Source organism: Pavona decussata, unplaced genomic scaffold, assembly GCF_977016875.1.
Source record: "Pavona decussata unplaced genomic scaffold, jaPavDecu1.1 SCAFFOLD_19, whole genome shotgun sequence".
Taxonomy (NCBI): domain Eukaryota; kingdom Metazoa; phylum Cnidaria; class Anthozoa; order Scleractinia; family Agariciidae; genus Pavona; species Pavona decussata.
The window spans coordinates 1,240,163-1,301,110 of record NW_028145442.1 but is presented as its reverse complement, the minus strand read 5'-3'; the positions used below and the strand labels follow the sequence as shown (position 1 = coordinate 1,301,110).

At 38.3% G+C, this 60,948-nt stretch overlaps 4 protein-coding genes across 7 annotated transcripts; 2 read left to right on the top strand and 2 right to left on the bottom strand.

Annotated features, from left to right (window-relative positions):
* Positions 1-656: 656 nt before the first annotated feature.
* Positions 657-9,180, bottom strand: LOC146486951 (outer dynein arm-docking complex subunit 3-like). Its single transcript, XM_085090854.1, has 13 exons — positions 8,991-9,180; positions 8,619-8,740; positions 8,444-8,524; positions 8,028-8,207; positions 7,006-7,356; positions 6,401-6,437; positions 5,530-5,738; positions 4,861-4,919; positions 3,378-3,431; positions 3,068-3,170; positions 2,205-2,360; positions 1,605-1,692; positions 657-926 (listed from the first exon to the last, which is right to left on the bottom strand). The coding sequence occupies exons 1-13, from the start codon at positions 9,055-9,057 to the stop codon at positions 796-798; spliced, it is 1,638 nt and encodes a 545-aa protein (XP_084946980.1). The 5' UTR covers positions 9,058-9,180; the 3' UTR covers positions 657-795.
* Positions 9,181-9,205: 25 nt separating this feature from the next.
* On the top strand, positions 9,206-14,233 carry LOC146486950 (DNA repair protein SWI5 homolog). 2 transcript variants are annotated; one of them, XM_085090955.1, is made up of 7 exons: positions 9,206-9,470; positions 9,573-9,728; positions 9,903-9,939; positions 10,797-10,915; positions 11,341-11,432; positions 12,419-12,504; positions 14,099-14,233. In XM_085090955.1, the coding sequence occupies exons 1-6, from the start codon at positions 9,298-9,300 to the stop codon at positions 12,481-12,483; spliced, it is 642 nt and encodes a 213-aa protein (XP_084947081.1). In that variant the 5' UTR covers positions 9,206-9,297; the 3' UTR covers positions 12,484-12,504; positions 14,099-14,233. The 2 variants fall into 2 exon arrangements, with proteins under 2 accessions (XP_084947081.1, XP_084947089.1); XM_085090963.1 differs by lacking the exon at positions 9,573-9,728.
* Positions 12,555-21,535, bottom strand: LOC146486949 (uncharacterized). The gene is made up of 9 exons (XM_085090946.1): positions 21,254-21,535; positions 20,376-20,442; positions 17,612-17,722; positions 17,006-17,076; positions 16,606-16,639; positions 15,844-15,908; positions 15,137-15,209; positions 14,851-15,007; positions 12,555-14,363 (listed from the first exon to the last, which is right to left on the bottom strand). Exons 1-9 carry the CDS (start codon positions 21,461-21,463, stop codon positions 14,093-14,095), a joined length of 1,059 nt encoding a protein of 352 aa, XP_084947072.1. The 5' UTR covers positions 21,464-21,535; the 3' UTR covers positions 12,555-14,092.
* An 18,438-nt stretch (positions 21,536-39,973) lies between these two features.
* LOC146486948 (uncharacterized) lies at positions 39,974-50,548 on the top strand. 3 transcript variants are annotated; one of them, XM_085090798.1, is made up of 3 exons: positions 39,974-40,942; positions 47,865-48,077; positions 49,495-50,548. In XM_085090798.1, the coding sequence occupies exons 2-3, from the start codon at positions 47,885-47,887 to the stop codon at positions 50,283-50,285; spliced, it is 984 nt and encodes a 327-aa protein (XP_084946924.1). In that variant the 5' UTR covers positions 39,974-40,942; positions 47,865-47,884; the 3' UTR covers positions 50,286-50,548. The 3 variants fall into 3 exon arrangements, with proteins under 3 accessions (XP_084946924.1, XP_084946917.1, XP_084946911.1); XM_085090791.1 differs by lacking the exon at positions 39,974-40,942 and adding an exon at positions 41,291-42,275; XM_085090785.1 differs by lacking the exon at positions 39,974-40,942 and adding an exon at positions 42,933-47,415.
* The last annotated feature ends 10,400 nt before the right edge of the window (positions 50,549-60,948 follow it).

The window sequence follows — 60,948 nt, the reverse complement described above, 5'->3', positions numbered from 1 at the left end:
AGAATCAAAGCTGGGTCACACTAGTTTAGAGCTAACTGTACCAAAGGCAGTGATGGCAAAGAGTATACTTGCGTAATAAAGATTGTAACACTGGGCAGCGTAGTTAATAAATGTGAATTTAAAATGTTATAAAATTTACGTTGTTAAGAGAGTTTAATCAGGCCTTAAGTTTTGCGTGAATTGCTCCTTTTTCACTTGCTCGCGCGCTGGTATGTGCTGCCACGTGTGTTGCGCGCACGCGCGCTAGTTTGAATTCGTGCATGTGAGCAAATTTAACGAACTTTTTAACGGTAAAGTTTTGTACCCTGGAAAAAGTATGTATCCTGACTTTACGATGCTTATCTCGATGACCCTCACATACCGACGCTATTTTGGTAGTAATCTTTCTCAAGAGGGAAGGATTCGTATGCTTTGCTGTAGTTATGCTTGTGCGCTTTGCTAAATTCAAATGTACCCATTAATAAAGGAATATTATATTTAGCAAAATAAAGTTTATTTAGTGGGCTATTTTGTATCGGATACAACCTAGTTCCCAGAGCTTTGCCTTGTAAAATGGAAAAGCCGTAGGAACGAGGCTGTACCGGATACTTACATGCTGGCTAATCATAAACTAACTGTTGCGAGGGAATCAGTTGAATGAATAAACAAAGGACAAATACTTAAAATTTGACTTTATTTTTGGTAGCATGCGGTCAATAGTATACATTTGATGAAAGTCACCAACGTTAACATAACTCAGTAAAACGGTGACAACGAAAGCAAGTTTATTTCTATGTACAAATTTGTCGTGAATGTCTATTGTTTAGTCTTCCTCTTTCCCTTGCGAGTTTTGTGCTTTTTCGTCTTGGAATCCACGATTTGTTGAGAATAGCGTTTAATGGCATTCCTGGAGAGCACATCTTCATCTTCGCCACTCTCTTCATCATCTGAAAACAGAATTATGATCATGAATAACACTTCGGATCCAGACTTTCCCAATGTCTGTTAACAACTGTTCCACGACACAGACCTTTAGAAATTGTAGTACGAGTAAAACTGCGAATGCAAGGTTTGTCTTCAAGATTTAAGCGAAGTACTAAGAAGAGCTACATCCCAAAAAGTTTCATTTTACTCTTTGTGAGCGAAGAACTTGACGCAGTTGTTTTGGATGATAATAGCTACGTCCTTTTGCGATTCCACAAAGACGAGATCACCTTCGTATTGAGGACTTGTTTTCGCCACTAGACTAGCGCTCCCACAGCCCCATCCCCGTTCGAACAAAAACTCGTGGTAAAATGACGTCGGCTATCTCGTTTTCCCGCCAAAAAGACACTGGTTCACGTGCGCAGAATCTTTGTCTATTGGAAAAGCTCGTAGTCGTATTTATCGTGCTAGAATCTTAAGGTCTCATGTGTACCACCCGAAGGTACATTTCTTTAAAGAAATGTCATGCTTTAGTTGGGGGAGGGATCTCTTAGGAGACAAACTGAACAAGAAAGACGTCCTACACAGGGTACAAAACCTTCCCCTTTACTTTAAAAATTCTAAGGGATTTTACAATCCTCTTGTGCCACAAAAGAAACGCTTTATTTCCTTTTTTTTAAATCAGTATAGAAGTCACTTACCGTCATATACAGCCAGCCGGTCGGAGGTCATGGGTAGCTTCACTCGAGTGTTATACTGTGGCAGTTTGCCTTCCATTGTTGCACGGAACTAAAAGATAATGAAAGAGAGTACATTAAACTTTTATTGTCGAAAGAAACGCCATGACTAGAAGAAAACTTGCAATCAACTCGAAGCGAGGAAGAAGCTTGTGCTAAGGCATCATAGCAATTGTTATTTCGACTAGCCGAGAGGACATCATGATTTGCTCTGATTAAGGCAAGTGCAGGCGTTTGTCAAGTCAATCAAAACATAAAGCTTACGGTGTGATCTATAAAGTTGTCTATGAAACCACGACCTCTGTTGTAGATAGGCCGTAACATTCTCTCGGCTTTCTTTGCCAAACGGAATTCAAATAGGACGTAGACGCTTTCTGTTCACATAATCGGATAAAAGCGCTCCCGTGTGGAGTTCATTTCAGAAATCCTTGTCCTTCGATCCTCGCTGTAATTCTAACAGCCCCTCGTGTTTGCATCAGGTTATGTGAGCACACGAGGCGTTTTCCACTTCTAAAATAGAACAGGTGTTCAAAGCAGTCTTGGTACCCAGTCTTCTAGCCATACCTCAGCATCCTCCATCTCCTTCATGACGTCATTAATATCCTTTCCTCCCAGATCATCCATGAGTTTGAGTAGCTTCTGTTCACACGTGCCCAGTAAGTCCAGGATATATTCATCTGAGGTTGGCGACAGCTGCGCTTGCGGTACATGGCCTTTCGGCTATAAAGGAAACAAAGAAGGATTTTGAATGGCTTGTATGAGCTGAGGCTGTAAAGTATGGCCGAGGTTTTCAGTTGAGTGGCATAAAATCAAAACTGAGGTAATCACTTTAAACATTATCACAACCAACATAAACAACACAACAGTCAGAACTCGAAGAACGTAGCAAGCATTTTTGTGGGATTTTCGGCGATTTTCGGGTTGTTTTTGTTGTTGTTTTTTGTTTTGACCGCGCGAATGTTGGGACGAAGGAAAGTGAAAAATGCTCTCCTCCCAACCTTCGTGCTGTCAAAAAGCGAAAAAACGCAGAATACCCACGGGAACGCTAACTAAGTTGGATAAACTCGAAGAGAATACTACAGGAAACTGCGAGCGAATAGTCACAATTGGTTTTCATTGAGAAAGTAGGAGTTAGAAAAAAAAAGCCCCAATGATGTACCTCACCACAATAAATTACGAAATACGATTATTGAGTGTGGCCTTAAAGACCTTCACAGGTAACAAGGCGTTTGGGTTGTACACTGCTTCTTACAGGAAAAACTGACTTAATTATGCATTACACGAGTTATTCTAATTTGAACACAACAGAACGAAAGGAACCTAACTGGAATACCATAACTTTGACATTCATTTTTTCATATCGCTCTTTTAATTTGGCCCTGGTTTGGGGAATTGCTATCAATTCATGGTTGGTGACGAATTCTTACCGCCTTGAGGTGTTGCAGTTTGTCAGCCAGATGCTCAATCCCAGCTTTAACGTTGAGCAGAGTTTTATTAGCTCTGTCTTGACGATCCTGTGCATCGGCGCAGCTAAAACAACAAACAAAAATTACCAAAAATTGTACCAACAAAGTGATAAATGTACAACAATGTTATGACAAGCTTGTAAGGGCACCTTTGACAGCTGGTCGCTAACAGCCCATATATTATGCATATCTCAAGGACATGAATGAATGAATAGCAAAGGAAAGCTGGCGTTCGCTTCCTCAAGTTACATAGTTGGTTCTTGCTCCTTACCGTTTCTCCTCTTCAGCCAGGCGCTGCTGAAATTCCTCCAACATTCTTTGTCCACTATGAGAAAGAAACACAATTTGAGGTCATCTTGCAAGTTGCAAAACCATTTGTAACTGCTATTAGACTATCATATCACTTCTCCTGGTTTTGCCGCCATGTACGAGTTATAAGAAACTCTTGGGAAAACAACTGGAAGAAGTGAATATCCTAGCTGTTCTCGAGTACAAAATGCAACCTGTCCCTTATTGGGACATATTCAATTGTGTGATTTAACACAATAGAAAGGGTAACAGACAGTACCCCTTGATAACTGGGCATTACCTACAGCTTTTTATTCTGGAGATATCAAGGGCAAGAGCGAACGTTTTCTGTTAACATCTGGATAGGGAAGCATAGGTTGGCTAGAAATTTCGATAACGCGAGAACGGCAGAAAGTTTAAAGATAGTTGTTCCACTCATCCAATAGTTCATCTCCATGAATTCCGCGACACATCCATTCCAGGACTTTCAGCATGGCTAGCGCGCCAAAATTCAAATTCAGTCAGGATACAAGACGGCCAGATAAAAGAGAAAGATGGGAGATTTAAAATGGCGTTTACGGTAAAGGCAAACGTGAGATTCTCGTTTATGTTTGTTTGAAAAAAAAAAGTCAAACATGAAAATACATGTAGCGCAAAATAGTTCTGACCTTTGATGCTGATGCAAAACTACACAATTTTAATGAGAAAGTGAAAACAGCGAGCGGCAAATGTAGGACAAACATAGTCACGTGGTCATTTTCTGTCGTTTGCCGTAAACGTGATTCTAAATTTCTACAATGACCTAAAAACGGCCGACAGCGCGTACGTTTTGAGAATTGATGAGATACCCACTTCGGTTTCACATTAGTTAAGCGTATGGCTTTTGTAGTTGAGATTTCACTGAAAATAATGAGACATATTGTTTCAGATTTTTAGCGATAGTAGAACCACTCTAAAATTTTTGTTGAAGTTAGCCTTTATTTCAGAGGGTTTTTGTATGGGAAAATATAACAAGGCTGAATTTTTCATTGAAAAATCGCTCGACTTATGAGTTCTGCGTTTGTTGTTGTTGTTGTTGTTTTACTTATTTCTTCTATGATTTTCGGAAATCACATTTTAGGAATTTTCCCGAGATCTTTTGGGAAAATGACCTTGGCATTTTCTACAACTCCGAAAAAGATATTGGATTCTGTACCATTTTCCTATTTCCAGAGAAATGCAATGTTCACGTGTCACATATGTCGATATTTCTTCTTTCTAAACCAGTACAATATACACCTGGCCCAGTTGTTCAAAGAGCGGATAAATTGCTATCCAGCAGATAAAATGACTACTTCAACTGACACATTTTATCCGAAGGATAGCGACTTACCCACTGGAAAAAGTTATCCACTCTTAAAACAACATACTGGGGTCTGTATTATGAAACTTGCGTTGAACACACCAGGAAGCAGTTATTAACGTACCTTGACAGTTTGGCTTCACCAGAGTACTTCATCTCCTCATATTCCATCCTTAACTTCTCCTGAAAAATGTAATCGAACAACAAATGTTATTTATCTGCTAAATAAGGAGGCTGCATTAAGTTCCAAATTATTTTTTGGAATAACTGAAAACTGATTAGTATGCATTCAACTTACCTGTGTTGTATTGACTTTTTGGCCAAAAATGCAAGGGGGGGGGGGAGGGGGGGTTTCAGGGCATTGCCAATTGCTTTGTTGTTCCCTCCCACCTAACTATTTAGTAAGTATATTTTTCCCACACACTGATTTCTCATTGATGTGTTGACAGTTGCCTGGGGGTGGGCTGTGGCTGGGTTGCCATGGAGACCTCCTTGATGCCAAGGAAATCTTGCTACCTTTATGGCACCTACCCTCCAATACATCAAAAATTTGTCAAAGAGTTTAATAATTAAAGGGAAACTTGTTCCATACTGTTATTACCCTTCTGCAAACCACTTTTGTGACGTAGGCATCCTCATTAAAGATGACCCTCGAAATTCTACATCTCAGACCTGAACAGATCTGCTTCGATGCTGGAAAGTTCTAAAACAATTCTATGCAAATGGAAAGCACCCTGTTTTAATTTGGCTCAATAAAAATTGGCAAATAAAATCAAAGACAAACTTTCTGTACCTTTTCTTCTTTAAGCCTGACAAGCATCTTTTCATTGTTTGTCTTGAGTTGCTCCAAGTGCTTCTGTGTCTCTCCTTGTGAAAGAAAGCGCTGTACTACCTCCTTTATGTCAGACACCCCTGTAGTGTCCTTGATCTTGTTCATGGCCTCCTCGTAAGTTGTTATCTTGCGTTCTTGTTCTTCCCCAGAAAGTACTGCTTTTTGTTCCACTGAAACACAATGGAAAGCTTTGTTTGTGGTTATTTGTTTAACAGTACTATAACAGTACTGTATGTCTCACCAGGGCAATGAGAATGAGTGAGTGAGTTAACTACATGGGGGAGGGGGAGGGGAGGGGGAGGGGAGGGGGAGAAGAGACTCCCATATATAAGCTATATCAGGGTTTGTGCCACTATGAAGGGTATGGTTTTCAAGCAGTTTAGTCTGGATAGGGTATAGAAATCAGAGAATTTTGATCGAGAATGGGGTATCATTTTTCAGGAAACTGATCATCTGTTTGAAGAATTTAGTCTAAACTAGGGAAACCTAGAAAAGATTTTATTTTGGCTAGACTGGGATAGTGACCAAGTTTCTGAAAAATAGCGAGCCTGCGATATGGTAGTGATTTTTGGTCTTTAGTCTAGTATAGGGTTGCAAAATGTAGCTGAGTCCCAGCAGCACAACCCCATCCAAAAATGTTTAGACTACCCGCCCCCCAGGGTTAACTACATGTATATAACTAGGCTGCAAAGATTAAAAGAGGACTAACTTGATAACAGCCAATGAACAAGGTTCCTGATGGAAATTGACATGTACAACCTGTACTGTACAATCCTATTACAAGTATATTAAGCACTTCGTGGACGCCAGCAAACATGATAATTAATCTTACCAGAGAGTTCTTCTTGCTGAAGAGAGCTTCTCTGCAACTGAGAATGAATGAAACAAGAACAGACGTCAAACTTCTCATGAACACCAAGAAAAGCACCTGCCCACAGCAAAGGTTAAAAAGTAACAGACTGCAAAGTACTTGAACCTTGACTGGCCAGTGAAAGTACATAAATGATTAGTGTAAAATTCCTTGTGAAGAACGGTTTTCAAAGAGTGCTCAACTTTACAGGTCTGGAGCAGAGAATATCATCACAGAAAATGCTTCAGGCTTCAGGATTGGTAAACTAAGAAACACTCCTGAAGAATGGCGCATTTTATCAAATGATAAACATAGAACGATATTTATGAAATTACATGTAGATACATGTGAACTAATTTCATAGTGGTTAGAGCATGCAACTTATTAAAGTAGTTGAGAAGGAAACAAGCCTCAGGGCATGAAAACATTCAGGCCAAACCCAGATGTGAAGCCAATTTTGCCCCAGGCATGACCAGTGTTAACAATTATGCAATCTGCTTCCTACAGTATAAAGTAATTATAATATTAATGTAATCATCCTCCAGAGTACTATACCATTGTCATATGTAATAATGTATTATTCTTACCCTTTTCTCAACTTTTTCAGCATGATCTTTCTTCTCCTCTGCCTGTTTCTTGTACTGAGCCAACTCCCTTTCTCTCTCCTTCTTCCTCTCATACACTGACTGTTCCAGCTTGGTTAGCTCTGCTTTGGCGGCTTCCCTAGCAATCTGAGCATCATGATTCATAGCATTTAGTTCTCCAAGTTCTTCTCTCTGGGTCTGAATGGCTCTCTCCAGATTATTCAGTTGATTGGGCCATGTGCGTCGTTCTTCCTTCAGCTGCTCCAACAAACCCTCGTAAATCGTCTTGATTTTCTTAGCCTCATTACACTTCAGCTGCATTTTGTCCAAGCTGTTTTCCAAAGCTCGCAGTTTCTGTCAGTAATAAATAAGAAAGGCGCTTTGATGGATAATGATACTCCAATTGTATGAAGTTCAGACAGCAAAACTTTAACAAATTCAATGGTCATTGTATTATCAACAACAAAAAAAACAATGTTATGTCAATCAGCAGGGATTGGTGCAGAAGTGAGGTGCTAAAACGCCCTCCTACAAGTGGGAGTGAGGTTCAAATTACAGATAACAAATTATACATGGATTTATTTTGTTGTTTATTCAAACTTGTCCTTGTTTCGAGGGTTGTTCTCTCTTGGTCCTCTATTTCTTCACTGCGTCCATAAAACAAATGCTAATTCAAAACTACCAATTTAACCTAGAATCCAGGAGTGACAGTTGCATGTGCCATTTTAAAAAAGTAATCTGGTGTGCTTACCATTTACGCAAACCACCCGGATGGAAATTTTCGGCATAAATACGAAACGATTTAGCTTGTCTTAACAGAAGATGGATAACATGCAAAATGTATGAACATCAGCTGTAAATCCCAGAAGGAGTAATAAAAATGTATCACTTTGACCAGAAGCCCATAATTTCAGAAGTACTCCAAATGGAATGATGTGTACCATTTGATTTTCCAACTGGAATTTCCGGGTTTTCCATGTAAATGGTAAGCACCCCTGGTTTCATTTTCTCCTGTTTCACTTTACCTGTGCCTCGGCCGATTCACCAGCATCGGTATTCGATACCTCCTCAGCATCTGTGACCAGCTGATTGTACTCAGTCTGCAAAAGTTCCAGCTTCTTCTGACGAGTGTTTTTCTGGTGTTTTAGAGCATTCAGCTTCTTTACTGCTTCACAGACTTGCTGGTCTAGTTTGGTGATAGCAGCCTGCAATAAGTCAGGGCAGAAAATCATTTAAGATAAAGAAAGATCACTAAGTTAACCTCCTATTCCCTGGTAATATTGTTTGATGTAACACCAAATTCTCTGAATTAACTTTAAAAAGAAATGTATGGCTGTCAGTCAGGAGAATTAACATTCAGATCATGGGAGTGAAAGGGTTGAATATAATAGTCCTGCACTGGACATAGAGAAGAAGCTCATTTTCAATAAATTATTTTTACCTTTCCAGACATGCCCCTCATTGCACAGTGTCTTTGAGGATCCCTTTCTTTAAACGCATCATCAATAACCTGCTCATCTCCCTAAAAGAATATTTAACACAACACTGGTCAGTACCAAATATGTGTAGCAATTAAATAACAGTAATTTTTTTTACTCTTTTTTCAAAAAACTCACCGCTTTCTTTTTTGCTAATTCGGCCCTTAGTCGCTTGTTTTTCTCCCTTAACTTGGCAATTGTATCTTTGTTCTTTTTCATGGTCCATTGTGAGCTCTCATAGTAGGCCTTCCTGTCTCCATCTGAAGAAAGAAAAAAACAATATTTAAAGTTATTTTGCTTTAATGCCGTTTAATGATGTACTCCAGTAGCTCCTAAAACAGTTATATTTTAAATGTCAGCGCAAGTTAATGTTTCTTTGAGTCACTAAAAGCAAAAACACTGCAAGATCTGCGAAGGATAAAATGAACAACGTGAGGATAGTACAGAGCACAAGAATGATTCTACAATTTCTCCTCTTTCTCCGCGAAAATGCCGTCAAATCAAGCTTACCTAACAGGGCAAGTTTCTTTTTAAGCTCTTCAGTCTCTTCTGTAATTGTAAGTGCTCCGTCCGACATATTTTATTGCTGTCTGGGATACACAACAAATCGATCAAATGTTCTTTCAACAAAATCAACCTGAAAACCACAGCAGTTTGTTTCTCCACTACAATCGTCTTGCACTTGTTGTCAAGACGACCAAGCAAAACCGCATTTACGCCTGTGCCAACGCGAGCAATAACTGACCGTTAAACGCAGCCGCACAATTTCATTGAGCCAATGGGAAAGTAGCGCCATTCTCTCCGCGCCATTTGTAAAATGGCGGCAAAGACGTCGGCAAATACGGAAAATTCTGATCATGAAGATCGTGTTTTACGTTGTCTGAAATCGAGAAATGACCCCCTTTCTCTTGCTGAGATAGTGAAGATTTCATTCCTTTCATCCCCAGAAACCGAGAGAGCAGTGCAGCGTTTGAGGGACCAACAAAAGATGTGAGCTTTTCTGTTCTTACGCCATAATCTAAGCTGTCCGGCCCGTCGCGTTTACAATGTTTTGAGCATTTTAATTTTAATTGAATCCTTAATTTCCGACAGATGCAGCTCTGTGAAAAGAGAATCGAAAACCTCAGTGTATACGCTAAATGTCCAAGATAGTGATACGAAACGTACAAAACTTGCAACACAAATTACCCTGCCAAAAGAGCAAGAAACACCAGGGACCTACGGGAAGCGACCAGCTTTGGGCTCGAGGTAAATATAATGTTTCACATATCACTGTAATTACTTTGGTTTGTTTTAAACAGCACAATTTTGTACAATGAAACATTCTCTTAATAATTTTTTTACCAAGTCTGCGTTCAGTGTTCAGCATTGATTTTACCCGGACTAATCATTCGGCTTTGTTTCTCTGTCAACGTTTTGCAGGAGCAGTTCCAAATTAAGACAACCTTTCAAGTCTCCTGTAAGTTGTGAACTTCTCACATTTTATAAATATCACTAGCACATCCAGCGGCTCTTGCTTCAGAAAAGTGGATTTGGGAGAGCATTACCCAGATTACTGTAATGCGCAGTTGAATATTCTTTATAGAAACTGCGCGGTGTAAATGATCTGAAATGATTAAATGTAATTAGGCTTAAAATGATTCAGAATTAAAAAGTCATGGCCCTTCAGTCTTTCTAATCATCTCTGACCTTACTACACCCTGGGGCCCTTTCCTATCGAATATAATCATTTCATAAAAAGTGTCAGAAAAAATTTTGTATAGTTCAATTCTAGAAACTATCTTCCTTTCTTTTTGCAAAAGGAATCGAAAATAGCGGCTTTTTGCCCACATAGCTTCAAGAGAATTTAGAGGAATTCATTGTGTTATTGAGATGAAATCTCCTAGGGGGTGGATACTCAGTGGATTTTTGGGTGGGGTGTGCCACTGTACTGGTACACTGTACTCTGAAGCTTTTCCCCTTGACCAGACCATGTTCAGCTTCATTTTTCCACCCTATTGTAGACTAGACACCAAAAAACCTACCCAATCCTACACACTTTCTATTTTCCAGAGACTGTAAGGACCTTCGGACTACTTTTTCTCAAGACAACCCTATTCTAGACCAAAACTCTCTGATTTTCATACCCTATTCCAGACTAAACTGCTTGAAAAACAATCATACCCTTCACAGCAGCACAACTATCCATAAAGCATATGCAGTTTATATTGCGGGTTACCCCCAGGTGAAATCTCAGCCGCCGCCCTCTCCTCCCATTTAGGATGGAATTTGGTATGTTATTGGGCACTTAGTTATTTATTATATTGAATGTTTCAGCTTCAGTCAAGACAACAGCATGCTCCCATTGAAGAGAAAACATCATTGTTAGGAGAGATTCAGGGTTTAGAGGCAAAGATGGAAGTCCTGAACCAGGAAATCAAAGAACTCAGTGAAGAGTGCGTAGATAAGAAAGAAAAAATTAACACTGCATATTAAACTGCTTTCCTTGTTTTATACATCAAACGCTCATTCATTTGGAGTTTGGCAAAGAATTAAATATTTCCGGGGCAAAGTCAGCCTCCATCCATTAACTTATTTGATCATCTTGTCATGGAATTATACGCTATACTAATTTAATTTAAATTCATTAAAGTTACAAATTAAATTTCTGCAAGGCAGCTATCAATCAGCTGATAGTCCATTGATGGAAACGCTCTGTTGTTTATAAAATAAATCTTTTAAGTGTTTTGTGTATAGTGAGGTTTTACAACATATTAGATGGTTACTATTCAAATGAACTCTTTTGAGCAGCACTTTTCATGGCATTTGCCATGAACCTGAAAAACATGGTCGACAATAGTTTTTGTTCGGTCATTATCAGATACAGTGAAGAGGAGCTTCAGGCTCACATAGACAAGCTTCATGAATACAATGAAATCAAGGATGTTGGACAGCTCCTCATTGGTAAATTAGGTATGTATATAACTTATATATTATTACATTATGAGCCCAATGTTAATAAGGGTAAAACCCAAATCCAATACAGGGTTCATATGGGTCATGAAAAACCTGGAAAATCTTGTCATAGAAAACTTTAAAAGGTCTTGTAATCGGAAAGTCATGGATTTTTAAAAAGTCCAAAAGAGTATGAACCTGCGATATCACACATGGAAATTGGGAGCAGGTAATTGTTTTAGTGTTAACCTTGATTCATACCTGGTCGTTGTACCTTTTTGGGGGGGAAATTTGTGGATGGTACTGCTTAGGATGTAAAAAGACTACCGGTAGAGTTACAAATGTATGGCAGTATCTTCAGGGTAATGAGCTCTAAAATATGACAGGAATTATTTGTCAGTCGACTGATTTGGTACTCAGCTCTCTGTTACCTCTGGATGTGGCATTTAATGTACACTTCAAGCCTGAATTTTTTTCATGCTTTCTTTTCGCAACTGCTTAAGTTGCATACTAACTGCAGAGGATCTTTCTTCTACACTTCATTTATGAAAGAGCCCTGTTGCCTGGTGGGTTTATTGGTCTACAAATCAATTCCCTTCCACAACAAAACAGCTAGGGATCCACATTGATTTTTACAATAACTGTCCAAATTCTCGCACGCTGATTGGCTCGTAGCTATTGTCTATAAGAGTACAGACAATAAAAATGACGTCAGATGTAACGCGCACGCTTTCTCAACGAATAAAATAGTCAATTCCGCTCGTACTTTTTCCATGTTGTTGTAAAAAACAAATCGACGGCAGTTTTCTATGGTCTATACTCTTATAGACAATAAATTGACGCCATAAAATGTCCAAAACTTGGCAGTGAAACCACTCGCCTGCGGCTCGTGGTTCCACTTGAGTTTTGAACATTTTTTGACGTCATTTTATGGTCTATAAGAGTATAGACCATAGAAAACTGCCGTCGATTTGTTAATTCTCATTTGTTTTCGTTGTTAACAGCTGAGATGGATGGCACAACCACAAGAGCTATGTATCAAGAATTTGGACTGGACCTAGAAGACTAGATTCCAGTTTCATACAATCAGGTAGGAAAGGGGTGGAGGAGGGCGAGGAAAAAAAGTGTCAGAAAAACAGATTAAAAGGAAACTACTTTTAATGTATAACCAAACATTACAAACACAAACATTACATCATTCTCTGAATTTCAATCTGGATGTGAGACAAACGATTTTAAAATTTTTTTAAGTCAACTCAACAGAGTTAAAACTCCAAGCATAATAAGAATGTGATAACGTCAAAAATGATTAAAATGGACACATGTTGTGTCCTCCTGGAACAAACTACTTCAACCAGACCAGTCTGAGCTGATTTTACTAAAGTGTTCACCATACATTACATGAAACTACCCAAGTATTAACCCACAAGTATTCAGTATTTAGTTTGTTTATGGTGCCAGTAACAGTTTGAGTATTGGTGTTTGAACAACCTGAGTAGAAGTCATTCTCAGAGTGCAAACACTTAGCTCTCAATATGATGACCATTCAGGTTATTAAATTAATAATTTAATATATGAAGCGGAGAGAGTGTTTGATCAGCAAATGCAACTTTGACAGAGTTAAGACAATGGGAAAACAGTGTCAAAGTTTACAGGAAGTAATTTGAGCAGATTAAAGTTCTGATGAACCACTCTCATCGGTCAAGTGTTTAGGTTTACACACATTTTCTCCAACAAGCCATTTAATTACAAAAACTAACTAAACTATTAAAAAGTAGAATCAGCAAAAGTGGTATCAAAACCTCCACGAAGTCTGGAGTTGTGGTCACATTTGATTAATAAATTATCAATGAGTTTGAGAAATACAAACAAGATTCATAATTATTGTTCTCATAACAATTACATGATCAATCACACTAAACAGATTACTCTCTCAACCAAGTGCTTTCATAATTATATTGTTAGTAGAAAAGCCGAAGCTAATGTATATCTTAACCAAGCCAAAACACAGAACAAAATTCAAAAGAAAACCAGCCAAACATAAACTGGAAACCAAGTAATTTTTGTATTTAATTGGAACTTCCACTCTTGAAAGAAATCCACATTATTTTTAAATAATTTTTCTGAAAGTACTTTCTTTTCCAGATTCTTTGGAAAACATGAAAATCACATTTCACTCTCACTTCAGGCTGTGATGAAACAATAAAATTTTTCACTTGTCTGTGATGAAACAATAAAATAATATTAGTTTCCTGTGCTACTGTTTTGGATTCTAATGATGTCGTTTGGTTGTCAAATTTACATGTAAATGCATCCGAAAGAATAACAGTGGAGGCTCTGTTAATGTTGAGAACTGATGCTTGACAGGACTACATGAAATTGTGGGACATTCAGAAAAAGAGGGTGTTGATTGTTAAATTTTACAAGAAAAACCAGTTTCAAAAACTGTTTACACAAAAAATAAACAAACAGCAAAATACATGAAAAAAAGGTGAATCTTCTTTCATCATTTTGGAGGAAGAAAATGTGCCACAGTTAGGTGTTCTGATTTCAAAATATCCAGAATGTGTTTCAATATTATTATAAAAATGCACCCTTTACTTAAAAAAAGAGATTTTTGAGGCTTTTAGCCATTTTTCACTCTACACACTCTAAAGTGACTTCCTTGAACTTTTCCTTCACAGGACAACGGGCTTGTGCAGTCCCCATTCTGGATGGATGGTAAAATGCCGTCCAAAGGCCCGGTGAGGCTGGGTAAACATTGCACTCTTGTTAATGGCAGCATCGCTGGGAACCTGATAAACAGGGAGGTGGTGCCAAGTCTGGAACTGTTGTCGTACATGTCCTGGCAAGCGCTGCCTGGCTCTCTGGTAGTAGGAATGTTTGGTGATGTCCGGTGTCCTCTTGGGATTGTAGAGAAGTCTGCCACGAGAGACAACGGCATCATCCCTGGGCAATGCCAACAACAGACATAAATTGTGGCAGACAAAAAGGTTGATCACTAACAATATTATTGAGTCATTATTTTGGATTTGTCAGTCAGTTTGTGGCTAAAAAAAGTTGTATGCTCACAACAAAACTGCCAACCACAATAACAAAGGAAAATTAAGCAAAGGACTTCAGCATAACTTTCTTATGTGTATACTTGGTGTTATCAACTGAATTGGTATTATTGGCCTCCATAAAGAGATTAACAAGCTGACGTTTTGAGTGCTATAACCCTTCATCATTCACTCTGACAAAGGGTAGCTCTGAATAGGTCATCTTGTTAATGATAGACAATGTGATGCAGTCATACTGCGAAAAAGAAAGTTTAATGACCCGAGGATGCCTTCATCACTGGCTGAAAAAATTCATCTGAAAGTATCAAGTAATGATATAATTTGCAGAAGTCAATGTTCTACTAATGCCCTGTAGTTTCTTTACTTTGACATACCTAGCCAATGCTTCCAGAGTGTCTTCAATTCTTCCACTGTCACAGACTTCACAGTTCCCCTCTGTGTGGTCATTGTTAAATTTCTGGCCAACCAAGTCCAGCTTGTCTGTCTTTACTCCAGACAGGGTACTGAAGAACTTCAGTGCTAGCTCACGCTCTTTAAACACAAACAAAAAGTAAAATTAAACGTTTCTTCAGCTATTTATATCACTGATACTGAATTTCTAAATACATGTAATGTGCTGTTGGAAGAAGAGTATATTAAGAGAATTCAATTCAAATGAACCTTTGTCTGTAGCTGTTTTTAACCATGTGCCCACTACTTCCAGTGAGTGAGGATGGACTGTTTTCTTGATGGACTGAAATAACAAGTTAGAGAGAAAGGAAGTTGAGCCATTTTTACTCAGATTTTTGACTGTTTGGTTTAATTTTCATTCACTTTTTAGCTTCTTTTTCCCTGTTAATTTATCATTACTTGCATAGATATAAGTAAAGGTTTAGATACAAACAACGTTTTGGTGTCGTCATGACGACTCCATTATTTCTGACATTGACTTTATTTCAATATTATTACTCCAAACTTGATAATGGCATCATGATGACACCGAAATGTTCTTCGTATTTATCATTTATTTTCACTTGCGCATGCATAGTTATGGTGTCTAAAAATGGTTAATAACCTGTAAAACATATAGACCCTATGAAAAAATGGCTGACATTTTGATATTCTTCTGTTTGCTTCAAATTAGCCCTACTAACCTTGTTCTTGAGTTCAAAAATCAAAATAATATTTTACCCTGAATGAGGTTAGTTAACAGCTAATTTGAATGCAGACAAAAGAATATAAAAATGCTAGCCTTTAATTTTCTGTATAAGGTCTACAATTAATCATTTCTTTGCAACTTTTCCCCCTGATTGCAAGTGACATGATATACTTTACTAATAAAGATTGCTATGGGATTTGACTTTAGGATTTCTAATGATAAGCCTTACCTTTTCCACAGCGAGTTTCTTTGCCTCTTCCAGCTCTTCCAAAATGCTCTTATCCTTACTCTTATCTAAATTATTTAAATCAAGAAAAATAAACAGGATTAAAGTTATATTATGGTACTATTAAACAACAGTTGTATGGTGATTTCTGAATGTTAATTGAACACAGGGGTAAATTATTTTTTAATACTTTTTAACAGTATGTTGTACAAGGTTTGTAGGGATAATGGAAATTCAAAATCTTGACAGGCCAGCACATCATTTTGGAAATTACTAAAAAAAATTCCAGGCTCAAAAGAACATGGATAACATGAAAAGTCATGGAGAAAAACATTCTTGGACAAATAAAATGACAATTTGGTTTTGGTACATAAAAGAGAATAAGAGAAAATTAACTACTAAGTACTCCAATGAAAAAACAATGAAACTGTCTCATAAAAACCAAAGATCACTTCCAGTCCAGGAAACTTTGAAAGGTCATAGCAGAGATCATGAAAACTCCTGGGGTTTCAAAATAAAAAAATATATATATATGTATATCATTGAACGTGTTCAGAACTAAATAAATTAAGATTATACACGCATGCTGATTTCAGTAGCCATCACTAAGATGTGCTTTCCCTGCATAGTCATGAAATACGCAAAAAGACCGTCCTTAATAGTCATTCCTAGTATATTGAATTTGCCAGCTGCAAGTATCAAAAACATCAACAACAACAAAGCCAGTTTTCAGGAATTACACAATAGATGATTTTAGCCCCTTACCTTGGCTTAGTTTCCTCATTGCCGGCAGTGGTGTCTGGATGTGCATCACATGAAAATGAATGCCACATGTATTTTATGATAATTTTGATTAGCTATTAGGAGTATAAATCAATATCAAAATTTATTTCCTGGAAATGGTAATAGCTGAAGTGGTAACGTAACAGTCCAGCTAATTTTGTTACCTAGACTGGAGGAAAAGTGAAAATTAAGTGCTAATTTTAATGTCCCTTTGAAAGATCTTCTAGGATCCTTGAATATCTGCATAAGGATCTTTGAGGATATTGAAAGGGATTCTTAAGGATCTTCACCTGTAATCCTCAAAGATCATCATCTTTATTCCCAACTGAAATTTCAATACTTTCAAAAGTGGTGAACAGTAAGTAAGAAACATGTAACTCACTTGCACTAGTGGTGTTGCCGGCTTCTGAAAGGGACTTTTCCTCACTGAGTTAGCTGACTCAAGCCTTGGTACTGTGTAAATAATATTGTACAAAATCATGGAATTTAGATTAAAAATAGTATAATTTTTCAAAGTTTATACATCAGATGATTATTTTGTACCCAAAATTTCTCAATGTATTTCTGGTAAATAATATAACTAAACACATTTTAAATATATGGTAAAAACCAGTGGGCATTTTCATCAAGACTATAAGCTCAGTAATGTACAGTTCCAGAAAAAAATCCATACCCACCCCAGGGAAGGTCACTGGGAATTCCTAGGGGGAGGAGGGGTCTTAAAAGCCAAAATTTTAGAAGGAAAGTATGAACTCAAGCTAAACTGGAATTTACTGCGGGGAGGGTGCATTAAACAAAAAACCTTCCATGGGGGGAGTATGGATATTTTCTGGAACTGCACAATTAATTTAAAACTGTTTTCTCCTAAAACAAGCAGTGACCTGTTTTGCAATAGTTTGGCCTGCCAGTCACCCTCTGTTTTTCTTTGTCCCCTCAATACATGCATAAAACACATTGTACTTGATTGTATAAATGTTTGATGACCTACATTCATCCTTTAATCCCCTGCCAACTGGATGCATCTGTGCACTGGTAATTGATCTTTTGCTCTGTACAGACATTCTGGACCCTAGCTTGTCTCTCCCAGCATTGTATCCACCTTATGCATGGAAGAGGAAACAAAGTTAAGGATTTCAGCTGTGAACAAGGGTACAGTGTAAACATGAATAAACACAATACCGTAAACTGCCGTTTATATACCCCCCCCCCCCCCACTTATAAGCCCCCTCCCCCGGTTATAGGCCCATCTACCTGTAAACCAAAAAAATAAATCCTATTATGAGGCCCCTTCTAGTTTTGTTTGTGTTGTTAGTTTTAATTTGGTTCCAAATATTGACGTTTTAAAGCTTAATAAATTTATTGAAAACCAGAAAATGAAAATTGTATTTCAATCAACACTGGTACGTACAGCTTGTTTTGAAACATTATTTTTATTCCAGTTACGAGCCCCCTTGGAAATGGGCAATTCCAAAAAATATCCATACCCAACAACGGACGGCTTCCATGTTTTAACCCCCCCTTGCCTTCGGAAATTCCAAAATGCATTACCCCTCCATGCCCTCAGAATTCCATAATCGTGAACCCCCCCTCCCATTCAGAATTTCCGGTTTTTCTGGGAAGTACATTTTCGACTTAGCAATGCCTATATGAACAAACGAACATCAATTTATGCCTCCTCAGGGCTGTGATCTAGCGGCGCTAGGTGACAAGCTTTACTCTTCAGCGACAAGAAAAACCTACCGCTAGTGGCCAGGCTGTGAAAACTTCTTTTTAAGTCCGAATTTGGCTATAATAATAAACACCATTTACGGCAGTTTTACTCCTCTTTGTTTTCTTGTGCTGTTTTGACGTTTACAAAGCAGAATACCTCAAATTCAGACAGTTAAAATCTTTCAGCAGTCAAATATACCCACAGGGGGCCCACACAAACTATGTGACCGTTTGTATTTTGAATTTATAGAGGCAATGTATGGGAATATCGAAAATCCTCGTATTATCGTACTAGATTGCGATAGATATTCTCATTTAACATCAAAATAAACGTAGTGTTGTGTGTTGTCATTCCTGAGGTTGAAGACGGCGATTTTAGCCATTCCGAAGGGTTCGGTGTTGAACGTTCACTCGAGCGTAATAGAAGAGCGAGAAGGGAGGAAAACTTGTTTTGAAAGGGTTCCAGCGCCGGAGCGATTTTTCCCCCAAAAAACGCATCGCTCCGATTTCAAACTTCACAGCATAAAGGTCAAAATATTTTCAATTCTTCTCGTACCTTCCAATCGAAAATCCATCCAAACAGCCCGCCGAGCTAGTCCTCGAAGAAAATCAAAATCCCACAGTATTCGAGCGAGTGGAATGCGTAGCAAAATTCTTACGTGCCAGCCACAAACCATCCCGCTGATTGCCCCTTTCTGATTGGACGATGTTAGACAATGGCATGTATGAATTTTGCTACGCATTCCACTCGCTCGAATACTGTGGGATTTTGATTTCCTTCGAGGACTAGCTCCGGGCCGTTTGGATGGATTTTCGATTGGAAGGTACGAGAAGAATCGAAAATATTTTGACCTTTATGCTGTGAAGTTTGAAATCAGAGCGATGCGTTTTTTGGGGGAAAAATCGCTCCGGCGCTGGAACCCTTTCAAAACAAGTTTTCCTCCCTTGTCACTCTTCTATTATGCTCGAGTGAACGTTCAACGCCGAACCCTTCGAAATGGCTAAAATCGCCGTCTTCAACCTCAGGAATGACAACACACAACATTTAAGGTAAAACTACGTTTATTTTGATGTTAAATGAGAATATCTATCGCAATCTAGTACGATAATATGAGGATTTTCGATATTCCCATACATTGCCTCTATAAATTCAAAATACAAACGGTCACATAGTTTGTGTGGGCGCCCTGTGATATACCGTCGAGTCGTTTTGGTTCCTTTTATACGTCATGTAGTGTGCACGAAAAGTGTTCTCAACCCATATGCTTCATGTAGTGTACATGAAATGTATCATGATCTATCGGACGATCTATCGATGCTTGTCTTCTGCTTCCGCGGTCATACGCTCGTGGATAATTTTATTTACGAACTACAAAAGTCCACTACAACAGCGCGTTTTCAAGGAACTTACTCTACACTTTCTACCCCAGAAATCCCACCTGTGGAATTCACCAGTGCCTTCCGATATCCAATCGTAAATACCCCCCATGCCCTCAGAATTCCATAATCGTGAACCCCCCCTCCCCTTCGGAAATCCTAAAAGCCGTCCGTGGTATGGTATGGATATTTTCTGGAATCGCCCAATAAGCCCATCCATTTATAATAATAATATTAAGCCCATCCAAAACCCCTTACAATTTAGTTTTATAAGCTCAGGGCTTAGAAGCGGCAGTTTACAGCTCGTATACAGATCCATGCAGTCACACGCTAATGGAGATATTAACTGAAGTTACATGTATAATTTATATCTTTATTAAAAATATCACTATTATTTTGTTCTTTTGAACTCCCGTAGCCATTTTTTACTCCATAAATTTCAGTGTGAAGGCATACAGTACTTTAAGTCCATGGTACTCACAAAATGTACAGCTTTTATGTTTACATTAAATGAAATATTTTAAAATTACAGATACTGCATGTAAATAGAGCCAATTTCTGACTATAAAGAGGAGTTTAAACTGCATCTACAGTACATGCAACACCACTCTGTACATACAAAGCTTAAAATGCAACAGACCATCTAGTGCAATGTTCAGTGTTACCTGCCAACTGCAGCTGAGTTCTGTTCTGCTGAATCAGTCTCGGTGGAACACGCCATCCCATGAAACTCTAAAAACACAATTATTAATATATACTGTTTTTATGAAAATTAATAACAATTTACTGCAGCCTATAGTAATTAGGGATTATGCATAAAAAAGATGCAGATCAGTCTGCATTGTGATGGGATTAGAGTAGAAAAATATATAAACAAATAATAAACTAGGAATGGCATGATATATGGGCTACTGCTACCCTACCCTACTTAACCCATTTATCAGTCATTCGGCATAACTTGGCCACCACCACAGACAGCACATGACGAGAAAACTTAATTCTCATTTCAACTGAGGTGGAGTTTTACTAAGGGAAAAAAGTTTTAATGCAGAGCTGTTTATCGAAATATATCGAGAGCTTGTTGATTCTTCTTGTTCCTGTAGTAAATGTGTAAATCGCACTGGGTTTAAGTCTTGAGGTTCTCAGTCTTCTTGAAGAGTTCATCTACATGTAAATTTAAAATTCATACCCCATAGAATCTTCATGCTAATTACAATTAATTGGTGTTTATTAATTATTTGTAAGTAGCGTCTATCACGAAAGGCATAATGTGCTCAGAACTCAACTCGTAACGACACAAATTAAATCTTACTACCGTACTTTCCTGTAATTAGCCTTCTCTCCTTCTAACAAACCCCCCATTGCAAGAATATAAAAAAATTCAGTAACCTGCCTTGACCTCCATAAGCCCTGACCCATGAATTTTAGTTGTAAACAAATCAGAAGAAAAGCCAACGTTGAGGCCACAGACAATTTGCGATAACCGGGAAAGAAGCATGAAGACTTAAGTAAAGATACTCTTTAGCAGTGCTGGGTACCTTACCGGCACAGAAGCCCCGCTAGCTGCCGACATGGTTCTCTGAAATTCTCCTTCCTTCGAATTGGCCTTACCGCCGGTGATATCAGCGTTGTACGGCGTTCCTGGCGGGAAAACTCGGGATGATTCTTGCTTGTACTTGATTTTTATCGAGCGTAGAAACCCAGCTGGTAGGCTATCCGTTCGCGAGTCTCCAATTAAATCTATGAGATCCATATAGTCAAAGATTCTCTAGTTTCTTTTCGAATTCTTCGTTCACTCACACTCCATTTTGTCGCGTTCGAAGAGCCCTTGACAACGAGCCTCGTTTTCGCTTTTGGACCGAAATATGGACCGGACTTCTGAACAAGTGGAACAGCGAACTGTTTCTTTCTTTCTTTCTTTTCTTTTTTTCCAGAAAAAAAATATGGCTCTTATTGTTGTCATTTTTTTTCCTGTTCACATCGCCAAAGAAGGAAGACAATACTAGTGAACAATAAATTTGTCTGTGAGCAATCTTTCTCTAAACAATCATGCGGTCTATGGTTTTTGAGTCGTTCAGCGGGAAATGGGTGTAGATTTTTGGTTTGAAAGACCAGCAGGGATTTGAAAACGGTTAGTGGAAATTACATGTTTTGATCTGAAACAAATAAGACTTGGAAAACCGGATGGTACACCCAATTCCTAGGAGTACTCTCCGGGACCACAAAATCGCCCAGTCTACCGCAGAGTATGACATGTGCACGTACGAGTATCGTCCTTGCGCGTTTTGTGCGCACGCCAAAATTCGGGCCACGATGCACACCAAATTTAGTCAACTGAATTAACTGGCTGAAAAAGGCCTTAAATAATATCAAATAATAATGTCCTTAAACAATATTTTTTGTTTTGCCCTCAGAGCAAGGACGAGAACCAACAACAAACTCAATCCACATATGACGTCGAGTCCGGGAATCGAACACGGGCCACATTGGTGGGAGGCAAGTGCTCTCACCACTGTGTCATCCTTGCTCCCCAGATGCGTACTCTAGCTTCTTGAGTGCTCTCTAAACTTCCTGCGTGCTTCATATCTCGATGAACGTACAGTTGACACATGAACCAATTGTTTTATAACATTTTCAACGCATTAGTTTCTCGCGGAGAAAATTTTTTTCTCGAGGGATTTGTTTGCTTACGTCATCAGTGTGCACAATCGGTCTGATGTGAAGCACGCACGCGCAATTGAATTTGATTACACGAATTTACTAGCTATGCTATGACATTTCTTTAGGATTGCGAACTAGGTATTGCGAACATGCAAATTGGAGATAAAGATCCTGTCTGCCTAAGATCCTGTTTGACTAAGAATTTCCAGGTAAGGTTTTACATGACTGAAGAGTAACAACCTGGCCCCAGTTGTTCAAAGGCCGGATAACTTTATCCTGTGGATAAGTCACTATCCGACAGTTTCAATCTGGGAAAAGATTTCAGTATTTCCTCTTGTACAAGCGAATATGCACACTCTAACCACAGTTAAGTTCAGGAGTGTACGAAAACCTTGGACAACGTTGAACGTGAAGTATATTTTACACCCTGAATAGTGCCTTATCCAGCGGATAAAGTTATCCGGCCTTTGAACAACTGGGGCCTGCACGTCAACTCGGTGCGCGACTCCAGGGCCCGGTTGTTTGAAAGCCGATTAACGTTAATCCCCAATTAAAAATTAACCAAAGTTTTCATCTCGCCTATTTTAAATGTTTTCAAGAGCTAATTTTCAGCTAACAGTGAAGAAAAGTCAAAACTACAGGATAAAAATCTTTTGGAAGAATCTTTGTTGATTAGTCATTAAACGTGAATCAAAGTTTATGTTAACCCAGGATTAGCTTGACCGGGCTTTGAGGAACTGGGCCCAGGGTATTATATTTCCAAGATTATACTGCACGCGATGCACGCAAGTAAAAGTTGTTAGCACGCCCGATATCTCGTCGAGTTCTACAAACTTTGCAGGCTGGAAAATCGCTCAAAACTTTAAGTTTCACAGGGAAGGACGTCTCGACGACTGAAACTGAAGTAATTCCAGCCAGTTTGTTGGAATCCAGGTTAGAACAATTTTAGTCCTCTGTGCTTTCTCCAGTATCCGGATACGAATGATAATTAATGACTCGCAACACCAAAAACCGTTTGGCTCAACCGAAGGCCGTCGCAAACAAAAGAGCACATACCTTTTCCTACTGTAAGGGAGTACTCCACCGGGTTCAGCCGAGTTAGGCATAAATTGAGGTGTTGCGTTTTCGGGTCATTTCGTACGGTTTTTGGATAGTTTCGACGTTTATGCTGTCATTGGTATTAACCATGCATTTTTAACTATACTTTTGGTGATTCTTGGAATCTCCAGCAAGTTATTGCGTTTCAGTTTGTCACTTTTTTCCGAGGTGTTGCTGTTTCAGGCACCCCTTTCCTCGTGTTACCCCTCTACACTCTTTTTTTTATATCAAAATATATTTTTGTTTCTATTCTTGTGAATATTCTTAGATTATAGCGTATGTCATTTCCGTTTTAGAATGTATTGGGATATCCAAGTGTTTGGTGTCCAGATCTGCATCGAACTGTCATTATCATCGAACATTTGGCAAGTGCAGGTTTTTATCATTTTATTGGCTATATTCTGATTCATTATTAAACTCTATCTCTGTAGTTTAACATTAGTCAACTGTTTGTATTAATTTTTGTTCCTGTAAAGCGCATTTGATCATCAAAATCTCAGCCTCGGGTTTATTCTTAAAATATTCTTAAAATTTTGCAAATTTCAGCCTCGATATTCTTATAAAATAAATCCTTATATATAAAAAAAGAGTGCATCCGTGCTGGGCCCGGGGGGGGGGGGGGGGGAGGGACTCCCTTATGCAGTGACCTTAACGGGAACATGCGGCTCGATAGGGTATGGTTTTCAGGGTGTTTTGTCTTGAACGGGGTATCTATTTCATCACTTTCTGTCTTAAACAGGGTATCGCCACATGACCTGATGGCTTAAACTGTTTATTGGTCTTTTAAAGAACGAAGGATATTTCAATGACTTCAAGTAGATTGTGATTGCCAATGCATTAAAATACAGTAAGAAACTAGTGTATTCTTATTTCATTCTAGTCTTAAACAGGGTATGATTTTGGGTTAAATGTCTTAGATAGGGTCTGAAAATTTTGAATTCTGTCTTTAACGGGATAGGGAAATCAGAGAATTGTGTCTATAACAGGGTCAGGGTTTGAAAGCCCGGGCCGCACCTCCCTACCCAAACATCTGTTAAGTACCCCCCCCGGGAGTGCTGAGATACAACAACAACAACAACAACAACAGTTTATTCAGTATTTCCATATGTATACATGGCATTACCGACTTAATAGAGCTATATAATATAAAATTATAGTTTGTATTTGAATAATTAAATTAACATTGATTGTCGTATTAGCATTGAGTCATAAATATAAGCAGCGATTGTCCTACAGACAAAAAGATCAACATTGTTAAAAAGAAACAAAATTTTTTAAGTATTGTCTAGATCATTAAAATTTTGATATCTAACATTTATCCCATTGAAAAATTTTTTGCGTATGTCATTATAATGATGACAAGAAAATAACAAATGTAGCTCGTCTTCAATCTCATTTAAATGGCAAAGAACCATAAACTTGATTTATTGAAATTAAATAAAAAACTGAAATTCTACTCTACCTTCAAAAAAGATTGTCACAAAACTGACTTTTTAGATCCAATAAAAAATACACTCCACAAGAGACAAGTCAATAAATTTCGCCTTGGAAATCACAATTTACGAATAGAAGCTGGAAGGCACAACAAGACACCTGAAAATCTAAGAATCTGCTGATTGAGGTTTTTGTAACAGTTAATCGAATATGTGTTTTAATGTTATCGAAATCGCTAACCTTTAAATTTGAAATGTTTAAATTTGAAGACTTACATAATGAATTAACTCTGATTGGTCTGATACTGATTGGTCTTGCAAACTCAAACCACAGATACTTTCGTCCAATGAACATTTTTTGTAAGTTAAGCCTTGTCGTTATGATTCTGTTGTTAAGCCGATGTGGTAATTACAGCTGACATTACTATAGCTATAGTTTGCGAAACGAAGATTTTTTCGTTCCATTTCGTTTCAGCACAAAGTGGCATACAATCAAAGGGTCTCTTCTCTTAGCTATTAGGGCCTCTTCATATGAGCCCGGTCGACCGGGCTGGCTCGCTCGGTTTCCGAGATCTCGTCTCGCCACTCTTTTCGTTACAAAAACTTCGATGTGTTCATATGACTTATGAGATCGCGAGATCTCGATTTTTGCGACCAAGGTCTCGGTAATCGAGCTGGAAATTTTTCCCATATGAACATCCCGGCGGATACCGGGACTGTCCATGTACGTCCGTGACGAAACATTTCAACTGCGCATGGCTTGTAAGGTCGCTGACGAGTCGGAAGTGGTTCCACGGGTATTTTGGGGGCCTTTTGGACATTCAGTTTCATCTCCGTAACCGGGATTAAATTTCCCATATGAACAGAAGACAAAATTCACCCCGCCTACCGGGCCCATATGAAAAGGCCCTTAGTCGATCTTTTCTCCGTGTTGAGTGAGCGACCCCGTGATAGATGTAACAAGAATAAGCTGTACTATTTTGTTCGCTGTCACTGTAGGTTCGCCTGTAGTGTGGTGGCCTCACGTCTGCCTTGAACACAGGAGACCGTACCAGGGTTCGAATCCTCGCCGGTGGACCATATTTTCACATAGTACATTATATCTTGCTTTTACGCGTTAACTTACTCTCTCCTTGTCACGTCCAAGATCCTGGCAACGTGGTTATTGCGAAATGTAAAAATACATGGATAATCCGCTCAGCTTTAGTGCCAGATAGGCCAAAATAGCCCTTTAATAGAAGTAAATTATTCTATACCCTTAACAACAGTTGAAGGTTCTCTGATCCCAGAGGATTCGTTTTCTTCGATAAAAAGTTGAATTTCTCTCAGATTTCCCGCTATTATTTTGAATTTATAGTCCTGAACGCCATTCACCAAGCGAAATTGAACCAACCCCGGGGAACCAACAGGCTCTGCGGGACTGATTCTATTCTATTTTAAGATCTGAGTCCTAATGAATCGAGGTTGGTTTAGAAATCTTGCAAGTTTGTTTAGAGATGTAATTGAATTCGTGGCTTGAGTCTTAAAGCGCCTTCTTTTAAGAAAGGGAAAACACAGACACCACGACAGACAGAAAACATATTTTAAACCCATATGGTTGAAATCCTTATCATTCTTTAAAAGTCCAAGAGAATTCTGCACCCCCTCCCCCCCTCCCCTGAATGCTCTTATCACGTATCACATCAGTGTACTCCAGTGTTGGCCAATCACCGCTACCCACTCGAAAGACATTTTTAGAACCTGTTACGACACCCATTTATCACCTGATCATAGAAAACTCACCAGCTGCCAATTTAAGGTTACCCAAGGTCTCTGCGGTGCATAAAAATATTCCTTTTGTTTCCTTGCTACTCTTCCGTCGAGATACCATTGAGTAGCTGCACACTCGCGCGCTCACTAAACAACATTCAGCAACCGAATCGCACAGGATCCGCCCTTCATTGCACACGTAAGTTTTTTTGGCAAGATTTCAGCTTTTTATTGCACCCGTTGTCACACACCTATTGCATTTTGCCAGTTGCAGAGCGAGACGATTAATGCCTGTAATTCCTGGAATATTTCCGAGTGACCTAGTGTGTTCCCGGGTGTGTTTCAAACTAGACTAAACTTTGAACCGAGACTTCAAATCATAAATACTAACAAAAGTAAAAGTTAGGTTTTACTTTGGGTGCTAAGGTGGCCCACACAGCTAGAGACAGTGTTGAGTAAAGCCAAATAATAAAAATACAACACAACAAAGTAGAGATCAACGATCAGCCTTGGACTGACACCGTAGTCCGGAAGCTTTCGAGGGAAATGAAAGCCTCCCAATTTATCTGTTGCTCTTCCTTTCCTTGGCATTATTTTACCGCTCGCTAATGTTTTCACAAGGGGTTCGAGGGGGTGTAACTTTCAACCTCCAACTCACAAGTGGCGAGGTTTTACTTTCGTGCCCGGGAGGGGAGTACTCCAAGCTATATAGTTTTGTGCGACCCCAAAGGGTAGGGTTTTGATCGAGCCATTGTGGGCTGAAATAGGGTATGGATTTTGACCATTTTGATCTGAAAGTCGGAAACGGGTACGGGTATGGATTCTAGAAACCAGGTGTAAAAATAGTATAAATTTTGGAGGCCAGTTCTGTAAAACGGTACCGGAAAATTACATATCAGTGGTCTGAAATAGGATCAGGGTTTGAACACACCTGCACCAAAAATTTCGGTGGGGGGGGGGGGGGGGGAGCGTCGTCAAGCCGTAAAGAGAAATTCAGCCCCCTTACCAAGTATTGGACTGTGCTTTGACAGTGTCGACTAAAAAAGCTATACTCTACTTATGTTTCCTACTTGATATTGTTCAAACAACAACTCCTTTATTTTGCGTGCGCGACTGGTGTTTCCGCCAGACTCTGTCTGCGTTGTGTAACTGGAAAACTGACACAAAACGAGAGACGTCTCATGAAGGGCACGTGTATTTTTCTCGACTCGTATGTACAATTGTTAGACTTGAATGCTAGTTCTTTAACTTCCGCAGTAGAAGCGGGAGTATCTAGGGATAATATTGATATTCGGTTCTACTACCAGGCGTCTCTTTGCACGAAATGAAAATTTCACGCTGTCATCCATCAGTTTTTCCCGCCAAGTTGCTATCCCCTGGGAATTGATGGAGTATTTTTCCACATTGTATGTCTCGGCGGCGGTTGAATTTTAAAATAGACCTTATTGAATCAGCTGAATTGTGGCTTTTTTAAGAATAGCTGGTTGTTGATCCAGACAATAGACAATAAGTTGGTCGCCATCCTAGAGGTGGGCAGAAATGAGATGGCAGATCCACATACACTCCTTTTTCTTTTTGTTCTTTTTTTTTATAACAACCTTTTTTATAAGAGCATTAAGGTTGAGATTAACTAAAATTTAAGAACTGATATACTAAGAACATTACCCAAGATGAGAGTCAATAGACCCATTCGGCTAACGCAATGTTGTACCCAATTCAAATCCTTTGGGCATAAAATGTTTTGTTCTAAGTATTTCTATTTCATTTAAATGTGAATGCTACATTATAATGCAAATGCACTGATAAACAAAGAATCTTAACCCCGGGGGATCTGAATTGGGTACAACATTGCGTTAGCCGAATGGGTTTATTAAGAACATTTTTATTACACTCGCTTCACATGGTGTTTTGCATTTTCGCCGCAAAATCTTGACAGGTAACTTTGATGACACGTTGCGAACCAGACCTCTGTGGTCGATACTGTTCGTAAAGCCAAATTTGTCGAGAGTTGGTTGCTGCAACATCTTGTACCCAGCACTAGAGTACATTTAAGCCTTGCAACAGAGCATGTCACTAGCAACTTGGCACCACATTACGAAGAGAGCTTGCAAAAAAAGAGCTTGCTTGCAGGCTACACATTACGGCGCATATTGCTCTTTGATAGGTGTCTTGGTCACGTCCGCATAGATTTATTGAAATATTTGACAGAACATCTTCAGAACGTTTCAGCTTTAAATTCTTAATTGCCAATAAATAAATAAATAAATAAATAAATAAATAAATAAATAAATAAATAAATAAATAAATAAATGAGAGCGTTCAGCCTCAGCCCCCAAATTAGACGTTCTTATATAATGATAATAAAAAGAGTGTAACAGATGTCACTGGAATGACACTGAGAAATAAACAAAACTTGACTGAACTTTCGGTTACGACACAGAATTTTAATTAGCTGGGTGATGGCCCGGGGAGTTGGGAAGGGTACAATTCCATAATGTTAAACCGCTGGCGGGTAGGGTAGTCCTTTTATTATCGAGTCCCTCGCATTTGGAATGATTTGCCAGAGGATCTAAAGGACCGCACTTTAATTATAATTATCAGTTATTATTATAAAGGCAGTGTAAACATCTGGGTGCCCAAAACCTACTTATTATTATTATTATTATTATTATTATTATTATTATTATTATTATTAATGTACCATCCAGAACTCAAAATTTGGAATGATACCTCGTCCACGCCTATAAATTTACCAAATGTCAAAACCCCGTTTTAGAAAATTAAATTAATTATTTCTTTGTTTTTTCGACTGATCCGAAATACTAATAAGTTAATTGTCCTTCTCGATGATTTTTTTGACTAAGTTAAAATCGCAGGACAAGACACAGCTCTGTGAGACACGGTTATCAATTATACATATGCTGAGTTTCCTTTAGGTCCCCCCTCCACTGATAACATGTTTTTAGTTTTATTTATTTACCATATTTATTATTCCAATAGTAGACGCCTCTTAAATAATATTATCAGTAGCTGTTTTTCACAAATGTTTTGTCTGCTTTTCGCTTCCATTGAAAGTGGCCCAAATATGCAACGATGACTCAGTTGAATTCAATGAACGTTGTTGATGGAAATATTACTTTTTGTTTCATCAAGCTGATAATTGTCAAACATAGAAACATGGACGCTCAGACTGTGATCATATCATTGGCATTAATGAACCTGTTCCTTCTTCCACAGTAACCTACCGAGCACAAGAATGAAGATGACAGCCACAATAACTCAGTACACGAAGCATATTCTAAACACCACCAAAAAGTTGTCTGAAATTTCTTATCAAGGACTACAGCTCAGCAAACAAAGGCCGTTCGTAGCGCTCTTTCTGGGTGCATTTCTCGTCACCGGCTTTTTGCCCTTGTTGACGTATCTCCTTTTCACGTGCGCGGTAGCGTGGCTAGGCTTGATCCTATTGGTTGTCATCGCGGGTGGGATCATCTCCGTGGCAACCGTTACTTTACTAGTGTTTCTTATCATCCCGGCGTGCATCGCAAGCGGATTTTCTGTTTTCGCCTATGTAATATACACCGCCCTATTACAGATGAAAATCTTTGTTATTTCTTTACTTAATGGTTCACGAAAAAACCTCAGTGGGGAAAGGTCAAGAAAGAACAGTGACGAGAACCTGGGCCTTGAGAAGATGATTCGTTCCAGACGTGCAGAGATAATTTTTGATGTATCTGGACATGAATCTGACAGAGAGTACTGTGATTTTGAAGGAAAGAAAGCTGATTTGTTATCTCGGAGTCAACATAAAAACGGTTAAGTCTCATTACAAACGCACTGCTTAGAGGAAAGCGACACCGGACCAAAGACCTCTGCTGAACATATAGTTACCTTTTATGTAACTTATTTCATAGTTCACGTATGCTCTTATCTTCTTGGGAACAGGACAGACAACCTATGAGCACATTTCAAATAAAGAATTGCTTTCATGGTAATATAAGCAATCGTTTTATTTAAGTAATAAAGGAAAGTCCCTATTCCCTCCCCTCCCCGCTTACCTGCCTCACCATATGCCAAGAAGAATAATTATAGGTCCTTTCTGTGAACCTTATTCTCCGAAAAGTTCATTTTTTTTAGCCACAGGCCTTTGTTGAAATAAAGTTGAATTCAAATTCGGCGCCATTTTTGCCGCGGACAAGCTATGTCACTGCGCATGTCGCTAGAATGTTGTAACAAACTCACGGTTAAACCTGGACACGAGTGAGACCTTTGGAACAAACCACCCTAGCTCCCTCCTGGGTAAGTGCAGTGTTATACCAGCCATCCGTGCGTGACCACAAAAAAACTTACTAGAGAATATGAATTGAATTTAATTGCACTAACTCGCGATTTTCCAACTTGCTTTGATCCACCATGTGACCAAACCAGTAGATAGTGTTTTTGCGCACTATGATTTGTCAGTTAACCTCCGGATAGTCTGCACACAGTTTACATGTTGTAAAGTTCTCGGACAGACAGACAGACAGACGTTGCTACTCCAAAGGTGGGTAGGACTTACGGGATTTCTGAAAGGAGAAAATTACTGAGCCTCGGTTTGGCCGGCGTCACAAAGTGAGGTTGCACTGTATTTCGAAAAAAAATTCATTTTTGTCAATATTATGGTACCGCCGCGCATACCACAAAGTATCATGGCGGTTTACAATTCTTCCGTGGGGTGCCGGTGAGATCGGACGAAAGCATGTCAAGGCGCCACTGACAGCCGTTATCAGGTCCATATTTTGATCACCACCAACACACGCATGACTGTGGGAAAGAGAGATGGAATCAGAGATAGAGATAGACAACCACAACGGGAACTGCGTCCCCTACTCTTTTCCAATCTTTTCGAAAAGGGTGTGGGACTGAATGACCACGTGACCATGTTTATCCTACATTAGCCGCTAGCTGTTTTCGGTTTCTCGGCAAAATTGAGTAGTTTGGTCTTAGCATGAAAGGCACAATTTTTTTACACTATTTATCCATGTACTTATAATTATTTTTTGAAGAAACGCGAATCTCACGTTTGCCGTTTGCCTTAAAAAGCGATTCTAATTGTCGGATCAACAGGTTAGAACTAAATTTAGGAGGAAGATGACACGTTAGGGATTCCAAACGGAGGTAAAATTTACGGGAGTTTTGAAAGGACAAAAATTACTCAACTTTTCTTTAGCCAGCAGGCGTTGTCGCAAAGCGAGGTTGTACACTGTATTACAAAAGCAAATTCTACATTTTGTCAGTATTATACTGAAATAATTTAAAACTATAGCGTCTCGAGTTTTAGGACGGTGCCTACTTTTGTTACTGCGCATACGTTCTGCGCATCTCGAGATAATCGGTTTTCCTATGGGTGGCGCCTACTAATACAGGGATATTTTTGCGCGGTTTAAAACTATTCATAGAAAGCAGAACTTAGCAAGTGCTTTCGTTATCCAAAAAGGAAATAGGGGGTAACCATGCGTTTTTCAGAAATAATAAAGCTTCAATTTTGAAAAAAACGCCACACATTCTTTTGTATTTTACTGCTTTTTAGAATAATTGTTGCTTATTTATCTCTAAAAAGTGCGAGGTTACCCCCAATTTTCTTTTTGGATTTCCATAGCCCTTGATAAGATCTGCTTTTCCCACATAATAATAAACCGCGCAAAAATACTTCAGTATTAGTAGGCACCGTCCTTAAAATCTTTTTGCTCATGACATTATGATTAATTTCTGCGCGCGTGCATTTATCCGTTTATGACGTCTCTTCAGCCTTGTACGATTGTATCCTACTGGTGCGTGATGTTTTTTCATGGGACGTGGTCGATTTCCTTGAGAAACTGAGGCATTGTCGCCTAAATCATACATTAGCAAGTAAGTAAATCTATTTTGCTACCAACTCCAATATATGCAAACGTGATTTCCTTTATTAAGCAATAGCCAGTCTAGAAGATTTAACAATCTGTAACACCTTACGTATTGGTTGCCGAGAAAGTGCAGCTAATTTTAAACTGAAAATGCTTCACCAATTTTTCACGTATACTTGTTCATTTTCGTACTTTAATAATATTGATTTCTAAATTAAAGTCAAGGTTACAAGGGATGAAAATGAGTGTTTTCTTGCTTTCATTAACGTACATCAGGCTACGAAGAAGGTTTAGGGAACACTTTTTACTTTGTTGACCCAAATAGAATCTCTTTAATTTGCCCTCGAGAAATCTCAAAAGTGAAAACCGGACACTTGTGTCTTTTGATGTAGCATACATGATTTTACTAAGAGGCAATATAATTTACTATAAAAGTTTCATTCTTATATTAAGCAATAGATAGAAAACAGATATCAACGTGAAGCGAACGTGATTTCTTTATTAAGAACTAGATTTAATAGTCTGTGATACCGTATTGGAGTGCAGCTAATTTTAAACTGAAAATGCTCACGCATCACGATTGCGTATATTAAACGCGCACTTGTTCGTTTTTGTAGTAATATTCATTGTGTGGCGGTCAAGGCTAGAGATTCAGTTTTTTCTTGCTTTCGTTAGCTACGTCAGTTCACGAAGAACGTTTAGGAAACATTTTTTTTTTACTTTATTGACCCCCGGCAAATACGATCTCTTTAATTTGCCCTCGAGTGTGGCACACGTGATTTTACTAACAGGCAATTTACTATATTAGTTTCATTCTTATATTAAGCAATAGATATAGAAAACAGATAACTAATTAAAGAAGTCCGATAAAATTTGTTTTATCTTTTCGCTGCCCATGTAAATTGGTAGTTCGTTCGATAGTGGCTCCCGCCTGTTCAAATTTTGTCACGCGAAGCTGCGTCGAGGGCCGAGTGAGCTGAACTTGTACCAACTTCAGGAGAAGAGTAAGCCCAGCCACAAGAACGCTTTTTACTCCTTCTTTCAAACTTTGCGGAAACCTTGTATCTGAACATGCTGATAACTGATAATTCCATAACAAAAATGTGAAGCGGATGTCACCAAGCTCGTTTTTGAGTTATAACCACTTTAATCTAAAATTAGGGAAGCTTTTAACAGGTTATACTGTTGCTATGGTAACCTATCATGTCGAGAAAACAATCACAACTGGTCCCCAATGATTAGGCATTTGTTTAATACTGTTAGTGTTGTATCAACTGATAAAGAGGAGTAGTATTGATCCGTTAAAGTATAAGTGCTGGAAAGTGGTGAAAACCGGTGCCAGTCATCTTACTGAGTCGAGTCCAAACAGATGTGCATTACAATCTCGGTTGCGAGCAGCGGTTCTCCAGCGCATGCTACCGCGCTAAGTAGCCATGGAAGCGTTGCGTCCGGTGGAGAAACCACTGCTTGCAGGGTACATATTCCCCCCTGCTAGATCGGAACGAACGTGGAAAACGAATTATTATGAAAGATATAAAGTTAGACTGTAAGCATGCAGGTGTCTATTAAACAATTAGATTACGAGCTCGCAAGATTTCTATCACGTGATAGCTGATGAGGGCGCAGCCCGAATAAGCTATCACGCGATAGAAATCGAGAGTGAATAATCTAATTGTTTTAGTATAAATCCACTAGTCGTTCAAAACTTAACAAGCAAATTATCCAAAATCCTCCTCACAGAGACTTCGAAAACGCAAAGAAGCGGGCTGAATTTTGTTGATAACCGCTACTCACTATCTATCACAGAATAAATAGCGGGTAGCGTAGCCAATCAGAGAACGGCATTCGTAATAGAGCGCTAGTAGATTTATACTTAGAATGAATGGAAACTTTAGGTTTCTTTCCAGTTTGTGATGTTAGTTTAATCGAGGAATTGCGTCGGGAATGATGCAGTAGAAATAAGGTCGCTAAGCGACATCGAAGTAAATCTTTTAGAAGTAGACATACATACATAGACTTTATTTGATCTGGAATTTCAACCATAGCGTGTTAGCTAATATCTTGGAAATGACAAAATTACACTAAAATTACATTAAAATTCCCATAAATTACAGATGTATTTTATTATTATCCTGGAAAATGTTTACTGAAGAGAAGAAAAAAATGGATTGACCAGAGTAATTATCACAAATCGACGGCCGGTCACATGTTAAAGCTCAGTTACCGTAGTCGCGACTTAAAGTCGGAGAGAGTAGTGTAATGTTTAGTAGTCTTTACCATGCTCCCACTAATAGCGCAGCTCCACTGCTCACTACATAAACACATACAACCCATAATTCCTTGATTTGCTCTGACGAATGGCTAACGCTCGAAACAACAGCACTCAAATCTCTTTACTGTGGCCAATTTACCTTTAGTTATCAACTCTGCTGATAAACCAAACATTCGTTTCTACTCCCCATCGACGCAGCACCGCAGTTTATTTAGAAACTAACCACCTATATATTCTAGTGTTCTAATGCTGTCTGGGTGGGAGTTCCATAACTTAGCAGTATAGTATTTAAAGGAGTGTGTCTACGCAACTGCGTTGTGCAGTTTTATTCATCATGGTCGTTCAGTGCTAATTGCAACTAACAGTGCAAGAATGAAAATTTAAAAAATTAAACAACTTTAAAGGGGAAGTATCATGGGGTTTTTGGTATCTTTTGTTAAAATGATGAAATAAGACCTTCAATCACCTGCCAAATAATTCTAGAATGACGAGAGAAAAGAAATCAACTCAATTCTTGAAAGGAACAACTCGTGATCTGTTCTAGCGCATTTTGGAAACAAAAATGCGAAAACTAGAAAAAACATTAGTCTAATATTTTTCAAGTTTCAATCCATACCAGCCTACTCTGTCTATGAATAGAGGCACTAATTGACAGTTTTATTGCACTGGGGTGATAACTTATAACAAACTTGACAATCATTTCTTTGTTTCTGCTGACAGACAAACATTTTTGGGTTTTGAAATTACAGCAAATTTGCGTGATACTTCCCCTTTAATACCTGACGTTTACATAAGTGTATGAACAGACATTTTCATTGGATACCTTCTTCTATTTACTGTTTCTATAGTTATACCTACCCTGAACGTGAAAAAGAAGCCAATGGCCTCGATCATGGCGAAGACCAGAGAGTTTTTAAACAACAGGATGAAATTGTCAGGGATTGTTCACCTGGGACCAGAGTTCATCAAACAAAGGCCCTTCGTGGCTCTTTTTCTGGGCGTATTTCTCGTCACCGGCTTTTTGCCCCTGCTGACGTATCTGCTTTTCACAAGCGCGGTTGTTTCTCTAGGCGTCTTCCTATTGGTTGTCATTTGGAGTGTGATCATCACCATGGCAACCATTACTTTACTGGTGTTTCTGATCATCCCAGTATGCATCGCAAGCGGACTGTCTCTTTTCGCCTACTCATTGTACGCCGCTCTGTCGCAGATGAAAATCCTTGTAGAAACTGCAGTAAATAGCCCACAGAAACATTTCGGCGGAGAAGGTTTGAAACAGAAACGAGACGAGAAGCCAAGTTTTGAGGGGAACATTCGCTATAGGAGTGCACCTACGAGCTCTGATGTTTCTGGAACTGATTCTGATAGCGAAGACATAACTGCCAACGGTAAAAATGTGCTCACCTTATCTCAAAAACAACATTAAAATGTTCCTGTATTAATTCACCAACGGTGTAAGAAAAACACTTCACTTAGTAATATGAAACTTTTCTGCGAGAATTTTGTATTTTAGGCGTGCTGTCGCGTTCTTTTTCCCAATTTACCTGTGATATTTCAAATAAACTCAGGCATTATTACTGGCTGGACGTGTGTTTGTTTCGGTACAATGCACCTCCCTCCCCTTCCACGAAAACCGAAATCTTCCCACCTGGGCCCCTCAGGATAACAGCCCCGCAGCTGATTGGGCCACCCTGTCTTAAATAAAGTTCACTTACTTACACTCCACTGACTACCAGAGACTTTTTTGTTCGGCGCGTACCTTCGTTGAGGGATTTCTTTTTCACAATGTGAAGTGAAGGCCGCCAGCACCCTGTTACGCGCGAATATTTGTGTGCCACGACGATTTTCAGTCAAAGCAAAGATATTGTACGAATGGTTGAAGTCATGTACCGTGCATGGGCGCGCGAAAACCTCCGACCTAAAAAATTATTGAGTTTACAGCACGTGGTGAGTTTTTGAACTTTTAAAAACTTGAAAGGTTCTCGCGGTGTAAAAAGTTATGCTGAAATTGTCCGCGCGCCAATGTTAGGCCGGAATCAACCTTTCGCCCAACATTTTACGCGTAGGTTGACGCGTGTAGTTTCTGGGTGCGGAAAAGTACTCTCAGGTGGTATTTCATTGGTGCCCTTGAACTCAAAATCAAGAATAACAGGATTTAATATCCTGTTGAGTTGTTTCAATGTTGAGAATCGCTATATGACCCGATGCTATTCTAGGTTGGATGAACAGACTTGGGGGAGCAGGGTGAGAGCACTTGCCTCCCACCAGTGTGGCCCGGGTTCGATTCCCGGACTCGGCGTCATATGTGGGTTACAATTGGGTTTGTCGTTGGTTCTCGTCCTTGCTTCGAGAGGTTTTTCTCCGGGTACTCCGGTTTTTCCCCTCCTCAAAAATCAACATTTCCAAATTCCAATTCGATCCGGAGAGTGTCCCAATGCTGTAAAGCGCATTTGATCATCGTGTCATGAAATTATGCGCTAAACTATATTATAAATTTAATTTTAATTTGGATACCAGGTCACCCCTCCTTCGGCCACTTTGTTGATTCCCGAACGGAACTAAATTCTGGTTAAGAAAATAGCCCAGCTTCCAAAAGCCTAGAGGACCACAACCACCCGAGATTAATTTGGTTTTCCGTATCAAGCGTATTGCTACCCTCCCTGCATAGAATGTTATTCCATCGCGCAGGTTTATTTTCCCTTCCTTAGTGGTTTGCTGGTACGGTAACTATTTATACTCACAGTTAGAGAGAGCTTACGTTTAGTGAAGCCAAGATTTTCAAGTGCGGGAAGTTGTTATTGATTGTAGAGACCACACTCGAAAAAAAGCCGGACAGCACTACATTAAAAGTGTAACTGCTGACTGCTATACTTGAATAACTCGGGCGTGCCAGGAATTGATCTTATTGGCATGAAGTTTCTCTCCAAACCAAGTTGACAAACCGGACCAAATGCAATCCTTAAACTGGAAACGACATTATTCGACCAATTTTTTCAACAAACGCACACACGTACTGTGACTGAAATGGAAAAATAGATTTTTTTGTTTACAATTTCGGATTCACGTAAATTAGTGAGATGAAACAATAATGGTTATGAGGTTTCGACTCAGCGTTCTTAAAGGCTTTATTCACTTCGGACAGAAAAAAATGAAGGAAATTCATTTAAAGGTGTTGGAAAGAGTTGTTATTAGGCACAACACCAGGAGTTCCCCAAACTTAAAACACAAAATCGATTGTCAATAATTGAATGTAGTGACAAGCAGTTGAATAAGAAAATGTAAACAAGGGAAGTATCACGAAACATAAATTAGAATCACTTCACCTTGACTTGTCGAGTTGCTTGGCTCAATTTATTGGTCACATTCAACACACGGTCGCAATTTTATGTGACCTCAACCCGTTGCTTAACAGTAAGCTTTTATTTTCTTCTTCGAAATCCAAGATCTAAATTGTAACTAATCTAAAGCATCTTTGTCAAACAATGTTTAAAAAATCTGGCTTCCCCATTCTGCCTTAATTACACTGTATCAGACTATAGTAGGTTGAGGAAATTAGTCTGGTATAACGGTCTTTGAGCAAGCAATTCATAACCATACATTGTGCTGTTTCCGAATTTGCTTAGCAAGCTTAATTGAAAAGTTTCAAACTCTGTTTGCTTTTTTCAACGCAGCAAACATTTTTAGCTCGTGTTTCCCGCGGAGTTTGTGTAAATTGTAACTGCCTTAAAACAAATCTTAGGCAACCACCGAGATTTTGCCTACAAGTTCTATTGTGTTATTTGTAACCATTGTTGTTTCAAACGAATATGAATGAACAAACATACAAAAAGTTGCGATAATTGTGCCCACTCAAGTTTAATAACACGTTGAAAAAACGCCGAAATTAATTCTTTTTCTTAGTCTATCGTACAATAATGGAAAACCTCGAGAATTTATCTTTGTGATTCAATTTATCTGTTAACGCTTTTTCTGAAACAAATTGGTTTGAATGTAGAAACACTAGGCGCTAAATCAAAGATCAGATTTGTGCTGTTTCATTGTTTGAAGACTCAACATCTGCTCAACCTGTAGTTTTCAAAATATACTTTTGAGTTCGCGTTTTAGAATTCAATTAAAACTGTTCAAATTAAAACAACTTTTCGTTCGTTGATCACTGTCTGAGAGGCCCTGAACACGCTCTTTCCGAAGCCAAGCTGGTGAGTGGGTTTGCTCTTTTAAGCTTATTGTTCAGCTCTTGCTTTCATCTGTTGATGGTCTGTGAAAAGGAGTAGCTTAATGAGCCGAACGGAAACCAAACAACATTAGCTTGAGTGCAAAAGGCCCGAGGTTTTAAACTCAAAGCGAAAGCTATTGAAAAACAGAATTTAGCATTAAGCATCATCTTAAATTAGGAGTTTTTTTTAGTTAAATGGTTTTTCCATTTAAATGGCTTTGGTTTTTAAAAGGCTTTATTTTCAAACTGCTGATCTGCATTTAAAGTGGTCGTCAGAAAAAAAAAAAGAAAGAAAGTTATGAAATATTTTTTTCTATTATTATTTCTTATCGAAATAACCACAGCATCTGCTATGAAAATGACAAAATTAAAATCAATGAAAGAAAGAGATTGAAAAATGTGTTAACCACCACTAATTAATTGTAGCCCACAATTGAAATTTCGGCCGGGGCTTCCGTGTATTTCAGGGCCAATAATGTATCACTCCTTCTATTCACTTTGTCGTTTTCCCTTCCTCCTCGATATCCGCCCTGCAACGATGATTAAGAAGAGCATTTCAAATGTCCTTGTGCATTCAAAACAATAATACTGTATACCGTTCTTTTCAAGCGCTTTGTAGTAGGTAAAAGAAAACTGAGGATTAAACGATATGCTCTCTTGCGCTCACTAATTTATTTATGGAAATGTGAAACTCTTGAGGCACACACGCAAATCAAAATACTGTTCTACTTAACGCGACGCAAAGTGGACGATATCCTCTTCATTTGACAGGTGGATGCCATAAATCATAAAGTGGACTGGATCACTTGAGTTAATAAACTAGTGGCATTAAATGCATCAAGCGCTTACGGCACGCACGTCATTCTTTATCTCTCTCTCGGATCAGATAAGTTGAGTTTTTCTGGCGATTCTGCAAAAGATATGTGTACATTTGAATTGGCTGATATGCGCTTTTCTTTTCTATTTGCAATAAAGCTTTGATTCGTTGCGGTTTTCGACGGAAATTTGTGATTTCAAATCTTCAATCCCATTTCCGCGTGCGGGCCCTTCACTCCCCAGATATCAATTACCGGATTCAGTTCGTTTCATAAAAGCAAAATCCATTATTTTTTCGTAGCTAATGCATTGTCATATAAAACGGGAACACGCATTAATCCGCTGGAGAGCCAAATCCTTATTTTACGTACTTATTATCTGTGCACACAGGCACACACACGAATGAATATTTTTGTCGCAAAAGTGTTATTCATCGCAACGTTACGTACAAACTAGGCTGAATGCTGCAGAGTTCACCGCGCTTATCGGCTCAATATACATCAAAGCTGTAGCATAAATCACGTTTTATGAAAAAAGAATTATTCTTATACGTGTTCCACTGAGGGAAATCAGCAAATCTGTGAGTTGTTTAATATCACTTTCAGCACCTGTTCTGTGCAGTGACCGTCCTCCGAGCAGCGAAATGATTTCCCCGCGAAAACACACTGTTACAACTACAATGTTATCGTTCGCCAAAAGCAACCGCTATCACAACCGCATGCTGATAGCACTGGCCGTGTTAAAATCAAAAATGCGACTCCACATTTGGTCAACTGCGATTCATTGCGAAGGAGTCGTTAATGAATGCACGGACGATGTCATTAACCCGTTCGGCTTTTTTTTGAATTCGCGTCATTTATGTATTCTGCTTCGACTTCGGCCTCCGTCCCAGTTCGCTGAGTGAGTTTTTGCCTGAGCCGGCTAGCTACTGCGCTAAGTTCTTGACTGATACAGTTCTAGCCGCCTTCTCAGTAATTAGTCACACCACTGTAATGGGCCTGTATTTTTCCCGGTTACTCTTTTGGTACCCGGTGTTTTAGTCAGAACCTTTCAATATGTACTGAAACTTCTTCTGGGGGACAAAAAGGAATACATCAGAGCTTGAAAAGTAAGTACCGAGTGCATTAATTCAAAATAATGCTTTTGAGGGTTTGTTTGGGTGCAAAATGTTTTGAGCCTATTAGTACACAATAAATTTTGAGTCCGTGATATTGACAGTCTTCCAGTTTCAACAGGCCACTGTTAATCACAGAACTCTGGCTTTAACATTGAAGGGTTTTTGGACCTTGTTTTTTCAGCTTTTAAAAACTTTGGGCAAAAAATGCATTTGGATCGATCTCTTCGGCACATTTCCGATCATCTTGTTCACTGAGTACAGCTACCTACGAAGAGAGTAAGTCAGTCATTATAACGCTAGTAAATAAGCAATTTATTGATTGTAACGTTTCCTAGGAATAGCTACTGTAATTATTTTGCATCTGTAGGTACCACGAGAAAGACTAACTGCAAAAGCGATCACATAGAGTTAACAGAAATTCAACCGAAGTGAAGCCATTAAAAGTTTTTCTCGATGACAGTATGATAGCATGGAATATGTTAAAATGCATATGTTTGCTTAGCTACACCATGCATGATTCACAATCTTTGTGCAAAAAACTCCCGTTAGGAATTAATGTCGTGGCAGTATGTTTTCTGTTTATAACTGTTCAGCTCCTTGAAACAAATTCAGGGATTGGGAAGGCCCGAAGAAAATCTAGGAACAATTTCTTGTTTCTTTGCAACTAAACTGAGCAAAAACTGTGTTGTTTATCACAGAAAAATATTCAGTGAGTGCGCAATGCATGCTTTCGACTCGTAGCGTGCGCCCCTTTCAGGCTTCAGTATTGATTTGGTTTGGTGATCACTGGCGCGGAACTAAATGGCCCACGCCGCGCGCGCTTTATACTTCGCAGTAAAGACATATCATTAGCAGATAACATTAATGGTTCATTTGGAAAACACGGGCAGGCATCAAGTATTCACTTACCCCGGAGGCCCCAGTTAAAAGCATATTAACTAAACGACGTAATATTCAGGGCGCCGAGAGATATTACAAGATGACTTACAAATGTGGCGCCGAAAAGCCGTACAAGAAACTATCTCGGTTGATCCGAAATAGTGAATCGTGATCCGCTAAAACTGTGACCTTTTATTGGTAATGGGCGCGTGAACGAATCGAAAATCATGGAATATTTCTTATCTGAGTTTTAACGACAGACAGATTTCGAAGTCCTGCTCACTTTAATACTCTACCAATACTGTATTTGGCGTGTCTATAGAGAGCCCGTTTACACCATCTTGCATGTAATTGAGTTTTTAGGCTTCTAGCTAGCGCTGCCACGGCCGCCAAGGGTGAGACCATACATATCCAGTGATGAAACTACAAGGCTACATTTATTCCGGTCAGTAGATCAGGTTTTATGCCCTACTTTTTCTTTCTGTCTGTTAATTCCAAGCGTTTATTTTGCCAAAAATTAATCTTCAAATACAGTGTAACCGGCCATTTATAGTCTTCTTTTTAAGTAACATGCTCGCTTATCGCGTTTCACTAGCTTATATTGAACCGTGCAAATTCTAAATCGTGATGTAGATTTTGTATCTTAACTCTGCAAAATACAAACGTGTGTTATTCAATAGTAATATATTCGTTGCTTAAAAGATGCCCGGAGCACAATTCTCAACTGATACACAGATGTTCAAGTTAGTTAGCTTTTTCAGTTCCTGTATACCATGAGAAAATTTAAATTAGAAAACGACGGTGTTCCAGCGAGGTGAGAATAATAAAGCGTGCTGTATCTTGCCTGATAAATTTCCCATAATATTTATTTATAACAAGCTTGCAGCTGACTTGCCGAAAGCTTTCTCAAGAAATTGTAGAATCTTTGAACTGGATGTCAAGCTTGCTAATTTCATTGCATTTCATTTCAGGTCCTATTGTTTTACGATCGGCTTTTACAGTGGCAAAACTGAAATTGGCTTGATTTTAATTTTACCAACGCCAGCGAGTACGTTGAACGTTTTCACGGCTTAGTATGTTTTTCAATCCCTGAAATATAAGGGTTTTTATTTAAGCTATCTTTACCTAACATTAGTAAAGGAAAGGAGTTTTCTTCAGTGCTATTATCCTAACAAGTTAAATCCTCTGCCAGACGATAATAAGCGGCTCACTGAATTTACGACGGAAAATTTGAGAAAGTTATCCTTTCAATTACACCTTTATGAAGACGGAACAGAACATTGTGGCGTTTAGAATTTATATTTTAATTTTCGTGCACGAAACTGCTGCGTTGCGAAATCAAGATCCTCAGTAAATCGCTACATGGCTAATATAGCGTGTATTTCCGCTAAGTCACAAGACACTAAAAATAGGCTATAGGTGAACAGCCTTGCCTTAACCGATTCCTTGAGGGTTAGAATCGAGACGTTTTGTACATTTTCGTTCCTTGTCGTAGTTGCTAGAATGTGCACGAGCTAGAAACGTTGTGGAAATACAGTTCGACTTTCACAGATTAGGCATGCGTAACTTAAATTCTAAAAAGGATCAGTTGTGAATTGCGTTGGCGAGCGGCTTAAAACATTTCCTCGCTCTTAAAACAAGGAAATAAATCATAAAACGCAATAAAGATACTGGTGAAAATTGTGATTTGCTCTGTGCTTTAGTGACCGTTTTTTTAGTCTGGCGTTTTTTTTTTTGTAAGAATCTTCGGTTCGGTTGGGGGTGGCTAAATCTAACACAGGCTGGCAGGTTAGGAAGAAAGCCGCAAATTACTTCTTCATCCTGGGTTCATTACAGTTAGCTTATTTGCTTAACAAACTTAACGTTTGTTTTTATCCGTTCATTTGAATTCTCCCAGAATGTAGAATAGTTTTGTATAAGCTTCATGCAACGCAAACTGACAGCTTGCTTTTTTTTCCTGCTTAATAATTAAAGCTATATTATTTTCAAACTAATACTTTGACCAGCCGTTAAAAAGTACAGTAAATTTGAAGTGTGACTTGCAGACATACACGGAACAACGATGCGAACTATTGTAGCGAATCCGTCCAAATTTTAAGAAGATAGAAAGTGAAAATGTAACACTCCGTATTTTCATTATACTTCATAAAGAAGCTTTGTGGGTGATACACACGCCTCACAAAAAGAGTTAGAAATAAAATTCATGAGTTTATTTATTGGTGAACGCTGTTCTTATTCAAGTCGAGATTGACGTTCAATTTTCATTTTTAAAATACAACTGATTTATCGTGGCAAGAAAGGTAGGGAAGATAAACGGAGTGACGCGGACAATTCATATTCGTAGCACGTATATCTTATCGCAGTTGAATGGTGTTTTCATGTTCTCGAACCAGCTGCCGCCCACATTGTCGAATTAGAAATTTCACAAAAAAACTGTTAATTATCCTACTGTTTAGGGCAACGCGAACGGTTATTTAGATAAAAAATAAAAGATAAGACGCTTTAACATTTATTCGAGAACTTGCTCCGCACAGCGAGAGAGGCAGGGGTTCAAGAAATGACTCCCAATGAGTATTTCGAGGCTGATTTCGGTAGAGAAAACCTTAAAATTTAACCTCGAGGAACTTACTTCAAGAAGCTTGTCTTGTGTATTTTCACGGAGGTTTTCATAATTTCGAATTATAAACGCTTTTCAAAAATACATTCTGAATAAAAAAGAATTTCATTAACGAGAAAGGGAAAACAGTTTACTTGTTGTAAAGTACGGTAGCTGAAATTTTGAATAATATGCACGAAGCTTTATATTAATTATTCCTGAAAAATAAAATAAAAAATAAAATACAAATACGCAACTTGCACCTCAACTGATCCAGGCTTTCTAGCAATTTATTTAAAACCTTACAATAACTCTTTACAAAGTGGCATTTAAAAGCAGACTGTTAGCCATAGTTTTCGAAAACAAAGCACTAAAACGCGAATTGTCATGATCTGGTGATAGTTAGAAATTCAACATCTTTCCTCCTGATAAAAAGTTTTGACTACGCTACGAAAAAAACATCAGGGGATCTATTTTTTTGTTTAACGATTACTGCTCGCTCTGTGTAGCTCATTGTTAATTTCAGTTTTAAACACCGCAACCTGGATGTTACGCGGGGAGTCTATATAAAAGAAGTGTTAGAGGTTTACTCGCAACCATATTTTATTCATTGTTTTATTTGAATATTTGCATTAATGAGTGCACGAGAAGAGGGCTTTATCTCAGCGTCTCCAATTCAAAGACACCTTTCGCTTATGCGTTTTATTCCGCAGCGAAATCGCTATTCCTGTAGTTTTTTTTCGCGAAGGTAACCATTAAAAAAGGAACACATATGAACTTTGGTCCATCTAGATTGCATCTTGTTTGGTTTTTAGTCTTGTTAAGTAGCTTAAGTGCTTTTAGCTTTGAAATTGTTTGAGCCACGACAATTTCTCTTATTACCCAAATATTAATTCATCATTCGTTCAATCAAAGAATGGCCTACCCCGTGCTTCCATTTAAAACAATAACTCCTTTTATTCATTTTGAGGTAATTTTCCCTGGGGGTCTTTCGTTAATAATTCGAAAGAAGTCTACAATTACCAGTGGCAAAGAAAGAAACAGTTGTTTAACAGCGACACAATTGTGGTCAAAGAAACTGTCCAAGGCGACCCGCCAACCAATTTTCTGTTGAATTGCGAGCTGACGAAACGATATCAGACTATTTATGGCGGCACCCGCTTTTAATCGCCAAAAGCTCAAATTAAAAGTCTGCGCAGTTTAGTCTCAATGAACTGATTAAAAATCTAGAGAAACGTTCACTTCCGAAGATAATTTAGACTCCTCGCAGTGCATTACTCAGTGCCCGCGAAAATAAACCAACGATGCTATTAGTTCACAAGATTAGCACTTGGGAAAGTTCGCGAACGCTTCGATGGGCACTAGCTTAAAGCATTTTTCCGTTCATTAATCATGCTTTTCGGTCCACTCTGACAGCAAGCAAATCACAACGACAAGACAATGGAACGGAGATTTACATTTGGTGCTAATGGATGTCCTTAAAAAGCTCTCTCCCGCTAAATCTGAAATCAATTACGAATCTGTTTCATGACATATAGAGCACTTGGAATTCGCAAGTTCTTAAGAAAAACCTGCTTTAATTTGCATTCGTTAGCTATTTTGAAGAAATGTATTATTATGATTATGATTATTTTTTTTAATTTTAAGAATATACTTCAACGAAGGCGATGCGATGTTTTGTTTTATTTTGTTATTTTTTTGTGTGTGGAATTCGGAATAGATTTTCTTTAACACGGTTCGACCAACCGCGGTAATGTAGGACTTGTGCACGCACAATTCTCACTTCCTTTACTGATCGATATTATCACAGTGTCATTAACGCAAGACGGGAATTAGGCCCGCCACAAATGATTGCAAACAAACCATATCCTGTCGGGATTTTAGGCCGAGTAAATACTTCTAAATATAATCGTCACTTCGTACAACTTAGCAACGAATCGAAAACAAGTCTTTACAGAAATGAGGTTGATTCGGTGCGCACCATTAATCATTGCAGTTAATTCGATTAAATATCAGTAAGGCAATTCTGTATGCACCTGTTAATAGATCCCGATCATCTCCCACGCCGCCTCTAATTAGACTCTTCTCGTTTGTTTCCCTGTGGATAAAAGCGCCTGAAATCGTCACCGACGTGTAAAATCGATCGAACCATATGCTGTCCGTTTATTTTGCGATCCAATAACCGTCATACGCGTCTTCTCCACGGACATACAGAGATCAATAACCTGATTGATTGCGGCATTAATAATGTATGTGACAAAAACAGTAAACCTTAAAAGTTTCTATTTTTTTTTCTCCTCTGGTTGAATACAAGGGTGTGTGCGGGAGTGCAACTGGTTGAAGAAGTGCGCACCCCCAGTAACGAAACGCAGCGAAAGTTGATGATAACACAGCTCTTCCCCGACACGGCGCCATGTCAGTCAGGCAAATGACGAAAAGCTGTATCGAGCTGTGCTCTCCTTTATTGCCCACCCCTCCCCTCCCTATTAAATTGTCAAAAAAAGAAATTCCGGCGCCAGATAACCCTCGCAGATGACAGGGAATGATTTGAATTGTTTGATTACTCCAGTAATGACGATGTTTTTCTGTGCTCGGCCGCCGATGAAACACGGCAAGCTAAATCTCGTTTTAGCCCATCATACGATCACCCCAGTCTAGCTTGTTGTAAATTTCCCCACACCTGTGTTGCACGCATGCGTGACCGGTCCTTGTTGCTATGGTGTTCACCTGCCAGATGGATGGGGGCTGGGTTTTGTTCGTGATAGTCTTAAAAACCCGTCACATCCAAAAATGCCTTTATTATAAAACGACCGGCTTGCAGTAGTTCGTTCAATCGAGACATCGCTCAGATTTCGCTGAGGTTCAATCGAAGCTCCGGCAAGCGAGATTGAAAAGATGCCAAAATCTTTCTTGGTTAAAAAGCGGGGCGCAATACCAACTTCTACGGAATCGCAAGATCCCCCAGATGCTGAATTAATGCATGAAAATGGTAAGGTCCTACGAAGTTGCTCTTTTAAACGAATTTTTGTTCTGCATTAGCAATGATTTATTTCCTTATTCAGTTTGAATCGCTCGCGGGGAGGCATCAGAATTTTTTTTAAGCTTTATATTAAAGTCGCTCTGGTTTAGCTGCCCATCCTATCCGCAAGACTGATTTTACAAAAACGTGAGATTCTAATAAGCTTGCTGAAGAATACGTGTCTCGGATTGATTAAATCGGAGCTTTCTTTAAATTCTTCCGCGTTCACTTTAACTTGCGGCACCATTTGTAATAATTTTTGCTGAGGTTGAATGCAAACGTACAACGCTCCATGCCAGCTGAAAACGGCCAGATTTGGGCCATTTCAAACACTTTGAATTTGAATTCGCCATCTCTGGGGCCGTGATAGTTAAAACACGCACAAAGTAACTTATGGTACTCCTGTTTCTTCACTCCAGAGCCAACAGCCGATAGCGAAATGGCGCAAGAAGAACAAGATGTGAAGGAAACGAAATCCCCCTCGTCTTCGTCGAATCGTCCGTTCGACATTGAGAACTTGTTCGCCCCAGACAAGTCGACAAAAAAGCAGAAGACTTTCTCAGAGTTGAGAACAACCGATCCATACAGGCCCAATTTCACGGTCTTGGGACCAACTGCGCTTTCTACAAACGGTGATTATTCTTTTTTTTTTCTTGAACGTAGTATTGAATGTAGACGATTTGTTTTTTTCTGGCAAATTCATGAATGCGTTTATATTGGCAATCAGAGCAAAAATATTTGTACCACATTAGGCGTTACTTTCCATTCTCACTGCTGAAATTGAGAATCGAATATTGTCTTAAATCAGCAATGAAAATTGTAGCGTAAAGCAAGCTTGGTTTCAACGCGCGGGAAAATTACAGAAATGCCTACTAGTGGAAATTTAAATATGCCAACTCCTTGGCTTTCGAAGTTTCATTTTAATTTCGGAAATCAGAACTTGCGAATTGGCGTAATAACGCATGCAGGAAATGATTCCGCTAGCCTATAGACTCTGCGTGTAAATAGCGCGTATTTTCACGGCTCAATCATAGAAAAGATTTTAAATCTGCAAACAAACCACTCTAAATGGCGTAAAACCGTGCGCACGGCATCTTATGAGATTACCAATCGCGTGCGAGATCAAAACGTTATTTATGTTGGTTCTCAGAGTTCATACAACCACAAGACAGTGACAACTAAATAAAGATTAATTAACCAGAAGAAATCCCTAACAATAGCTCAAAGGCTGTATGTTTAACCCGCTGGAGCTTGATTGTTCAAATAGTGTATATATTTGGATCAGTGTCGGGTTTATTAAAAATGACAAACTAAGCTCGCGCCACCTAAAGAATTGTCTTTGTAAATTAAATTGAAGCAGAGAGCTTATAACCGCCAAAAACGGAAAGAAAACCCGCGAAAAAGCCGGAGGAAGGGGAAGCGAATTCGTCTTAGTACTGGTTTTATTTTTCCGTTCATATTAATCGACACAGAAGCTTAATTACGCCTCTTATTTAGAGGAAATTCCACACAAAGCGATTTCTTTTACACTCTCTTTTGCGCATTGTTACAATTTGGCTGATTTGTTCGTCTTCAATCAGAACTAAAAACACCATTTTATATCACAAATGAAGCGGCATCTACAAAGGGTTTTAATTTAAGTGAATCTTCACTTGCCTTTCTTGAATTGGAGAAGGCTCGACTAAAAAGGAATAAACAAAAGCGCTCTCCAAGCGAATCTTACAGTCGTATTTTGCAACGCAAACACTCTATAAACACCTAAAGAGGAAAAGTCATTAAGTACGCAGATTGCCCGGTTCTTCTATGATTTTAAAAATTTATGAAATCTTTGTATTTGAATAGCCCTTCCGAAAGCACTTTTAGATTCTTTATTTGCTGCAACCTGGTTGCAAATCACGAAATTTTCTCGCTTAGCAAAGTTATTAACAATCACTAGAAATAGAAAAGTAGAAACCTTCTTCTTTCGAATTTCGTATGAGCGATGTGCTATAGAAAATTAAAACGATTCGCTAACTATAGCTAACGCATTGTTTTTTTCTTATCTCTTAGATGTTAGACCTTATCTTCCTCGTTTTCCAGCCCAATTTATGCCGGACGCCCTCAACCCGTTCCTTCTGCCTCCTTTTGTGCGTTTTCCGCCTCTTCAGCCATTCCTGACGGAGCGAAGATTTTCCGCGTTTCCTTTTTGGCAGTCATCATTCTTTGGAAATCAGTTTTCGCGCATGACAGGCGAATCCAAGGTGTTTACACGTGTGGGGCCACAGCCGGACGCAAGCGAAAAGAAGAAATCGGAAAACGCATACAATGGTGAAACTTTTGATTGTCTTAACTGCAAAAAGGTGTTTAGTACACCGCACGGTTTGGAGGTCCACGTGCGACGATCGCATTCAGGCCGGCGTCCGTTTGCGTGTGACGTTTGCGGGAAAACGTTCGGCCACACCGTGAGTTTGGAACAGCACAAAAAAATTCACACAAATGAGAGAACATTCGAGTGCAAACAGTGCAACAAGACGTTCAAACGATCTTCCACACTTTCCACCCACATGCTTATTCATTCGGATACAAGGCCTTTCCCCTGCGACTACTGCGGAAAGAGGTTTCATCAAAAATCGGACATGAAAAAGCACACCTACATTCACACTGGCGAGAAGCCACACAAGTGCCTGCAATGCGGGAAAGCGTTTAGCCAGTCAAGCAACCTCATCACGCACAGCCGAAAACATTCTGGTTTCAAACCTTTTTCATGTAAAGTATGCGATCGAGCGTTCTATCGAAAAGTTGATCTCAGGCGTCACGCATACACGCATGAAATGGATCAGTTGACGATCAAAGATTCTTAGAAGTTTGAGAACGGTTTTTGATTTTGTCAACTGTGAATAGTCAACTTTTTCTATCTTCGCATAAACTTCAACTGGAGAAAATAAATAGAATGTAAGAAGTTATATAACACTCCGTATTGTAAATATTTTTTAACGAATTCAGATCAAAAATATTTATCGTTGTCGCGGCGCTTGGCGCAGAAGTGTTTCACTGCCAGAAACTATAACAGTCAACAGTCATAGTTTGTTAAACTGAACTGATTCAATATGAAATAGAAAATTTAGAGGCAAGCTTGGTTTTCTTTGCGTACTTTAATCTACATTCACGGATATTATATACGTGCTGGACACAAATGTACTGCAGTTCGATAGAATAGCGATAATCGCTTTGAACCTTTTATTAAAAATGGCTGAGCTCATACAACGCTGTAAATTTACTCTTTTGGAATAACGATGAAAAGTTACTGTATTGTTATATCACTTTATTTTTCAACCGCGTAGAAATCGATATGCCAACGCTGTAAGCCGAAAAAAGTGTTAAACTTAAAAGCAATTAGCAACAATTATTAAAACCTATAGCTTTCGTGTGTTTAAAATTATAACTACATGGCTTGCGTAACCATTTATGAATGTTTTTTAATAAATTCAACACTCAAATTTATCACGGACGTCAGTTCCCTTCCGTGTTACAACGATTACTCCAATTTTACTGAGCGAGATTAATTAAAATCAGGAAGAATACTGGCCGTGCGGTGATAATTTTCACTTTAAAATGGAGGGAAAAAAGTGGAATTTCCCCCGCGGCCATTATTTAGCTTAAGCTGCCTTCTGTAGGCTAACTCGCTTAGAGTGTAACTAACCCCAAACGCAGCCTTTCTTAAGTTTGATTAATCGATCATGAATTCAAAATCAAAATATTTTTAAACACCACTCCTTCGAGTTGCAACGATTGATCACAAAACCCTGATTTCTAGCCGATTTTAATTTTTTTTTTGTTATCGTCGGGAAAAGATAACTTCAAAAGGGCAAAAGCCGGTGTTCCACAACTCTTTGGAAAGTTGTTATCTAACATTAGCGCGTCTGTGAATCAAATGTCATGTTTCGCTTGAAATAGGTACGGTTTTACAGACGTTTACAGCTGCCGTTGAGTTGAAACAAAGAAACTGGAAGCTAAGAAGCAACTTGCCTTGTTATACTGAGACGCTAGGCGGGCAATATCCGAGAATGTAATATTCACATTATCCTGACAAACTACAGAAAGCGTTTGATTAATCTACAGGTGGAGTTAGAGACTGTAAACAGCCAACGAAAGTGAAATAAATTTGAGCAGATTGTCCTTAGCCAGCCAGCCAGAGGAATACGGAAAAAAAGCGACACGCTGTAGAAATCTTTTTCTTTAGTTAACGCGGTTTCAAGCGAATCTTAAAGAATTCAATAAATTTGCAATTCACCGTTTTAGAATGCAAATGTAAAGTTTAGGTTGCGATTCGGAGAAGAAGATTTTGTTCAACAATTTCCTTATTTTTTTTCCTGTTTCGCTGTCGTTGTTTCTGGAATTTAATTGTTATTTAAATTCTCAAACCGCTGAAGGTTGAACCATTAAGATGGAGTGGCAGAACATTCTTTTTTTTTAATTTTTACCTCTGTAAGAAAGTTGTACTGGAGAAAAACATAACGCAGCGACCTTTCTGGACACGGTAAAAGCGTTTCACGACTTGTCACTCTCTTCTAGTTGTAATCGAATCAGGTGTTCCTAAAATAATGCCAAAGTATTAAACACAAACGCTTTGCCTCAGAAAACACATTTTTCTATCCAACTTTCAAGATTTCCGGGCCTTGAGATCTACGGTGGAGAGTATACAAGGACTAAACAAGAACAAAACTTAAAAGTGAAACTGCGAGGCTCTCTAATAGATAGCTATACGTACAAATTAACAGGCAAGAAATAAGCAAAGCGAGAATTTCTTCTGAGGAAATCTTAAATTAATTTATTATTTTCTCCTCAAGAAAGCTTTCCAACATAAACACTGAAGAAACGGCGGCTTGGTTATCCTTTTTATTAGTGTCGTTTATCTCTCCCGAATCAGATATCTTTAATTTTTCTGTCGTCTATTCGTACAATGTGAGTTTGGGCGTAATTTTCAGTTTCACGCCGGAATTGATTATTTAGTCGCTTTCGGCTGTCAACGAAAAATGACCAAAAATACAGGGACTTTGAAACGAAAATATCACCACGACGAGACATTCAATACTGCAGTTTTTTTTCGAAGAATCTTTAGTTATCTCTCTGCAAAAGTAGAAACAATTTTTATTCCCTTAAACCTTTTAATTAGACATGAGCGGTTTTTACAAATGAAGGATATGAAACCACTCCTTTTCAGCACAGAAAAAAAACTTTAACCTGAAACGCTCTTAAGCTTTGAATACAGGGAATAATTAACTCTCTTTTTCTTTTTCTATGAATCAGACAGACTGATAACAAAACACTGGAAATACGTAAAGGAACCGAGCCATTAAATCCGGCAAACTGTAAATGAAAAAAGTGGTTTCCCTCTTTTGACAAAGGAAAACAAATGGCGCTGAAGCAATTGTGAACATGTTTGATTATTTTTGCACGTGATTTCGGATCCAAGGTGGTGTTAAAATTACCCACCAAATTGCGACTTCCTTTAGAACTGATCCACAATCGTATGACAACCAGAGAGAAGGCGCCATGAAGTTGTAACTGAGAAGGGTACTTACTCTGTTGTGAATTTTATTCATTAATTGTTAATGAGCACTCTTTGGGGAACGAAAATTCTTTATTTCCTTGAATCGGATGCACGATAATTCGCTATTGAAATGAAACACCGGAAAATAGAATGAATTTCTAATCACTGAATCGAAGCTTCCCTGCTTTGAGAAAGATGATAAAAGGATTCAATTATAACGCAAAACAAAACTGCGATTTAAGCACCCTCGATGAAAATTTAATCAAAGTTCTTTAAAAAGAAACGCATTTTATTACCGCAAATTGATTTTAAGAAGTATACATGCTCGCTTGTTGCACCAATAGAAACTGGCGCCACACATTGAGTGTACGTATTCAGGAGTTTATTTAACGGTACGATATCAAAACTAATCATTGCAACGGCGTTTTGTCAAAGTTGGGCAGATTTCTGTTTCCGGACCCCAACAACATTATGTTAGATCTTTCTGGAGACAAAGCGCGACCTTCCGTTAAATTGTTCATCGCATTTTATTTCAAATGCAAAATGCTCTCCAAATGTAGCCATTTTCCGTTGATGTTTATGATTTCAACGGGTGAAATTTCTCACACTTAATTTTCTCGATTTTGAATCATTTGTAGAAAATTGCCGTTGCTGAATGAAGTTTTGTTTTAAATCTCGAGTAACGCAAACAGTTTTCTATGGCGAGGAATTGCTACCAGACGACAATATTGCAGTATTATGAGTCGTGTATTGAGTAAAATTTTGTCATCATAATTTTTGTTGAAAACGGAAGGCCAACGTAGAACTTAACTACCAAAGCCCGCAATTTTAAAGGAGTAGCATTTCTTGACAATTAATTATTGAGCGCCTTCAACAGAAGAATGATTAAATGTTTTTTTTTTTTATCCACTAAAAGCCAAATGAAATAGAAGAAAATACCCTGCTATAGAAAAACAAAGTTCAATATACAGCTTGGCTAAAACGTTTCTAGCCGAAAGGCGACCTGAGTAATTAGGACGACCAACTCCCCAGCAAAACCAAACTAGCCTTGTAGAAGATAAATAAACGGCACCAGAGAGAGGTGGAGCTCAAAAGCTTTCCTTAGAGTCCATAAAATGAAATCTTACAGTCGGCGATTTCATTGGTCAGTCTCAAAACTGCAGAAAAAAAAAAAACCGTGCACAGCATAATAAAATGGTCACCTCTGGATATAACGTTAACTTAAACACCCAATGGGCTCGTTTCGGTGCAATATCTGTTTAGAAGGCCACGGAAAGAGTGTATCGTTTTGAAAATTACTCGTGTTTACCGGCGAAAAACAATTTTTGCGTAGTCATGGTTTGAATTAGGTTTAAAACTTTACAAACTAAATTTCATGTTTGCTCCCCTTTGTTCCAGGGTTCGATGATGACTCTGATATTAGAAAAAAAAAACTGGTTCACAAAATTCCAAACTAAAAATATACAGTTTAACGCAACGTTTGTACTGCAGATTATCTCAGAAAAATTACACTTCCTTGAGCGGAGTTTTGTTTAGTTTAACGGAAACCTGTGCAGGACAACTTATCAGGCTTATTTAACTGAATAAATTTGTTAGGCTGCAACTTTAGTGATCTTGAGACACTTTGTCAGGTTCAGCGGTGGTCGATTAAAACACACGCCAGCAAAAGACTGGAAAACCAAGATCTTGAATTGAGGGTTACGGTTATCGAAACTTTTTCACCATTAGTTTCGTTTCTCACAACATTTTCCCTGGAATTTGAGGAAAAATCCGCATCACCTTTAAAGAGGAATATTTAACAGGCATTCCTTCTCCAAGTACTAATTTATATTCATTTACTAATTCATTTGTTTATCATTTGTTTTTGTTATTTTAAGTTTCGAGGCGGATATCGTTATTTTCGGTGGGATTGCTTGCGTAGTTTTTCGATTTTAATCAAAACGCAGATTTTTTATATTCCTTTCAATCTCATTCCCTAAAACTTTAAGCAATCGTCTGGATTCATGGTTTTGATGCATTGTATTTTATTTATATTTCGAACCAGTTTAAAGCCTGTTTAATGATCCTCTTTCGTTCAGCTGTTCACTATACAAAGGCAAAACAAACTATTATATTAGTATTTTTAAGGCAGGCAGTTAAAGTTTTCGTCAAAAAACATGGCTGCAAATGCCACGTGGGACGATCGAGGCTTAAAAATCACACCTTGAGAAAGTTCGTTTCCAAGGCTTTGCATTTCGTGACGATAATTAAAGTGAATATGAATATATAAACATAAAAGTTGTACGAAATGTGACAAAGTAAATTGCCACACGCAAACTGGATGACATGTAAACCGTCTGTTTACCCTTTGTTACTTCTCTCCTTTGCGCCCACAGCGGGTTAGTGTCATGGGACGGCCTGACATTCAACACCGATTATTTTAAAGAAAGCAATTACTTAGACATTCTTTTTAGTGAAATACCACCTCGAGCTTTCACGGCGTGGGATAATTCACCGCTTAAATTGTTTTCGAAGGGATGCAAATGAAGGATTCAAAATATACCTGACTTTCCCAAAAAAAAAAAAAAAAAAAAAAAAAAAAAACCACCAGCTTACAAATTTTGGGATATAAGATTTCTTTCCCTAAAATTTGCTATCTCCTGCAAATATTCAGCAATAAGGCAAATTGTTTGAGACTCAATATTAACACTTTTCTAAAAGGCAGAGTAATCAAGGTCCTTGCATTCATTCATGCCTTGCATAATTTCTTACTTTGTATCAAGAGTTTTTCTAGAAACATACATGGGAATAACTTCTTTATTTTTGCTGTTAAGATCCCTTTCCCTGAAATTCGCTATCTTCTACTAATATTCAGCTAAAATAATCAGTGAAAACGAACATCCTTCCAAACGACAAAGAAATATACCCTGCACGATCGAAGAAACGTTTATATTCCTTTATGTTTTTTTTTCTGGAATACAATCATTTTTATAATACGTTAGAAGCAAAATGAGCCCTATTTTCGTAACAAAAGCGGCTTACAAATTCCGGGTTTAAGATCCCCTTTCCTAAATTTCCCATCTCCCACGTCAAGTTCAGGTTCATTCAAAAATTGCTACTAATATTCAGCTGAAAAAACTGCTAAAAAATCCTCATCCGAATTTCATAGTTCGGTACACGAACATTCTTTTAAAAGGCAAAACAATATCGCCTGCAAGCAGGGCGCAGAAAAGAATCCATTCCTTTCTGCGCCCTGCCTGCAAGAACGCAAATTATCATGTCTCGCAGAATTTCACACTTAGCATGAAGAGGTTTGTTAGAAACATGCACGCGAGAAACTGATTATATGGCGAAAGAAGTAAACTAAACGCTGATTTTCGTAAGTCAGCGGCCTCAGCTTGCAAATTCGGGAACCGAGTATAAGATTCATCTTTTCGTAAATTCGTAATGTTCAGGTGAAAAATTCAAATAGTTTAATAGTTAAAACAAAAATCCTTCTAAAAGGTAAAGCGATGTTTGAAGCAAATTATACACGGTCTTGTGGAATTTCTGGCTTTGCACAAATTGAAGAGTGAGATATATGCCTATATTCTTCATATTCCTTTAATTTTAGTAGAATTGATTGTGGCGTCTTAAAACAAAGCGCAAAGTTCGAAATTAGAATACCTAAACACACACAACACCACATGAAAGCTGTACACAATCGCTTTTCTTTAAATGACCACACTTTAGGCAAGTTTGATTAGCTGACTTCAAAGGTACTGACAGCCATTTTGTACACCGGGTAATGAAAGAAACCTACCACAACTAATTAGTGCTCAATATCTTTCATTCGAATGTCCACGCTTTATAGGATTTAACGCGCTCATGCAAAGTTACAATCACCCCGTGTAGTATAAGATATTAACACATCAAACTAACGTCATCAATTTAGCATTTCACATCTAATCCTCAAAAGTTCGAATCACCTTGCACACTAGCATAATGAACGACATCTTAGGAACTTCTACACCTGCATTTGAATGGCCACACTTTAGGCATTAATCCATACTTCATTTGCTAGCCACACACCGAGCCAATTTTGTCAAAAGGTAAAAAAAAATGTTGCTGATTTCATTGACAGCTCGCTTTTCAGGTCACGGTGTTCCCAAGAAAAATATTGTTATTGTGTTTCAACCCTCGATCCTAACGAAGTTTTAGGACACATTTTAGAGTGGCTGTCACAGGGAAGATATATTCATCAATGTTCGCTTGAGATTATATATTCATAAATTCGTCAATTTTCTTTTCTCGGCCCACTTTCACGAGAGAGAGAGTGGGATGTAAAACGAACATTTTTCGGCGAAGATGGCATCATAGTTCTCGCACGTATAACATGTGAAATATCAGGAATAACTAATAAAAATAAAATAAAACGGTTCCATTTGTACGTGCATGCGTGTCGCATGCGTGAGCTTAAAATTTAGACAACAAATAAAAGCATGCGAAATACTGAAGAAGTTGATTAATAAATGGCAACCAAGTACAGCTGCTCGTCGAATATCAGGAGGCGTTTTTAACCCAACCATACACGAAAATAAAAGAAACTTATCTCAAAGCAGTTTGTACCTCAAAATCAAAGACAAAAATCCTCTCATGTGTTAACATTTTCGGTATAATACACAAAGCAGTTTGATTAACGCTTTTGGCATTTCAATGTCGCTTGATAAACAGGGAAACAACTTTAATGTAAAGCGTTTTCATTTCTTCGGCGTCAAAAGTCAGTGAAAGCGGTCACAATACGTCGAAAAAAACGTGTTAATTAGTTGTTTGTATTGCGTTCAACGTTGTATATTGAGAAAAAAATGAATAATGACATTCAAAACGAAAGCCGTTTTTCTTATAGGATGTATTTTGTCCTGAAAAAATATTTTTGATTCTCTGATATCGCTCAAGGTCATTGTAAATGATAAAGATATTAGACTTAGTTCCTTAATATTATAGAGGTCGTTTTCGACAACTAAATTCGCGAATTGTTGGAAGGGCGATGTCTTGTGAGGTTTTATTTTAATATTTTCCGTTTCAGTTAAAATTTCGAAGAATTCTTGTTCCAAACATTATTTTTGCAGTGTAGGGTAAAATAACATACTTTGAGCTTATGGCATTCTTTGTCTGTTTATCAAAACAGCACTGAATTCACAACATACTCTCTGACATCGCTATCTGCAAAGCTTGTTTAAAACAGAGAATATTCATGTTTAATGAGAAAATGCATAATCAGGCTAGAAAAACACGACATCTCATTTCTTTCCCAAAACACTTAACTGTTGGGTTCGGGTATATTGAACTGAACATCGAAGCAACAGAAAATTTAAGGCATCAAATTCTTAGGCCTCGCGCAAACAAAGGATTTGTATTGCGGAAAATAAATCTGGATGTTTTCTCATATATGTTTTACCATCGGCTAACTCAGGTAATATGTCTTGCACAGGTAATGTCCGCGTTTTAGTCATTGGTATTTTAAGCTAATATCAACTGTAACTCGGCTTTTCAACAAAGTGACCGCTTAACAACCGATCACCACCGCAAGTCACTTGTGGTCGCTACTGCAAGAGGCTTTCTCTCGCGGCGTGGGCTGCACAATAAATTATTGTTTATATTTCAGTAACGTACAAGAACTTTACTTCACCTTATTGAAGCACTACCCGGGGCTATGAGTAACATTTGCTCTCTGTTTATCAGTTCAATCACCTGCCTACTTTAAGAGGAGTAATTGCTATAGTAAGTACTTTTTAGTTTTTAGTTTTGTTAAAGATAAAAGTTCAGAACCTTTTTCGATTAGTACAAAAAAAGAAGAAAAGAAACCTAAAAGCGATTGCAATCTATGTGTGTAAACATAAAACGGGGAGAGAATCAGTGGGGTATGAAAAACAATGGCTCGAAATAGCACATTTAAATGTATATAGGGTTAAGACACGCCAACACCTATTTATAAAGAAAATCTGCACTGAAGGGTTTCAGCAGGGGCTAAGTTATGCTGTGCTATGAATAATATCTACGCGGATTCAATCGGATAGCTTTTCCTTGTAGCTTGAATTTTTATAATCTCTAGTTCTGCGCATAACGAAAGTGAGCATTTCTAGCTTAGAAAACACGTACAAAATAAGTTCATCCCAGCTATAATTCTAAAAACACTTTGGCATTGACTATTTTTTATTATAGTTGCGGTATTCAATCCTTAAACGCTTACCATGCAATAATTTGTTTTATAGGTTTCTATTATTATTATTATTATTATTATTATTATTATTATTATTATTATTATTATTATTATTACTATTATTAAAGCTAAAGAGGCCTCCAAGTTTTCTAATTAAGAAGTGGCAATACACGGGAAATAAATGAAGCAATTTATATTCTGAAAAAAAAAAAAAGTTTGAGCAGAATGGGGATATCTATCTTTGTCAGACACCCACGTTTATTATCGCGGAAGACGTTTTCAAGATATTTGCACCCTAAAACGTTTTCACTTTCAATTACAAATTGGTTTTTAAACCAAGAAATATTAGCTGTTTGGTGCAACAAGACGTTTATTTGGAATGACACCTTCAAATCAATATTTTTTTACGTTAGCCGTTTCTTCAAACTAACTTCAAACGGGGGACTTAAACAGTCTCTTTGAGTAGGTCATGTTTTCAAAATAGATACCATTGAATTTATTGTTTCAATTCTATAGACTAACTACAGCGTATTCATGAGAGAAAATGTTTCAAATAAATTATTACAACTGAGGTGACGCCACCTGAGCAATTCAAATATAATAATTAGGCTCCATTCATTACTAAATTCGTGCACTAAAAAACTACAAAACCTATTCAGTCTTTGGCATGATAAAATACTGATTTCTACTAAACAAAATTTCTCGGCTTCGAATTTTTGCCAAGAGCGATTCAGCGTTTGCGCGCGGCATGAATTTTCAGGCGCTTACAACGCGGCCGTGTCCACCTGCTGCTTGCGAGCTGGGCGCCAGACCCAGGTGTCTTAATGAAGAAGCTCAATATCTTAACCAGTTCATTACTTTTGTTGTCTGGCCGGCCAAACAATAAACACAGCTTTTGTTTGAAAATTAACTTGTTAACACATCAAAAAGATTAGCTTTCGTTATGCCATGAATGCGAAACAGCCATACAGATCGTTTGCTTATTTAAGCCGACCCACTTAGCTGACAATTCACTAAGTTGTCGCAGTAATTATGTCAATTTTTAGATATGCCTTAATCTACCGCAGCTCCTGCTATTGTTGATATAACCCACATGGAAATTTATAACCTTTATTAGCTACGCAGACCGGTCTTGACAAGGCAATTATTTTTCATTTTATATCGTGATGTCTCATTTAACTAATATACCCATTTTGTAGGCTGATCGGTGGCCCAGGCAGCTGGCTTAAGCAATTTCTGGCAGAAGACAGAATATTTAATGTTCCCTAATGCTGTGGAATAGATATCTGCATTTTAACAAAATTCTAACTGATAATAATTCAAGAGTCCTTGTGTTAACGTAACAAAACATATATATTCCATACTATTTTTTTTCTTTCTTTCGTGGTTTCAGCGCCGACGTAATTTAATATTCGAGCGCATCAGTGCTAAACTGAAAATGAAAAAACGTGCCAACAGCAACGAAAATGAATTCGCGAAATTCAGACGACGCGATCATTCAAAATTTGACAGTTGCATAAGAACATACTGAAAATGTCAGGTTTATGTCGCTTGAATGAGAAATCAATAAAGAAACAGGTTACACTAAAATGTGTTTTCTTAAGACCATTCTGTTAATTTTTGTTTCTTTAAGTCATCTAGAATTTTTCAATACAGCCAACCTGGGCTTGATTATTTCCAAGGTCAAATTTGACTCCCCAGGAATAACATATCTAAATCCAGAAAGGCTTCAATAAAACGCTGCTAAATTAAAATTTCTTTCATACACCTACTTTGGTCTAACACGTTTTATTTG

Excerpts from the sequence above, each read along its gene's own strand:
- LOC146486949 (XM_085090946.1), bottom strand. The coding sequence starts at position 21,463 with ATGGATCTCATAGATTTAATTGGAGACTCGCGAACGGATAGCCTACCA. Across the intron at positions 16,640-17,005 it reads CGGCAACACCACTAGTGCAA|ACACCACTGCCGGCAATGAG; the intron begins GTGAGTTACATG and ends ATGCACATCCAG. Across the intron at positions 15,210-15,843 it reads AGAAACTCGCTGTGGAAAAG|TCCATCAAGAAAACAGTCCA; the intron begins GTAAGGCTTATC and ends TTGTTATTTCAG.
- LOC146486950 (XM_085090955.1), top strand. The coding sequence starts at position 9,298 with ATGGCGGCAAAGACGTCGGCAAATACGGAAAATTCTGATCATGAAGAT. Across the intron at positions 9,471-9,572 it reads TTGAGGGACCAACAAAAGAT|ATGCAGCTCTGTGAAAAGAG; the intron begins GTGAGCTTTTCT and ends AATTTCCGACAG. Across the intron at positions 10,916-11,340 it reads ATCAAAGAACTCAGTGAAGA|ATACAGTGAAGAGGAGCTTC; the intron begins GTGCGTAGATAA and ends GGTCATTATCAG.
- LOC146486948 (XM_085090785.1), top strand. The coding sequence starts at position 47,322 with ATGCCAAAATCTTTCTTGGTTAAAAAGCGGGGCGCAATACCAACTTCT. Across the intron at positions 47,416-47,864 it reads TGAATTAATGCATGAAAATG|AGCCAACAGCCGATAGCGAA; the intron begins GTAAGGTCCTAC and ends TCTTCACTCCAG. Across the intron at positions 48,078-49,494 it reads AACTGCGCTTTCTACAAACG|ATGTTAGACCTTATCTTCCT; the intron begins GTGATTATTCTT and ends CTTATCTCTTAG.
- LOC146486951 (XM_085090854.1), bottom strand. The coding sequence starts at position 9,057 with ATGTCGGACGGAGCACTTACAATTACAGAAGAGACTGAAGAGCTTAAA. Across the intron at positions 8,208-8,443 it reads TGAGGGGCATGTCTGGAAAG|GCTGCTATCACCAAACTAGA; the intron begins GTAAAAATAATT and ends GACTTATTGCAG. Across the intron at positions 4,920-5,529 it reads TCAGGCTTAAAGAAGAAAAG|GAGAAGTTAAGGATGGAATA; the intron begins GTACAGAAAGTT and ends TACATTTTTCAG.